At 40.4% G+C, this 57,301-nt stretch overlaps 1 protein-coding gene across 1 annotated transcript; it reads left to right on the forward strand.

Annotated features, from left to right (window-relative positions):
* The first annotated feature begins 576 nt into the window (after nt 1-576).
* On the forward strand, nt 577-55,511 carry MYZAP (myocardial zonula adherens protein). Its single transcript, XM_068958269.1, has 15 exons — nt 577-721; nt 6,604-6,693; nt 15,863-16,021; nt 18,267-18,359; nt 20,033-20,146; nt 20,993-21,145; nt 24,002-24,127; nt 24,969-25,097; nt 27,351-27,436; nt 30,278-30,383; nt 41,457-41,540; nt 41,974-42,074; nt 52,574-53,269; nt 53,953-54,175; nt 55,164-55,511. Exons 1-15 carry the CDS (start codon nt 638-640, stop codon nt 55,299-55,301), a joined length of 2,382 nt encoding a protein of 793 aa, XP_068814370.1. The 5' UTR covers nt 577-637; the 3' UTR covers nt 55,302-55,511.
* Nucleotides 55,512-57,301: the final 1,790 nt, after the last annotated feature.

Raw genomic sequence — 57,301 nt, forward strand, 5'->3', positions numbered from 1 at the left:
GCCCAGCTTTCACATAGTGCTCTATTGTTTAGAGCACTCAGACTGGTGCCAGGAGATGGGGATCGAGTGGCTGCCCCTGGCTCAAGCCTCTATTTCCCCTTCTCAGGAGGTGACTCAGTGACATGTGGACACCTTTGGGGGCCCTCTCAAAGCCCCCCCAAAGCTGCGTTGTGGTGAACTGAAATTCCCGGGACCAGAGGAAATGCAACACCCGGCTCGAACCGCAGCATCCCCGGGACCAGCCTGCCGGGGTCCGCGACCCTGCAGTGATTTTGCCGTGTCTTGTCCAGGAGGGCCCGCGGGAGGCAAGGCACGGGGTGCCGCGGGGAGGCCCCGGCCCTAAGGGGGAGGGGATGCGGTGGCCCCACGAAAAGAGCGGTTTTGTGGGGGGGGGAGCCGCCCCCTCGGGGTGGGGGAGGCCGGGGGCTCTTCGCAGCCTGCCCGCCGGCGGGCTGCTCCGCGGCAAGGGGAGGGAGCAAAGCGCTCCCTTGCGCGCAGGCAGCGCGGGGCGCACGCTCCGCGGGGGCGGCCCCCGGGCGGCCCGGCCCCTGCGGCCGCCCGCGGCCGTGTGCGCGGGGGCGGAGCGGCGCCGGCGGCCAAAGGGAGCCGCTGCCGGCGCTGGCCGGCGGCCGCCGCGATGCTGCGCTACAGCTCGGGGCTTACGGTCACCGCCACCACCCCGCGGAGGCCGCCCGGCGACGGCGGCCGCGCCCGGCGGAAGGTGCGCGGGGCGCGGGGGGCGCGGGCGCGGGCCGAGCGCGGTTGGTGCCCCCTCCCCTTCCCTCCCCTCCTCTCCTCTCCCCTCCCCTCCCCTCCGCTTTTCCCGCTTCCCCGCGGCTCCCGGCCGAGCGGCCGCGGCTGCGCTCGGGCGCGACCCTGCGCCGGCTCCGCTCCGGCTGCGCCGCTGGAAAGCTGCGGCGGAGGCGCGTCTGGGAGGCTGCTTGTGTCCCGCGAAACGCGCCTGGGTGTTTGCAACCGGGAACTTGCCCGTGCAAGCGCTGACAGTAGGGAGGAAGCTGACCAGAATGACTTAGATGCTGTTGGCGAATAGTCGTTTCTTTTCCAAACGAGCTCTTCAAATACAGGAATGCTACTTACGTTTCTTTTTCTGTAATTTTCATAACTAAGATGAACAATGGTGGTGTATTAATCAGCCAGGAGTCGTTTCTAAAAAGTTGTTAAAACTCTGGCAGGTATGTCAGGAATGTCTCTGCAGCCACCCTGCTTTAAATAGCCTTTTTTTTCACTGCGTGGCACCGCTGTTATCGTTGTGGGTGCGCTTTCCACCTGTGAAGAAATAAGTCAACCAAATCAAGTGATAGGCTTTCCCTTACAAACAAACGCTATTGTGTGACCATGACACTTGCTGAATTGTTTAGTGATTGTTTGGAGACTCCAAAAATCTGGGTCAATCAGGGATGACCCGCAAGTCAGGCTTTTCCACAGAAAAAAACTCTGGCCTTTGTATGTTAACTTTTAATTTTTTCATGAGTTTAGAAAATACCGCATTTTAGGTTCACAGTAAAAATGAAATTGCTCATGTATGTGGAAAAATTAAGATGACTTGGAAATCATACCTATTATGTTCCCTATAGCATCTATTATCTTCCACGTTCGTGTTGAGTTTTCTGTTTTAGTGTTTCGTAGAGAGGTTAAAACTAAGAGAATTTATGTTTGAGTGTTAATTTTCTTATTTTCATCTCCATGGTGTAATTTTCAGGGACAACGTAAACTGGAGTTTATCTGATATAGTCTCTTAAAGAAACTGGTAAAACCTATTTTGCAAGTAAAACCCATTGGGGAAGCTGCTGTCTTTTTGTAGTGAAATGCGAGTCCCTCACCATGAGCTGTCAAAAGAGAGGAGGAAGACAGTTGGAATAACTGCTAAATAAATGAAAGATGTGTGTTGCGTTCCTACCTGCCTGTGGTCACAGGAAAAGTGCTCTTTAATTGAGGTGTTGAGAAGAGTCTTGTAGTGGAGATCCAGTGGTGGAGCAGACCGGTCAGCAGATAAAGACCAAAGAAAGTACTTTTCTACTTTTTCAGATTGACTCCTTTTCTGCTTTCGCCTTTGAAAGTCAAAAGCTAACATCTGGTCTTAGGCAAAGGGAGTGATTTTGGGCCATTGAACTTGTTGGTTAGCTTGTTTGTTTGAAGGGGGTGGGGGGGGGGGAAGAGCCTGGAGAACGTTACTCAAACTGAATCTGTCATCTGTATTTGTCTTTAAGTTGCACCCTACTGATTTGAGTAGGATGGTAAACATGAATGTGGATTGTGGATCTGAGCCATGAATTCTTAACATTTTTAACTAACCTAGATTGGCTTTTTCCTTAGCTGTTGTATTACGGTAGTTCTCTTCTATGCTATCCCGCTAATCTCTTAGAAATTTGATAAATGAGCATGTCCTCACCTCTTAATTTCCATTACACTCAGTAAACTTTTGCTGTCTGGTGTTATACTGGGGTGAGCCTGTCAGTCTTTGTTTTCCTGTCTGTATATGTGTTTTGCAAATGATATCAGATTAGCTTTGGAAATATTGCTTGTGGGTTATTGGTGTCAGAAAGCCAGGCACGAACATAAAACATTGGCATGTTTACAATTACTTATGTTGTTGGCTTGCCAAAACTACAGATGCTGCAAATCAAACTAAAATCTAATAGTCTAGAATACCTGACACTCACAGACTTTTCTATTTCTTTTAAAAAGTTGTGCTCCCAGAGTTACACTGTTGATGACATAAAGGTGGGGTGGAAGCCGCTTTTGTCCCTGCCTGTTTTTTCTCCCTTGTTTTTACTGTCAGGTAGCAGCTGAAGGAAACTGAATCACAGCTTCTCCCGGTGAGAGGAATTCTCTTTCCTTCTCCTCCTGAGTCCTTTTCTGCATAACCCCATTGTTTATGGGAATTACTCCTCCATCCTTAGTTGCACATTATTCTGCCACTGTTTGGCACTGAATTGAGGCTCTTCCTGTTGTGATTTCATTTCCATTTTAAGGCATCACTGGAGCCTGTTTGCTGTGGGAGGAGGGCTGGCTGTGATTTCCGTGTGAGCCTGCTCATTCATTTGGTCAAGTAGACTTGCAGACAAATGGTATGGCGTGCGGTTTCCGTAGGAAACATGGTATTGCGAGAACAGTATAGATATGATATCTATAATTGCTTCTGAAGGGTAGAGGGAAAAGTGATACCCATTGTTTCTCCCTTCTCATCCCTACAGCATTCTTGATTTTCAGCAGTGTGGTTTGTAGTTGTGTGCTCAGGGAGAGTGCATCATCTGTGGTCCAGGAGGAGTCCTAGTGAATGGTTACTTTATAGATTTACTTTTATAAACACAGCGATGCTGTGTTTATAAACAATAGTCTAGAGAGGAATACAAAATCGAGTGGTACTTTACTGCTGCCGTACAAGTCTCCCTGGGCCTGACTTCAAGGCCAGACTGCTCAGGCAGCTGCCGATGCCACTCGTGGTCTGGCATTTGTATGCAACAGGCTGTAAAATAAAACATTAAAACTTTTCATTTTATGGCAGAAATACTGCTGAAAATACGATCCTGATTTGAGGTGTTTTAAAAGCTAGCACAGAAGTCAAGAAGTAGAAAAGAAGTAAAAGTGTGATTTGAGGCGGCTAATAGAGAAGGAAGAGTAAAAAGAAAAGAGAAAGAAAAAGAGTTTCAGTGGTAACAACCCCTTGACTATACAGCATTCCTAATTTCCACTAATTGCTGCTATTGGTTTGTATTTCCAACATAGTTGTTTCTGTGATTTGCTTCATAGTAACCCTGTGAAGTATGAATTGCTGTAATGTAACAGGCAGTCATGATTCACTAACTAGTATACAGGTACAGGGATAATTACTTATTTACAATTTCTGCACTATGAATCTGTAAATATGACAGCTACAATTAGTCCTATACTGACTAACAGGCAAGCCATTTGCCAGCCTCAGAGAATCACAAGCAACTTTATCTCTCCTGACTCTGAGTTGCTTGTCACTGTTTCTATTGATTTGAATCACACTGTTTCTGCATTTTTCATGTTTTCTGCTAGCAGGCTTTTTGTTCCTTTTAGCCCAGTTTTCCTTCATTTGAAAACACTCCATGAAAGAGTTGACCTCATCTATCACTTCCTGCACATTACAGCACAAATTCAGTTCTATTTCCTATTTACGGGCTGTTTTTTCTATGTTTGCTTACATGAAGGAGTGCCAGACTGCCTTTCCCATTTTGTTATAAACATGTGTCTTTTAGAGGAAGGAGCCTTGCTGAGCTAGTGGGAAGAAAGAGCAGGGGGAAATGGAAAATAAATAGATGAGAGAACATGGTTTTAATTACCTTGTGAACCAATAAGCTCCAAATTTGAGGATTTTATTAGCATAGCTTGATAACTAAATTGTAAACAGGAAGCACCTTCAAGTCCTGCAGTATGAGGGAATAATCTGGTGTTTTCTTCTCATGAAGAATACAGATAGCACTCAGTCAGTGTCAAAAGCCAGTGTACAAGGACTCAACGCTTTTAAATGCTTTCTATTGTTTCATGGTTCTCTGGGAATTATCCCAGAGAACTATGCTTTCATGTTTGAAAGCATAACCTACTTCTGTACTAAATTTTCTCCGTGGCTTCCTGTTCTAGATTTGATTGCCTATGGCTGACTGCTGAATTATGGTAATGAGCCCACTGCACAAAAAGTAGCCTCTACAGGTCTAAAGGTTATGTTATATTTCACCTTGATCTTTTTATGGACATCTTTTTTTTTTTTAATATATATATATATATTTAAAATACAGATGCAGATCACATATTTTTAAGAACTTCACCTGTAGGTCAAGGCACCTTTCTTTCTTGGTAGAAGAGCTTGCAGACCTAAAAGACCAAACTGAGAGAGGAAGATGGGAGGCAGTACAAAGTGGCATTGTTCGGTATAGTTCACTATGCTTTTGGCATATCCACAGTCTAAGTGCTGTTGATTTATTTAGGCATCTCAACAGGACATTTTTAAAGAATGGCTGGAAAAAAAATAATAAAGTTGCTGCAGGTATTTACAGGTAGTTGTCCCAATTTTGTTTACTTAGGAAGAAGAAAAAGCTAAAAGATGCGTGTTTGAAAGCGTTATTGGAGGGAGACTAGCATCGTTGTTTTCTGGAAAGTGGGCATCACTGTCAGCAGTCTGAACAGTGGTGCTATGACCAGGTTGTGTTGTAAAGAGCCTTGAAAGGGAAATCATATTAGCTTAGCTGATATGAGAGACAGTCAGAAGTGAATGAGTGAAATGGTAAAATCTGTGGTCTGTGAAAAGGACTTTGCTACTACAGCCTGAACACCTGTGAGCAGAATGTGATCGCCCCTTTGTCAAGGCAAAAGGAAGTGATGTAGTGATCAAGGGATGAACTGTGAGCCTGGGCAAGAGCTTGTGTGGATGCGGTGGAAAGGCATAGTTCAGCAAGAGGTACAGCTTCTGCACAGCTGGATGTAAAGTAATTGGGAGAAACTACAGAGATTTAGATCAGATAAGATGCTGGGCTATAGAAGAACAGTGGTGAAAGCCCACAGTAACCATGAAAGAAGGTATTTCAGACAAATTGATGAAGAGTTTTAAGAGCCATGTTTACTGTCAACTGAGAGGTAGATTTTTACAGGAAGGTGTTGGGAAGTTTAGAATTTTGACAGAGGAATTTCTCGTTTCAGCATTTGGTATCCACTGTTTAGGCTTTATGGTTGTCTTCCACTGAAAGGTCTCGTGAATATTGCTAAGGCTGAAAGTTGTAACCATGTCTCTCTTGTATGAGATGCCTTGTTTTAAAAACATTGTCACACCAAAAATCTCACAGTTTAAGCAAGAGAAACAGGGTGGCTAGGGGTAGAAAGGTATCAACTCTCTTACCCTTTTTCCCCAGGAAGAAAATGGCTTTTCTGAAATCAGTTAGGAAACGAGGCCTCTCAAATTTTCTGTGAAACAGTTGAAGCTTAGTTTTTATAAACACCTTGGTATGTAGCATATTTCAATAGCATTTCTGTATAAATTCAGTGGGATTGCAGTTCTGAGGTATCATCAGATTAAGTACTTGGGTATATGCTGAACAGAAAAGGGGTACTGGGGTATTCACTCCACAATATTCACTCCACAATTCTGGGCAATATGCTCTAGGTGACCCTGCTTGAACAGGGAGGTTGGACTAGATGATCTCCAGAGGTCCCTTCCAACCTAAACGATTCTGTGATTCTGTAATATGCTTTTTATTTCTAAATAATCCATTTTGAAGATGAGAAGTATGCCAAAACTGCATACAAAGCTGAGAAACTGGAAAATGCTGTTTATTGTTCTAATATCTCAGCTCTCAGTGTCACTTACGAGAGCGTAAGAACATGTTGTTGATTGAAACAGATTTTTGCTATTTCAGGTATGTAATTATGGGGATGCCCTTGAATTATTTCTTGCCAGCTAAAAAAAGCCTCCAACTTTTAAAATATAATTTTGTTTCGTTAGGTATGTGGCAGACAGTAGAAAATAGTAAATTAGAACTTGAATGCAAACACAGTTCACTTTCTAAAGCAAGTTACTAAAATAAAATTTTATAGCACTCTAAAAGCAAACTTCTGTTTTCCTTGCAGATGAATGTCTGCAGATTACGCTTAACAGTACCACCTGATGAAAGCTCACAGCCCGAGCAAGTAACAAAGGAACCTGAGAGAAAGAAAAAAGTAAGTTTTAAGAAACAAAGTTAAATTCTGTATAGAAAAGGAGTAAATACTGCCATCCACAGAAGCAGAAATTTGTGGTGATGGGACCCAGATCACTTTGGAAGACTGAAGTACACAGGGAAGCCCAGTAAGTTAGTTGTGAGCTTGAACTTGAGTTCTGGAGTTGGGGACAGCAAAACTGCATATAGACTAGAAGGACAATAGTAGATTTGTGAAGTATGGCTGAGGTACCATTAAGACTGGTTTATCTTATATTTATGCACAGGAAGAGAAGGAAACCCCTATCAAGAACGTGGCCTTACATTAAGGATTGTACAAGAAGATCCTCACCTAATGGGGATCTTGTGGTTCATGTAGGCTTAACACTGTGTGAGATTTGTGTCTTAATGTGTATGGCTTGCTTGGAACTTGGGTATTTTGCTAGGTGAGTTAATTTTGGTAATAGGTGATGCACTAATAAGGAATACAAAATGAAGAATTCAAGATTGTTCTGAAGAGGAAGTGACTTAAGGGTTCAAAAGGCCAGTTTTTCCTAGAAGCAAGTAACACTCGCACAAAAAAAATCTTAAAGCTTCTTTGGTGCAGAGCTGCCGAGAGCTCTAAGAGCTGTTTCAGTGCAGTAGATTATTTTTAACTTGTCTTAAGGAAAGCTGGATAGGCTCCACCACTTAACCACATTTACACTTTGATAAACCAAAACCAAACAAGAATTTGACTGAGCTTACCAGGCCTCATGTCTAAATAGCAGTATGAAAAAAAGAAGCAGTACAACAATAGTATATCTTTGAAGTAATTGCTTAGTGATTCTCATAAATGAAAGTAACTGTGAAATGACACAGAATGACAAACATTTTAAAACAATTACAATAAATGCAAAACAAAGTGGTCAAAATAAAGATTATTTATCAGATATTTCTTGTGCTGGAATCTTGTATACATTCAGCTCTTCATACACTGCTCTGGCAGAGTTATAGGTTTTTGAGGATCTATAAATGTTACTTACAGAATGGAGTAAAGAGGCCTTAGTGCAAACTAAATTTGGGCTACCAATAAACTGCAATAATTCATTTTGTTCAGAGGGGTTTAGTTGCAACAGTTAGAGAATCTTCCCCCACCACCTTCAATTCTCTGTTGCTTTGTGCGTGACTGCAGAAACGCTTGGACTGGCCTAAGGTGTATGGGCCCATTGCCCTAAGAATAATGCAAGTTTGTTTTTGAGGAGGATAGATATTGACTCTTGGCTTACTCACTTGACTGTGCTGAGTAGTTTAATGATGAGAAAGAAGTATGAATGATTAGGGCTGGGACAATTCTTAGTCACTTTCTTATGTGACTTTTTTTGTTTGTTTGTGAAACCTTATATTTAATTTAATGAGAGCTGTATTTCTCCCTTAATATGAGTTAGGGCAAGTGGATTTTCTTTCAGAGAATATTAAGGAGGGGGTATGAAGGCGCTGCACATTACTGGGCTCATGTTGCATTTCAGTATACTGTACCTCTTTTAAGAGATGGGTCCTTTGCAGTTGATATCAAAAAAATTTATATGTAATTTGGTTACTGTATATTTTTAGTAGTTTTCTAAAGCTCAGTATTTTTACAAAATTTGAAGTTAAAGACGTGTAGGAAGCATATAGAAAGCCCTCAGAGCTAGATGGCATCTAATTAGTCCAAGTCATAGCAATTAAAAAATATGTGTAATAATTGTGCCATCAACTTGTGTCTCATAGGCTTTGTGTAATCCAGAAAGTATCCCTGCAGATTGTATATTCATAATGTATAGAAGCAACCACAAAAAATCACTGATCATGATCATGTTTTTTCCTCCTGCCTCTGAAATAAGGTAGTAATTTATTGCTGGTAGATTTTTATTATCTCTGTAATGTATTACTTTATATATTTGAATTAGTTACATAGTAACTTGTAGTGCACACAGGGCTATTATTTAATCAGCTGTGATGCATTTTCTTTTTAAAGTTTGCAGTAAGATAAAAGTATCTCCTAAAAGCAGTGATCCAGTGTCTCTGCTGATCCACCCATGTTCAACTGATCTGATCTTCAGTGTTAATGAAATTCCTTAAAGTACTTCGAGAACAATAGAATTTTATAAATGTCAGATAATCCTCAAACACCCCTATGAGAACTATGTCTCCTGTTTGTGAACAGGGATGATAAAGAGAGATTAGGGAACCAGGCACTTCCCTGCCCTGCACTTTTCAGTTTAAGGTCAAAAAGTACAGCTCTGCCAAGAGCAGTCTCTGAAGGAAACCACAGTTCTGTGGTACCTTTAAATGCTGAGTGTCAGGAGAATAAACATAATGGAAAAGCATTTGGAAAATGTATTTGATAATTAAAAAGCCCCAGTGTGGTGCATGGGGGTGGACCGTGTGTGCAGCCTGTGGGATGTGCAGGTTTTGCTGGAGCACCTTGGGGACAGGGTGCTTGAAGCCGGGCTGCTGGGCACTCCTGTCCCTGTCCCCATCTGTGCAGGACGAGTCCTGCAGACCCGCTGCCAAGCAGGGCTGGTGGGAATGCGAAAAAACTATAAATATACCCTGGCCTGACATTTGGTTGTATTCTTACCTTTCTAATCTTTCATGAGAAGGAGGTGATTTTGAGCTGCCCTTAATGTGACATCGTGATGTCATTCTGACTGTTTATTGGTTTTTTGTATATCTGCTGTGAATGGCAGCACCTCTGGGGCTGAGCACCATTAGGAGATGTTTTGTTTGCAAAATCAGCTGGTGAACTGTACAGAAGCTCTCGCTAATGCTAATACTCTCAGTACCTTGTTTTGGTAGATCTGATCTTGTCAAATCAGAAGTAATTCTGGATCTTTATTGGTTATAAGAGTAGCAATTAACATAGCCTTTTTCATTGCAGTCCAAGTTTAACAGAAAATGTATGCTATATTTCATTAAATCTGTATTAATGTATTAAGTTTCTAACTTTTTTTATTGCTGCGTGCCTATGAAATAACTGTAAAATAGCATAACAGATTAAATAAAGGGAGGGAGTTGGACACTTCTATTGCAACAAAACTGCTGCAAGCGTTGATGTAGTTGGACTGCCTCTCCCCTGTTTTGTGAAAGACGGGCAGATGGTACACAGTTAGAGGGTGATCTCAAAAACTGAAGGGAGAGCTTGTGCTCCTGTGTGTCAGGCTGGGTTTTTATATTTGTATTTAGGCTGCGACACCTTGAAAGAAACATGAGAACTAGCGTCACATGTAGAGGTTTGCTTCTTTGCGACTTACAGGCTAAAAGCCTGCTGCTAAATATCTCTGAATCGCTAGAGCTGTAGCTAGAGGGTATCTGAAACCATTGCAAGTTTGTTGCATTACTTCAGTTAATGTTGGACAATGGGAGACAGTAGTGTGAGGCTGTTTACTTCACCAGGAAGTACAAAGGAATATTGTGCTGGTCAGATCATATGCAACTCAGACTGAATAACAAAGGACTAGTGGACAATTCTGTTGTCTGTGTTTGGGATTATTTTATTTTTATCCATTAGTACCTTCCTCCATGCAGTTAACTGTTAGGGCTAAATTTGGAAGTGTCAGTGGAAGCTGCAGCTAGGTGTTCCAGGGCAGAATATGCAGATATGTGTAGACAGATTGTTTTCTTTCTTTCAATTGGGAACATGGAAAGAGAATGAAAGCAAGATAACACTCTAGAAATTTGTCTAACTTCCCTATATCTGTGCCTTTCAACAGTTTGACCAATGTTAAGGCTTAAACCAGTACAATTATATGAATACATAACATTATATACTTTTATTTTGGTTTGAGTGTCTTAGTTTTATGTAGCATAAATCCACTTGGTACTCTGGCTGTGTATATCCTCAAATGCTTTAATTTTAGCACTGACTGCTTGATTTTGATGTGTGCTAATTAAGTAACTCCTTACTTAAATACAGCACTACATGCAGAGCATAGGAAGAATTCTACTGACTTCTGTGGCTACTGCTGTATTTGCTGTATCTTATTTTCTTAGTGTATAAACATTGATGTTCTGGGTGCAGATCTCATCAATTAAATGTGACTTGATGTGTGGTGCTTGTCCTTTCTATTTTGAGATGGGCACCTAACTTCTACAACATTTTAAGAGCTTAAAAGTTGGAATGTGTTTAAAAGATACTTCTCATTTAGCATCACGAGTGTGAGAACACTCATGTCTGTGTCTTGGCACATTTTCCATATTTTAATACTATTTATATATGAAGCATCCCTAAATGTAGCATGAGTTTCATAAGCTGTAGGTGAATACAAAGAAACATAACTGTTTTTCTCACAGCACAGTAACTTTCCTTAGTGAGCTCAATATTATAAACCTGTCATTTTACAGGACAGAAAATGTATGACCTAAGTAACAATGTGAATGTTCTTGCTCTTTGTATAACTAGTTAAAAAGGAAAACATAACTGGGTATTTAAGAAACCCCAAGGCTGTGGCATTTGAGGAAAACAAAGTGTAGCTTAACTGATGTGGTAGTAGGTTAAAAGAAGAGTTTTTAGATGGTGCTAGTAAACTGAAGATTGTGATTTAGCAAAATTTTAAGGTGCTTACTAAATTAAATCCACATGTGCACTAACCCCAGAATTATGCTAATCGTGACATTAGATGTGCTTTTCCTCAAAACAGGATACCTCTTCTGTGCTTCTACTTCCAATTTTTGGACAGGGAGAACAAATGAAGCATGAGGGTGTCTGACTTTCATTTTAAAAGTTTATGGAGATAGATAAGGAGAAACTCTCCCCTCAGTGTGGCTTACGTAATGCTAATAAAACCACACGCAATATAGTTGCACATATGAGACAAAAACCCCAGCTCTCAGCTCATATTTAGGGTTTTTTATAGTGTATCTGCTTCACATTACTTACTTGCTACTCATGCTACTTATTTGGACAAAGACATAAACAGGATGCATGGCAATTATCAAGCCTTTTGCAACCTTGGGGTGTAGGCTACTGTCTTAAATATTTGTTAAGTATACACAGTCCACTTTTTGTTAATACGTACCATTTAATCGCACCAGGTACAACATGACTGTTGCTAAAACTTGGACAAAGCACGTTCCTGGAATCTGCCATAGTATTTGTGTGCATCAAAATGGTGTGTTGTTGCCGTTAACCTGTATTGTCATAAGGCTGGCTATAGGTACAAAGAAAGAGTCACGAGTTGGTTGAATTCAGTCTGCAACTTCAGCTCAGCAGCTGACATCAGAAGGGTTTCTGAGCTTCGTTTGGTGCAGCAGACTCTGCTCAGGAAAGGTCTGGCTCCAGTGCAGCCAGTGCTGGGCAGGTGGGCAGCAGGAACCTTCCTACAGAGTTGAGTTGGCTGATCTTTTGACCTTAAGCAACAATGCTTAACTAATTTGAAAAACCTTCCAGCTTCAAGGAAGATACCTCACTGCAGATCAGAGTGGAGACAGGTGAGGACCTTCTCACAGAAACATTGAGTTTAAAGGGGATATGTATGGGAGACAGAAGCAAATAACAAAAAGTGTTTGACTTTAAAAAGATTCTGTAATCCTTGGATGTGGGAAATCCAGGGTTTGTAGAAGAAGAAGCACAAGAGAGAAGGGGATGTGACAGAGGATCAGGAAGAGAATGCAAGGAGAAAAAGGAAAAAATATTGAATGGAGAAAGACAAGGGGGGAAGTAACTAAAGAGAGGAGAAAACTGGCGGAATGTGTGATTGGTATATGCTTGATGCAGTTGACTGAGCCAGTCGGCAAGGCCTCCTTTTGAGGCAAAAGTGTATTACAAGAAAGTAGTCAACAAGTAAAGCAAAAACTACTGCACGTTTTAACCACTGCATGGAACAAAACTTTCCCCGTTGTTTTGTGCCCTGATTATAGTCTCTTCTTTAAGGGGAAGCTGCCTCATGTTAGTCCATGTTTGTCAGGCTGCATGCTGCTCCCTGGGACAAGTGGTCTTGGGAGTGGAAAAATAAGTTACCAAGCAGGGAAAAGCGGGGTGGGTGGGGGGGCAGGTGGAAGACAAGCGTAGCTGGAATGGAACAGCAAGGAAAAGGACTGAAGAAATACGAGAGCAGCTATGTGTATAGCTGGTGATTCATGCAGCTTTAAATCAACCAAGGGCTGTACTGAAATTTTAACAGGTGCTTGCCTGAGATTTGTGATACGAAGGGAGGGTAAGAACAATATCCTGTATTTTAAGTAGCGCATATTAGACCTGGAACACTCAGCAGATGATGGAGATTTAAATAAATCTTCTGAAATAGCAGTGATAAAGGCATCTTGGGAGGCTTGTGCAAATATAGACAGCAAGCAAATTTAGCATTTTTGCAAGAGAAGTATAACCAGTCTGGATTGTGCGTACCTAATCCTGCATGTACTGTCCTTTAAGTTGTAAATACAATTCTGTTCATCTGGGAAATATAAAAGTGCCCTGGGTGATTCTCTGTCTGCAAACCTGGTAATCTGAATCTGTTGGTCTTTCCTTTGGATGGCGGGGAGAGAAATCTTTCAAAGCATTCCTTAGGAATGTGTTTATAATATTCTAAAAATAAGGAACTTGATCATAATCTTCATACAGAAGTCTGTAAACAGCACTTTAAACAATTCTGCCAATGTTTTGAGGCACAAAGGATCTCAGTAGTTACTGGTATTCAGTTCTTCATGTCAAGAAATGAATTATAGTGGGTGAAGGGTATGAGTTCAATGTCTGGGGCCTTAGTAACATCTAGACAATCAAAGTGATTATTCATTTGGTTATCTGGAAGATGGGAACTTAATTGTAATCCCTTTATCCAGATTCAGGGGAGGAGCTGAGATGAAACTACCAAAGAAACTGGGCAATCCTGGAAACAAACAAATAAAAAATTTGAGTCGTGTCCTCACCTAGTTCCTGTAAAGCGTGCTCATTTTCTCCACTCTTAAAATACCGGGTGTGGGTTTTTTGTTTGTACATGTCCAAAGACCAAAACAAAAAACCTAGTAATACGTAATTATGTAACTTTTGATTGTCAGGCTATGAAATCTGCATATAATATCTTCAAAGTGCAAAATGGTATCAGGTGGAGGTAGGGCTGGTTACCCAATGTTTTTTCCATTGAGTGGTTTTATGGCTTTCTTTTTAAATTGTTGCGTATAGCTTTGTAGCTCTTTGCCTGAAACTTTCTTTATCAGGTGCTTGTGCTGGGGTTGTTCCCCTCCTAGGCCTACCCAACCCCTCGAGCTTTAGCAGTATAGTTAAACCATTAATGGTACAGTAAAGGACAGTGTGTAGACTTTGCAGTGTTGAGCAAATCTGTCAGTGCCATGCCAGAGGAACACAACTTTCCGTGATTCTCTACCATGTAAAACAAGTGTCCATCCCTACCCATTCTTCTTAATCCTAGCGGATTTTCCTATCCATTTTCCTCCTACCCCAAGAAATATTTATTCCTGCGTCATCACTGAAGTTGTGTTACTTTGACTGCTAAAAGCTGAAGGAGCTTTAGCCTGCAGGCGCCACCCTTGCCCTCTGCCATGGTGAAGATGGGAAACTCTCTAGGGTGTGATCCCAGGCAGATACAAGAGCTCATCTTTTCCTGCCTCTGTTTGGTGTCAAAGAGTTTTCAGACACTGCTTAGACTCTTAGTTTAGCAAAGAGTCTCAAAGCCTGTAAGAGTTCGTACTGAGTCACTTATCAACAACAGAGTTTGGGGGAAAAACAAAAACAGCACCCCCCCGACACACACGTGCGCATATTCTAAGGCCGATGTATTTGGTACGTTTACTGTGTTTGATAAATCTTGAGAAAGAAAATTAAATAAAGCTATCTATAACTGATTTGTCCTCAGTACTAGCCTTCAAAAGACTCTTCTTGTGTGCAAGGTTAAGCAGTAACAGCTGTATTCTTAAGACTGTGTCTTTCTAACTTTATATTCATAAATAATCACTAATTCTAGGTTCTCAGTTTGCAACTATTCAAAGTTAGGTGAGATTAATTTTTTTATTATTATTTTTTAAAGCCACAACGTGCATGTCTCCATTTAGTATAGCTAGTCATTTAGACTCTCTGTAATCAGGAGAGAGAAATAAGCACTTCTAGGGCAGGCATCTCAAATGAGTCAAACCCCGGAAGTGTGCTTCTCTCGGTTGACTGTAAGGGAGGCTAGGGGAGTAGTCAGGTCAGGTGGCTACATCTGACCTTGAGATACTTATTTACATGCAAAGGGAGACAATTCCTACTTTTTGCATGATTTTTTTTTACCAAGTGTATTGATGTTCTGACTAAGAGGAATCTGTTGCAAAGACTGCCTTAAAATAAGGCATACAATTATCACAAGTGTGCTGTACAGATTCCTGCAGATTATAAAAATAAGAAGTTTAGGGACTTTAAAAATGCCTTTCTACTTACCTAGCAAGACCTGAGTGCAAAGTTTTGTCTCTCCTATGATATTGGATAACGCTCTAACAACCACACAAACGCTGTGTTTCGCGGCTCTGCTTTGGCTCTCGCCACATCAGTTCTGCAATTTCTGTAAGAGAAGTGTAGCCCTAAAATGAATGTTAGATTACTTTGGAGGTCCTTAGCTTTAAATGCAAACTGAAATTCTAGCTGTATCAACAAAATAAACACAAGATAATTAGATATTTTTTTGAGTTCTACATATGAAACCTTGCCTAAATTGTGGGATTTTTTTTTAAGAAGATTCAATTTCAGTTTCTTCTTACAACTCCCTACAAAGTTTGATTAAATTTGTGAATTCTGATATTTTGCACAGCAGGGACTTTGTGGGGTGGGAGGTTCCATGGCTGCAAGAGTTAAAGGGAAACTGTGAGAGCTGATGGTGCTCCAGAAACATGCAAAAAAAGAACATATGTTGATGAACAAAAATAAGCCAAGATAACTTTTTGTGTTATGTGTCTTTTCTCTTCTCAGGCAAATACAGCCTGTTTTCCCTGGCTGTTAATATATCACTTCCATTAAAGCCGGTAGAAATTAGACATTTGTATCATCAGTGATAAATACCAGTTTATGGATCTTCCAAAAATATGAGAGTTGACATTTTGGCCCCCAAATGTTTGGGAACTAATGTTCTTAAGTATTGCTACGCTTTACCTATAGTTGGCTGTCTTTCCTGGCCTTACGTTACTGTATTTTTGTTATTTTTTTATTTTAGTACTGATTTAAAAATAACTTTTTATTTGCTTGTAAGGAACTCTACCATGTACCAAATGGCATGTCTCCAGGGAAGCTCTCTCATGGGATGGTGTATGGTGTCGTGCACCGGACTGACAACAACCATCAGAGAGAAATGGTGGTTTACGGCTGGTCAGCGGATCAGCTGAAAGAAGAGATGAACTACATTAAAGAAGTGAGTTATGCTTTCAGCTTCAAAATCTGTCCAGTATGTTTTCCTTGAATTCATAGAGCTGCGAATGTTATGTGGGATGGCTGCTGTCTAGGCCAATACCTGGATTTGAATTGGGAACCCACTCTGAAGCTAAAGGTAGGACCCGAGTTTAAAAAAACCTCCCAGGTCACATACTCCTTATGTGCGCTAGCTGGGCTGCAGCTGGGCAAGGAAACTGCCAAACAGACCTTGGGGTTCCTGTCCGAAAGCCTTCATAATGTCAAATTTGATACAAAAGAAACTGTAAGCAGACAGATACCTGGAAGGATGAACTCTTTCCCTCCCTCTTCCCCTACTCCCTCCCCTTCCCCCACCTCAGTTTTGAAAAAGCTCCCAAATTAGGTGATACATTAAAGTCTCTTGGCTGTGCTTTGGGGCAGCCTTAAAATAGTCAACCTAATAAGGATGACTTTGTACTAGTTTCTCTGTGCATGCTCATACATCATAATTGGCAGGAGCTCTCCTGCAAGAAAAGTGCATTTCTAATGCTGCAGGTCTCTGTGCTTGAAACTCAGCATCTCTTCACCTGTCAGGCTCTGGCTCTCAGCCTTTGGCAGCAATCCCCTAGTTTGCCCAGAGCAAATAACTTGACCTTCTCTTTCCATCCAGCTTCACCACCCAGAAAGCTATTGGTCAGTGCTTATCATATTCTGGTGATTCAAGTGCAGGAGAACGGCGTTGATACAAAAGGGAGGAACGTGGCATCAGGCCAGCAGCGTAAGGGACCGTATAATTATGTGGGCTCCTAACATCTGCTGGATCTCGAGCTATCAGCACTTGCTTCTCTTCCGTGCTACTCATGGTGTGCTAGTAGCCCAGGCTCACTGCTCTCGTTCCTGTGCTCACCGCTGGGAACATTCCTACCACTGCTTCTTTCAAGAAGAAGTGGGGAGGATGGGGAGGAGGTGTGCTGAGCGGTGGACCCCGTTCTGCTCCCTTGAAAAGGCTGCACTCAGCTAAGCCAGCTTGTGATCTTTGGCCTGCCAGATAAGTTGCACCTTAAGTGAGATCAGCAGTCTTAAATAAGAGTCCCCTGCTCGTGCCACAAATGCGCTGACTGCAGTAGACCGAAAATGGTGACCCACGTCAGAACTGCTGACAGTTTCTTCTTCATCCAAGTAACTTCGCAAAAGAGAGAGAGAGAGAGTGTGTGTGTGTGGAGGTGGCGGGGGCAGGGACAGGGCGAGGAGCGCTCCCTCAAGGGGGTACCGGAGTCACAGCCTCCCACTGTGTTTCGCACCCCTGAGAGCACACAATGGGGGAGGCTCGTGTCCGCTCCTGGCGCAGGTTCGGCCGTTGTCACCCTTCTTCCTGGGGGCAGAAACATCCCCTCTGACACAAAGCCCCACAAAGGTTTTCCTCTTGTCCCTTCCCCGAGCCTCACCTCGGCATTGCAGAGGCAAGGCAGGCTCACTGCCCCAGATTATCTGCAGTCAGACTGTGTCCGATCGAGGGGAGGCAAGAAATAGAGTTTGAACTACATAGTCAGAAGGTAGACTGCAGGCAAACATGGAGCTACGGTGTTTACAGTGCACGCTGTCGAGCAGACTGGGTCTGTGCACGCTTGCAATGGCGTGCAAACACAAGCTGGCTTCCCGCATGTCTTTATTTAGAAAGGTGAAGTATAATTTACACCCATGGTTCTTAATTGAAATCAAATTGAGTACTCTGTTCTTCAAATTCTAGAGATGAAATTACATAAATTCAGGTTAATGTATTGTTTAGCCAGCTATGAGCCTTAAAGTCCAAACTCAGTGAAACTAAAGAATTTATCTTCAAAGGACCCTCAGGGAAAACTGAATTAACCACTTTCAAATGAATAAAGCTGTATTAAATTCAAGTGTGGATGCTTTTTTCAGAAAGAAAAAAAGTATATGTTCAAATTAATTTTAATTCATTTCTAATCAAATTAGGTTAGAATGAGTAATGGATAATTTAATTGAAATTGATTGTTTAAATTATTAGCTTACCAGTTTTAAATATGTATAGTGAAATTTAGAATTACTTGGAGACATTTATTCAGATCATCCCTATGTAGACAAGTCTGTAGTTCTCAGCATAAATTGCCATTGGCAAAAAGGTAGCTTAATAATGGAAAATACTAAAAGTAACAGTGAAGGATATAGAAACAAAATATTGTGTCCCAATATAAGCAATATAATCAATAAGTCTGATTGATAAAGACATTTGATTTGTCTAACACCAGGTGAGAGCAACTCTGGAAAAAGTAAGAAAGAAAATGTATGGGGAATATGATGAAATGAAACGAAAAATACAACAGCTTACCAATGAACTGAAAGTAAGTATACATTTATTTATAGTGAAGGCATAAGAGCGTAACTGTTCCAGTGTTATCTAGATACCTTTTTTTCTTCAGCAGGACAGAAATGAATTCTCAGGCAATTCTGGTTCATAGTTTTACATGTCGTCTGTTTCGGCCTTTATTTATTTATTTATTTTCCTTCCACGAAGGGGAAAAATAGGACATTGATGCTTTTGCATATGGAATTACTAATTGCCCCCTTCTTGGAAATAAAGGAATAATCTTGATGTCATCTTGAATAATCTTACTGTTAAATTGACATTTTTATGCTGTGACAACTTTAATCTTCAAAAAATTCATCCTAATTTGAGAGGAGGAGAGAAAGCCTAATTTCTGTGAACTGAGTTAAATAGTCTTAATGGGGCTCAGAAGTTGTGTCCCCCAGCTAGTAAGTATTATAGGCAAATAGCGACTCAGATGCAGTTTTATCTTCTTTACTCCTGATTGTTACTGAATAGCACTGGTGAAATTCTGCGCTCCTGGATCTCCCGTTCAATCAGTAGAAATCCTGCCTGCTCTGAAAATCTCCCTTAATGAAGGTTTCTGACCAGCTCTAACAGAATCTGTAGTCTGGAAGCAAACTAACAGTTCAGGATGGATTCCTTCTGACATAAATGGCACGTTGAGCCCTCTGCTTTTTAATGCTTTAGAGTATCTGAAAGAAAGCACAGATGTTCTTCAGCCTAACTATACATTTTGGGTGGTTCCCCACCACCGCCATACTCTTCCCTTCAGCTTTGGATCGCTACGCTTTTTTCCAATTGACTTTCAGGGCTACTTTTTGTTCATGAAGTTTGTTTGCAGTTTGTATTCCAAATATCCTGCCCTGGGCAGTATGCTTCTTCCTGCAAGTTCTTATCTTTTATCTTTCTTAATCCATCCAAAACATTTTTACTTAGCTTTTTTTTTTTTTTATAGCTAGCATTCATATATTTTTGTGAAGAAACAAATCTGGTCGATTCAAGTATGTATGTTGGACTGGCCTTCATTAGTAGCATTTTTCTCTATATGTTATTGAATGGTTCATAATCACTTATGCTGTTTGGGTTTCTGTCTCTTCATAAATGATATCACTTTGTGGTTTTTTTTTCCATTTTTTAAGCATGTGGGTACGTGCGTACGTAACAGATGACAAATCTTCACACAACAAAGCTCTGTGCTGATTTCTTCCACCTGCTTCATGTCATTTCATCCTTCAGTTTTCCTGATGTTTGCTCCTTTACGCACCTGATTAGTCATTTCTTTCGTAACTGAGGCCATGCTGCAGTTCACCCAAACCTTTCTAGGTTGCCTCGTTTCTTGCATTCACCCGGCTTCCACCCTGTGACTTTTCACAGCTGGCCTGTGTAGCAGCTTTCTGAACTGGTATCTGTCAAGTCTTCTCTTGCTCCTTCCAAAAGGGCATCTGTTACAGGGATTACAGGCTAGCGATAAACAGATACTGGCACCATGTTCCTGTTCGCATGTACGGATTACAAGTTATGTTTGCTTAGTTTTTTGAGGTACAGGGATATGGTTTGGGGCCTATATATTTTAAGCATCCTTATATTGTGAAAATTAACCATGGGCTGTTTCTCTGTTGTAACTCCTTTTGAAAGAATAGGTAAACTTGAACATTATTTACTTTTTTTTTTTTTTCTTCTGCTCAGGTGACAAATGCTCACCAGGAATCCTTAGAGAATCATGTGCGAGTTCAGGCTGCAGCCTTAGATAGTTTCAGTGAAATGAACAGCTCCTTGACATCAGCATCAATAGACTTGCAGGTACATTTTTAATAGCTGTTTCACAACTGACGGTTGCCTTTTCTGACAGGGATTTGAGAGTATGCCTAAAACAGAGATAACAAATAGAGATTCTTAGAGATTCTAACACGAAACAGACTCATAAAACACTGCCTTGGATATTTGAGGCAGCCAATACGAAAATAAGAAAAAAAAAAACCTGTTTTTTTTAAAAAGCCTATAAAAATAATATACAGTAAAGTGATACTAAACTGTAGGCAGACTAATGCCACTAGCCTTGTCCTTATGAAATATCTAAGGTGAAAATGTGATTTATTCTATAATGTGGAAACCAGCACATCTTCTGACCTGTTAATAGAAGTGGAAGTGGCATGTTTGGATGCTAAACGCTTGTGAGGCTTTACATAGCTGTGAAATGTATGGGGGAGGGAGAAGGGGGGAACGCGCTTTCTGTTTGAAAGACTTTCCGGTTCCCACATATCTGAGGTGAACAACTTAATGCTTCTATCCTCTTGTATGTCACAGTTTTTCTCAGTCTAGCGTGTTTAATATGTTTAGCGTGGCTCTTGGAGAGAATAAAGGAAGACTGTTGGGAGTAACGTTTATACTGAAATTAGTCTGTATTCCTTGCATTGTTTATAGTGTTCCAGGGCTTCACTTCAGTGAGCGTATTCCTCATGGAAATACTTTTTAGCAGACCAAATACAACAAAAGCCAAAATTTAAAATGTTAAAGCTTGCAAAGCTGTTCCCACTGCACTGAAAAATCAGGAAACTTTTAGATGTTCTGTCTGTGCCATAATCTTTTGATTATGTTATTTCACCAGTTATTTGTGATTGTAATATGTGGTTTGCCTCTTTCTTCAAGAAAACGCTAGTGGATGTTACTTTGGAGAACACTGATATAAGGGAACAAATAAGGAATTTAAAACACACACATGAGCAATCTATGGAAAAACTAAGAGAGAAACAGAAGCAACTGGAAACAGCACAAATTGAAAATCAGTTACTGAAATTAAAGGTACAGTATATGTAGTCCCCTAGCAATACTGCACAATAAGGACATTATGAGTATATTCCTTGGCCTTATTTGTAAAGGATTCTTCATCCATCATGCCTCGGACTTTACCTAGAGCCAACATACTTTTGTGAATTGGTACTGTATTAATAGTAAACAGATGGCAACAATTAGTTTTTCCATAACATGGGATTACTAACCAGGGCAGGTGGAAATCCAAACGATTAAATGGTTTTTAGGGTCCATTATTGTAAGTAAAGGAATTTTGTAACTCTAAGCAGTGCTTTAAAAAAGTCTTGATGTTGAGTTTGTTTATTTGATACTGTCCAATTTTAGTAGGTAATCTGTTCAGTTTTATGAGCATACAGTCAGCAGAGATGTACTGTAAGAGCAAGTGTCTTGGAGAGAGAATTAAACTATTTCTTCCAGAGAAATGCAAAGGAGTAAAACACAAACTGGAAGGTCTTGTATGCCAGAAAGTTTTAACCATTTTTCTCCCCTTTCCTGACAAATATGATCTTTTAGTGTCATTAAAAAAAAAAAAGGAACGAAAAAGAAAAACCCCTCTTCTGGAAATCCTTATCTCTCTTGAAATTGCTCAAAATAGAATAATTTGCCTATAGTAGTTTATCAGAATTTGTCACTGTGATTGCTGGTTTACTCATGTCTAATTTTGTTGGAACAGATGTTTCATTTCAGCTCTCTAGTGACGTATAGTCATGCTTAATGATGAATGGCTAAAAGAGAAAACACTAACAGAAGTGTGTTCTAGCTTAGAGTACATACTCTAATTTCCTTTCACAGTGAAGCCTTAAGGGTTGTACAAGTAGTATATTTTGTACCTGGCACTGTCAGCAGGAAATAAAAAGAGGGAAAAGCCAATTAAAAGAAGAAAGTGACGCTGATGCTATTTAGGTTTCAAAACATAAATTTGGACTGTACTGTAATCTTAAGGACATGCACCGACAAGTCAGGGGAAGGTATGCATGCTTCTAAGGGCAGACAATAGCAGCTAAGTCCCAATTCAGCCAAGCGCTTAAGGATGTGCTTATCTTTGAGCGCACTCAGGTGAGCAGAATGTGGGTATGGGCCCTGCCTTAATGCAGAAGATGTTTAAGATTTGGCCCTCGAAGCTGCAGTTTTATTACAAAGTTAGTGGATAAAATACCTTGCTGTTGTCTTTGAAAGTTAAAAGTAAAATTGTATGTCCCGTCACACCTGGGATTTGATTCTAGGGCAGAATGTAAGACAGTGGTGTGGAGCATAGAGGGTTAGTAGTGGAAAAGCAGTAACTACCATATGCCCTGATTATTTCCTGGGTAGGTGAACCACACCCATGTTTCTTATTTACTAGGTTTAGTTTATTCATAGAAGCACAGAAGAGCTGAGGTTGGAGAGTTGTTCAAGAATATTATAACAGCTGTGTCTTCCATTTTATGCTTGTTTTTACTGTTCTCATTGCTCAAACCATCAGCAAAGGAACGATGGAGACACAAAGCCAGGGATCGTATTCCAGTTCAGTGCATCTTAATGGCTCTAGGGCTGAATTGTTGGCCTTTTCTGAGTGATGCGATTCTTTCAGGCTTCCTGTAATGCTGGAGGTTTCACGTTGTCCTGAAACTTAATTTAACTCCAGCTCCTGTCACAAGGTGCAAGTTGCTGCCTCTGTGCCGGTGTAGGTCTGGGTGAGATGCCAGAGGGGGCGATTGCTGTACAGCTAGAGTCTTTCAGAGCTCAGTCTCTTTTCCAAGGATGGCATACTCTCTTGTTATCTTATGGGCCAGTAAAACAGCTGCTTACCACTGGGCAAGATAGACGCAAGAGTTCAATACATCTTTCTTTCCTTGAAATGAAAAAACTCAATCATCAAACCCAAATATTTCGTGGCTGTAATCACTACATGTTCTAGCAGGGAACACTGTAATCTCCTCCCAGATGACAGTGTGTTCTTCCTCTCCCGGACATGGCTGTAGCATGTCACTATAGCCTTGTCTGATTTACAGCATTTCAAGTGTGAGAACTATGTTATGGCTAAGCTATTTTACTTTGCTTTTGTTACAGTTTACAGTGCAGATGGGCTTAAGCTGTGAACGTCCTATCTAGTGTGTAATCAATGAGGGTGTGGTTCAACTGAGCATTTTGAACCGACATAAGGGGAAATCCTGTCTCTGAATAACTATTCCTGCCCTCTTCTCTGTGCCAGTAGTAGTTTTTCTGGTCCTAGGGTTAAAAATTAACCCTCCCCTCCCTGTGGGTGTATTCATTTTCAGCCAGCTTTGTTCCCTGATCTAGTTTGCTGCATGGTCACCCTAGTTCTTGTGCCTGCGTCAACGGCACTGCAGGAAAAAGCAAGACAGGAGGGAGGGTGGGTGCAGCTGTGTCTTCCAGTTAGCAACCCATACTTAGGTTCAGCCTAACATAAGCATCGCTTTGAGAGTTCACAATCATTTAGAAACAGGAGTTGAGTCTAGACCATCTCTAACCTACACTTCTGTAACATGAGCAGAGACTATATTTTTCAACAGGGAACAAGTTGAGTAACTGGGAAGCTGTTATGGAAGGGCAGACTGCAGAGAGGTGGTCTGGTCTTGGCTGGGCAATGGTCAGTTAAATTCAGGCAACCTGAAACTTGATGCAACTGTGCCTTGTACAAATTTGAATGACTTCTAGACTGGAGGAATTTTGTAAATGGTCTGGATGCAAATGAAAACATGCTGCAGCAGCATGAAGTTTACAACAAGGTGGGACTAAAAGTTCAAGGTGCCATCCTCACACTATGTGAGCTCCTTTGTCTCGCTGCCAGCAGTGCTCTAGTGACTCATGGATCAACTGTGAATTTCTCTCTGCCCTATCTCATAGGTGGAATCGTCACAAGAAGCCAATGCTGAAGTCATGAGGGAAATGACAAGAAAACTATATAGTCAGTATGAAGAAAAAATGCGAGAAGAGGAGCAGAAACATAAAGCTGAGAAAGAAATCCTCCTAGTACGTACAGCCTATCTGTAAGAGTGGCGCTCAGCTTGGGTGTCATTCCTCAGTCACCTAATACTCCAGAGTTGAAAAAGTTTCTTCACTGCAGCCTCTGTGACTTGTCATGCCACCACTATTAAACTTGGCAAGCTGTTGGAGGTCCAGGGCCGACAAAAGAATGTACTCAAACACAATAATAGTAACGACAATGTAAATTTCGAAATCTGAAATTAAGTACGTTGGTTTTTACTTCTGACTCTGGAAACGTGACAATTTAAGAATGGAAAAAGTCAACTTAGCTGAATGCTACTGGGGCAAGAACTTTTCCTATCCCGCAACCTCCCCCCGCCCCACAAGTAGAACCTTTCTATTTGCAGTTTGTTTTGTTCTAGCTGATAGATAAAGATAGTCACTGAGACTGAAGGTAGAGTCTCTTGCCTCTTTTCATTCATATTGTTTTACATGTGAGAACAGTACAGAGCTGAACTTGGGAAACTTTGGTGTTAAAAATACTATTTTCTGGAGTAGCATATTTTTTTCCCACTGTTACTTAGCATGTGCCCTCAGAAGGGTGAACAAGTATCCAAGAAAGGGGTAAACACTTTTCTCAAGTTTCCTAAATCATGTTTTACAAGTACCTATGCAGTTCAAACTGCCCCAAATCTTTGATATTCTCCAGGAAATTCTATAGTATACATATTTAGGGTCACAAATCTTCCAGACTTCTAGAGCAGGTATAGTGAAAAGTTTTTTGAACTCTATTTCAAAACTATTAGCCTGACTCTGTGGTCTAAAAATTTTTCTTCCGCAGTTATACGTTGTATGTTAATTTGGCTGTAAATGTCCTTCTTTGAAGGAGGAAACAAATCGACTTCTGAAGGCTATTGAAGAGGCAAATAAGAAGATGCAGATTACAGAAACAAGCATACAGGAGAAAGACCAGAGAATTGGTGAGCTGGATCGGCTGATTGAACGCATGGAACAGGTATGAGAGTTAACCGTTTGCTTACTTTAAAGGAAATGCAGAAGAACATGGAAGGAATTGGTTAGGTTTTTTCGTTTGTTTGTTTGTTTTTTGTGTGTGTTGCCTGCTGCTCAGTACCCTGCTCTATGACATACCATTGCTGTTTGCATCTCACTTAGTTACTGTATTCATATATGTATATACACCTGGACTACCAAGGAGACACTGTGATTAAGTGGTTCTTCTGTCTGTCTTGTGGTGGTTAGAGTCAGGGCTGCTTAAAGTGTCAGGGTTTATTTAGTAAACCATCATTTTAAAGAATGAGTTTTAAAAGGCCGTTCTGTCCTCCTGCAGTCTACAAGGTCTCCTGAGCCAAATGAACTAGTGACCATAAATGACCTAAAGTCTCTTAGAAATGCTGTTGGTAGGTCCACTAAAGCATATTTTAGTTAGCTCCTATCTATAGCTTAATAATTGGAATTGCACCTCCAAATTTCTCCACATTTGGACAAAATGGTGAACTGAAGGCTTCAGACTGAAAGGTTTTGAAATTTTGACTTCAGATTTTTGCAGACGGTAGCAGCCTTTTAATCCTTAATGCAAATATCTTACTGGTTTCAGTTATGGGTATTTTGGGAAGGGGAGAAAAATAGTCAGTTTTTATTGCCTTTTAATCCAAGATCTGGGTTCTTCCTTTCCTGCCAGCATTAAAACACTTTCACTTATTTCTCTCTCTCTCTCTGGCGAAATATTCTCTACCAAACTGTAATTGAGAGTAGTTTTTTTACAATTGAGTTTTAAACTTCTGAAAGTAGAAATGCTTTGAGACACTTCTCTTGTGGTGTTGGCAGCACTACTGTAAAACTAGTTGTAGCAGTCAGTCACTTCTTTTTATTTCCTGCCCTGCCTTTCTTCTCTTTTATGGACTTTGCTTCAGGGCAAAACTTACACTGGTTTTCAGATGATGATTTTTTTTAAAGTATTGTTAAGCCACAGAGTATCACAATACCTCTTTCCCCATAGTATACTTTATTATCTGAACTTCATTTATTGGACATTCTCAGATATCTGAAACAGATTTACATCCCCTGTATCTAGCAGTTACAGTGAAATTTCCTCTTCATTTTCTGGAGTCATTCACCTAATTGAGAATGAATGTTATTGTTCAGTCCTTAGACTGAATAGTTCCACTCTAAAAGGGATAAGAATGGTCCTTCTAAAAGACTGCTGCTCTTAGATGTACTTTGGTGTCTGTCATTTCATTTGATAGCAGCCATCTCATTATCTTTAAAGATCTCAGCCTTGCTATCTGAAATACAGAAGTAAAGAACATACTGGGAAATTCTAGTAAGTGGAGAGAACACAGTACTCTATTCTTCCAGGTTAAGTGTTTTTAACCAACTTTAGTTTAATGCAGTAAGTATTTGATATTACTGAGAAATAGATTTTTGTAAGCCAGTCTTGTTGGATTGACTGGTTAGTCCAATTTACATTTATTTGAGCCTCTTTTGTCCAATTCATGCAAGTCTATTAGTCGAATTAATGATAACACTGAGGAATCAGTTTAGCTTAATGTGCCCCTTTAGTGGCTCTGTTGACTTCCTCTGGGCTTCAGCCCACAACTTATAAGTATTATGCAGTGAGTAAAGATTGCAGTATAGTTCTTAAAGTACAGATGAGCGTCTTCACATTGGTTGTTTAATTTGCTGTTACCTGGCTGATACTTCCAGAGTAAAATTGAATGCTTCCATTAAATTCCAATTAAAGTGAATAGCAGGCTCCTGTTAATTTGTGTTGACTCAATCCCCAAGTGCTCATAGATCTTCACAAGCACGATGCTGGTGGATACCTAAAAATAAATAGGGACTTTTTAGGGAAGAGAATAGAGCAGTACATTTTGTATCTACCTTGGACTGAAAGATCTTTTTGGAGGGATAACATGGACAATTTGACATTTGTTTAATTAAAGATGATTATGACTCAGCTTTAGTCAAAAATTTCAGTTTCAAGGGCAACTGTATGTCCTCAAATGGAAAATTGAGAACACTGATTTTATTTTCATGCTTAGTTGGGAATTTGTTTTTTATTTATTTGTATTCTATTCTCCTGGGCTGTAGGAAATGCAGGGATCCTGTGTAACATCTGTAACTTGTGTTTAATTAGTTTCTATTTTAATTTCACGAATGATCTTTTGAATTGCAATGAAATGTGCTTAGTTAAGCTGTTACATTTTAACACGTTGGAAAATGAAGGATAACATTTCTTGTTGTTTAGGAGCGTCACCAGCTGCAAAAACAACTGGAACTAAATGAAATACAAATATCTGGAGCAAAATCTGAAAATAACTCTGACAGTGAGAGGTGAGATCTGTCTTATTTCTGGAACTTCCAGAATTGCTAGGAAACTTTAAGATTTTCTTTGTTTCTTTGTTTTTGAAGACATATTTTACTAACTTTAAAATTGTAATTTAGTAGGGATTATCCAGCTGAATATAACTTTCCTTGATTTTTTTTTTGTTGCAAAAACTAATCCTCTTGATATTTTATATATAAATAACCTCCATGCATTTTTCTGAAAAGCTGTTTGCAAACATGTAGTGTACATTCTAGATAGAACACGTTGTGTTGCTATGAAGAAAACTTTTAAAATGAATATAGATCCATGCCCATTTGACATATTTTTGAATTGCGTTTTTCTTCAATCTACATTCCCAAATTCAACACAGTATGATCCCAGCTATGAATACTTCGGTTACTTTGCTCTAGACTGTTCAACATATCTTGAAAAGAAAAGAAATTCTGCTGTATTAAGCTGTAGGATTTCCCCTTTGAAGAGATGAACTCTTGAAGAACGCAGGAGTTCTGCATAAAACTGCCAGAGGTGTCTTGTATAAAAGGTGACTAGCGGGGAATATATTTGAGGCTTAGCAGTCCATGCAGAAAGCACTTTAAAGCAGGGCTTGGAGAGCAGGTCCACCAACATGATGGACGTTAACATACACGCATGAATAAAATGAAGGTGTGGAAGAATCTGGCATGTGGCATCACAGGGCAGAAATGCTGTGAAGTTATTTGGGGCAGGTGAAGGCAATGCTCTTGGCAATTAGACTTCTGTGAATGGTTGTTGTGGAAAGAGCGAGGCTTAGGAAGATCCAGTGGTGTGGTGGTGCCTGGGCACGCTGTGGTGCCCACCAGTGTCACGTGCATCCATTGAACTTCTCTGAAACTGGCAGACCAGCGTGACCAGGCAAAGACAAGTTTCAAGCTGAGGCGGAGGCAAAGTTTCCAGAGAAACTTACCTAGCATTGAAGTCGGGTAACTGCCATTGGAATTGGAATTGCATCCATCGCTCTCAAAGGCTTATTTATATGACACTGCTTGTGTGGGTAAAGATGAATTATAAGCAGAGACTGAATAATCATACTTGATTGCTACTTATATTTCTGTGTCACCCAGAAACTCAGTTTTAGGGTTTTGGCATCCCGCTGTTCTGTAGGAAGTATACACATAAAAGAAAGTCCCTGCCCAGAGAATCTCAGGTCCTAGTTGAATGGGTCTGTGACCAGCTCAGCCGGTTTCAGGGTAATAACAGCTTTTCACATCAGCCAGTTAAAATAACAACCTAAAGTATACAGATGTTGCATGCAACACAGAACATGGAGATTGAAGATAATTGCCTTCTTCCTTCATCTGTGGGCAACAGGTGCTCCTGTCACTTCAGTGTAGCCTGCCCTACCCACTCAGCATGGAAAGTATGCTGCAGTAAAAAAGGCAAATGCAGTGCTCAGGCAGGAATCTGTGCAGGGCAAGCAAACAAGCAAGCAGTTGCAATCTGTGCAATGCACGCAAGCAGTCAGGGCTCAGATGCTGAAGTCTGTTCTTTGGTTACCTGTCTGTCCCCAGCGCCTGACTGTTCGTCTGATCGCCTAGTGAGGAAGAGCCTCTGGTCTGTTGCTCCGTCGCTACCAGTGTTTAAAATTCTGCATCTTTGAATGAGAGACCAAATATATGTTACAGTTGTAATCAAAATAAAAATTGTGGTTTTGCGAGGCCATACTGTGCAGGATTGAAAAACCTATAGCAATGTCTTGATTTTGAGTCCTTGTCAAAGTGCTGCAGTTACAGTTCTGTAGAGTACTTCACTGTGAATAGGGACTCTTTCTTGCGGGAGGAAAGAGTGTACAATTCAGTCATTCATTAGAATTGTGTCATACAGTTTGCCATCTGCTGCTTTGCCTTAAAATGGTTGTTCTGTTTGCAGCTTCAGCACTTTCATCTGCTGTTCACAGAGCAAGATGAAAAAGCTTTTTTGTTTTTGATTCCCCTCCTCCACTTCTCAAATTCTGTTCAGACCTGAACCTGGGAGTACAGAAGTTTATTTTGCAGGCAAGAGACTGCTTTGTTTTGATAATTTCAGGAATTGTACATTTAGATAAAAGTGGCAACTCCTGTGGCCAACATGCCAAAAACTTATTTAAAACCTTGCCTCCTGTTCCTTTGCCTGTTCTAAAACTACTTTTTTGGCAAGCTCCCGAGTCAGCTTGTGGCAGGAGTGGATGTTCAACTTCTGTGTAAAGTGGATTTGAAGAAATCCAGAGTCTCTCTACAGATTCACGCATGCAAACTTAAAACATCCAGAGCAATTACTGCTGACTGTTGATGAATTAATACTAGTTCAGTTAGTGTTCTGCTGCTATTGGCAGCTACACCAAATCCTTGACCCAAGGCTGCTCTGTGGTCGGAGAGCACTTAAAAAGACACCAGCAGATGTGCTTCCTGATTATTTAGTATGTATTTCCCAAAAGTATGCAGGCAGTCATAGGTCAGGATCAGTGTGCCTTTCTAGTGATAGAGATCTACTCGTCTAAAGGCCTTTCACTTCAAGGAGAAACAGACATCTCAAGGAGATGAGCTTTTCACATTGTTTAATTGTCAGCACTTCTGGCTGTGAGTAAGCAAGCCAGTATGCGATACAAAGGTGAGCTAACTTGGGTGGAGACAGCCACTTTGACTGAAAGACTGCCATTAAAATGTACTTTAGACAAATAAAAGTGACATCTGTTAGTGGAATTCGACTTGCGTGCTGAGATACCTCTTGACCTAGTCTTCCTGATTCATGGTGAGATTGTGAGGGTTGTTCACGTTTAGCTTAGACTGCATAGCTCCCCAGCTAATGTGCCTAATTTTTCCATCTTCTGCTAGGTCACAGCATCTGGAGGAGGTAGCAGCTAGCCTAAGGGAGCGAATCAAACATCTGGATGATATGGTCCACTGCCAACAGAAAAAAGTCAAGCACATGGTTGAGGAGGTGAGATCTTGTAAAACAATGTATTTTGAGTCTCTGGGGGAAGCTAATTCTTTCAGTACATAATCCAAAGAGAGCTGTGTGCTGTATGCGACTTCCCTGTGCCACCATAGTTACAAGATGCAATAGAAGATGAGTTAAGCATCTGGACCTAGTGAAGCAGAAAGATTAGATGAAAGCCACTTAATCCAGTCTGTATAAGCACTGTTTTAGGTTATATATTGTGATCTTTAGGCAAACTCCTATTCTGGAGCTCTTTATGGTAGTTCAGGAAATACAACTTAATTTGAAGCATTCAGAGGGTAACTGAAGAAACAATGCAGACTAGTCATTAGGAGTGGAAGTAGTAAGTAAAATCAATTCATTTCCTTCCTGTACAAAAGCCAAAGCACTTCCACTTCAGGCATTAGCTACTTTTTGTTTTGTTTTTTTTTTTTTAATGTGGTTCTTCACAGAAATAGAGGGGCAAAAGCACTATTTCACCAGTCTCGTGCTTTCCTGATCTAATTTTCCATAAAATTTTAAGCAGTTTTCTTCAGGAAAGCTGCTTTAACTTGCTGGCCGCCTGTATGCCAAGGAATTGTTCCAGCAGTCAGGAGAAGGCTGTGACTGCAAACATTTCTCTGTCTCCAAGTAGATGAAAGGGTGATATGGGAAATAGGTAGATTAAGCTTAAAGTGCAGTTTTACAAAGCAGATGGATACCACTGTTATACTGAGACTGCAGAGATGGTAGGCATAAGTGACATACCTTTGAGGGGTTGAGTTTCATTTGTATTTGGATATCACACGTCCACAATACCAAATGTTTGGAATTGGTTATAATCTAAAGCATTCTTTCTCAATTCATATGTTCATGCTTAATGATTTGCTATCATAGGATTTCTGATTAGACATGGAGTTTTTCCATCTTTTCTTGAGGTGGTATAATTTTTTTTTTTTTTACCTATTTTATATCTATTTATCTATTCCTGTTTTGTAAGTTGGTTGTAAGATTCTGATGTAGTCCTGCTGTATAATCAGATATGTGCTACTGAGGTATCCTGTCTTATGTGCAGAGGGATGCAAAACTGAGCAGGAAAAGAAGTGGGGTGCAAAAGTAACTTTAAAGCATCTATCTCTTTGTGTTCAAGTTCTTCTGTCGTATCCTCAGTACAGAATACTGGTATAAAGACTTAAGGTTTTGTTTCTAGCCCAGCTTGCCATTTTCACAATTTTCAGGAAGGGAGTCTAAAACTGGGCTGACAATCTTTATACCACAATATTCTACTACGGAATCCTTCTCCAATCTCACAATCCAGTCTCTCTAATTAATGGATTACTGGAACAAATATTTCATCTGGAGGCTGTTTCATGCTTGACTAAGCCAACTATCACTTTAAGGGCTTCTTTTTTTTTTTTTCTTCTTTTTTTTCCCCAAGCCAAAAGCACTAGAGGACTTGTCACTTTGTGCTGTATGTAGCAAACCAAATGATTCTGATAATGTGAGGATGGTGGCCTAAATTTTGCCTTTTATTGCTAAATGCGTAGTAAACGGCTCAGTATAACTTGACCTCTAGTGGGCAGAATTGGTATAACAAATACTTTCAGTTCCACTGAGTGTTTTGGCAAAAGCATGCATCAAGATTGGGCCAATGATTTTTATCTCAGAAACTCGCTCATTATAACTGATATTTAACTTGCTAATTCCTTATAATATATCTCTGTTAGTGCCTTCATCTGCACAGAAAGCCTTTCCATACCATTTGGTTATCCTATTTTAAAGAGTAGAATGCAAGATTACGAACTCTCTTAACTTTCAAATGTATTTGCTGTTAGCTGATGTCTGACTACCTGATTTTCAGTATCAGTTCAATCTCTGTAGAAATCTTTTATTGCTGTGTAGCTATAGGGACTATATCTTCCTCTTTTAGTCTTTGTATATTTTAGTTTTTCTTTTTAATTAGTTTCCTTGACAGCTACATGTACACCTGCAACATCTGTGTCTTGGTTAGTGAGCTAACTATTGACTCCTGTAGCAGAGGTTTGATCACGTTAGACAGTGCTGAACACATTAGGCACTTTGTGTTTTTTAGTTTGTGCTATCCATGGTGTTTATAGTACTCTTTTTCATAAAATTTCTACAGTGTTGCTCACATGCTCTATTTTAAACTGAACTCTTTTAACTAAAAGCCTACAAATAGCAGCTCTGTCCAGGTATAAAATGAAGCAGCTGTCCACCATGCAGAAGATAAAGAGCACTGCAGATGTGCATCCCTTTAAATACCTGAGCTATCCATATATGATATTTGTCATGCTTTTGTCTTTTCTGCAAGTAAATATTAGAACAGAATTCTTAGGCTCACTTGCAGCATCACTTACTATGCCACAGATGCTGAGAGATCAGCCCCAACAGTACTACTTAAAAGCTAGGATGCTGAAAGGGAATGTACTCTGAAGACACTGTTTTGGGGGAAAATTAAAAACTAGTGAGTGGTAGCACTAAAATATACTTTGTATAGTAAATAGGGAAGATTTTGGAATTGTGCTACTATTTAAATTGCAGAAAACGTGTTCATCACAGTATATTTGAACCCACGTCTCTGCATTAAATTTAACCTAATACAGAGTGTAATGGCTAGGAATATGTAGAAAAGTCACAGAAATGCAGTATTACTCATTAGTGCAACAATAGCTGGCCTCTATAAAGTTATGTTTTATCTAAGGTTTATGAGGGTACTATAATGATCAATAATTGTAATAGTAATGTAATTGAAAAGAATGACCAAAGCACCTAGGAAGCCTGCTTTGCTTGCCTTCCCCGTAGCATGAGAATAGACTGAGAACAGGCTAACCTGGGAAACCCACAACAGTAGTGGAAAGAATGTAAATAATCAAAATTATCAGCAGTGCTTTTGTCAGAAGCTGAACCAAAACATACTTTATGAAGCGGGTAAGAGCGAGGCACAAGCATCTGCTTACGTGACTACAGAATGAGCTTTATGTAGTAAAAGTATTCATCTTATATTCAGATACAGATTTGAAGCATAAACGGTGGTTTATTCTTTCAGTATAAACAGCAACGGGTTTATGCTGTTGTTGTCTCCAATTTAAGCAAAGTGCAGCAGCAGCAATGAACCCCATTTGAAAGTGCTGCTGAACAAACAAGATATGCAGCTTCAAACTCATATGGAGCACTGTCAAAGCTGAAGAAGTACAGAGAAGAGTTTTTGTGGCTGAAAATTCACAAAATAGATTGCTCTTTGGGCCATTTTTAGGAAAAGATGATGGATCATTTGCAAGTGACAGATGTGAGACATCCTAAAGGGAACAGCAAGCAATCAGAAGAAAGTGAAAAAGATGCTTTTTAGTGGAGTCTTACGGTGCACTGAGTAGCTCTAACACTTCCAGTGCTGGTTTTGATGACGTTTAAAAATACATTAGAAGGCTGCGGTCAGTCCTAACGTAGGCGTGCGTGAAAGGGGAAGCTGGCAGAGAGCACCAAATGTGGGAAGCCATGGAGCGAAAGAGCATTAAAGCCTTCCTTTTCAAAGGACCCATCTTGTGTGTATTAAACGCAATAGATTTGCCACCTGCCTTTGGTGGACTCAAGCCCAAGAGGGGAAGGACATCACAGTTCAGTGTTTACGCTCCTTAGCTAAGAAAATTAAGTTTTTCTCTGAAAATAAATCCTTCCCTCTCAGGTACTGATAGAACCCTTTTCAACTTGGCCTAGGCAGAACAATCATAAATTAAATAGGAGCATGAAAGACTTTCAGAACTTTCAGAAGAACTTTCAGAAGAAAATGAATGATTAAATAAGAGAGAAAATGCGAGTTTGCTGAAATCCGTGAGTTTTGACATCTCTGCATATTAGATCCTAGGCACACCAATTTTGGGGCCTTGTAGGGGTTCTCTGCTGTGGGAACTGACATCTCAGCTAGTTAGAGGAGCAAGTGACCAGAAGGTCCTCCTGCATAATCTTATAGCTTTATGCTCTCATTACAGATGACTTAAGATGGACAGATTTTTCTCAGTGTTCAACTTGTTTGTTAAACGAACCTGTTTGTTTCCAGCTTGTGCAGGACTTTTCATGTGGAGTGCTGATGGTTGGAAGTGAAGGGCCTGCATTGGCAGGTGTGCAGAAACCCAAACTCTCTTCTCATACTCTTTGTACATAGTTGGCTTTCAAAAAGAGTGAGAAGAGACAGGTGGCCGCAGTGGATCACCCAGAGCTCAGTGGTGAAATCTGTGAACCTTAATAATGGTAGACTCGGTTAGTTTCTCCTTTTAGTCATCTTTTTGCTCCCGTTTGTAGCTTCTTAAATTACAGCTGGGTAAGGACAGGCTTTCTGAGGCAGCTCAGGAAAAAGCCTGTTTGGTCAGAGGTGGAGCTCACAGCGGGGACTCCCAGTGTGAAAGGTGGAAGGACCCAAACTTCAAGCCTTCCACCAAGGAGGCTCAAGAGCAGAGACTCAATTGGGCAGGCAGATGCGAACGTAGAGGCGCTGTGGGAGGATGTGGGAAGCTACTACCATGTTGTTTCCTTAGGGGTTGAAATTGCTGCTGTTCAGAAAGATGAGTGAAAGCTTGCTCTTTTATCTGTTCCAATGGTCAATCTGTTTATCTGTGCCAGTGTAGGAGATGGGAAACAGTTTAGTGTAAGATGAAGTTAAAAAACTTCAAAACAACAAATACAAAATTTAAATCTGCAACAACAGAAACATTTCCTGACTCGATCTCCATTTCAAACCTGGAGAGATTTAAGAGAGTTTTAGTTTTGAAGTTTGTGCGATAGAGATGGATTGTATTTTCATGGCACAAAAAGCTCATATGTGATAATCTTTTGTTGCTGAGAAGCAGGAGAGGGAAGAAAACAAACATTTACACGGGTAAGCAAGGCTAGTGGGTAGATGCAGATATAAGGAGCCCTTCTGAAAGGGACTGAAAGGAGAAAAGCCAATTGATTCCATAGCAGGAAATTATTTACAGAACTTAGATTTCACATGAAATCCCCCTAACTACTGAATTGAACTGTCTCTAGGTCATGGCCCATGAGCTGTTCTCCACCTTTAGTCTCTGATTCTTTGGATAATAAATGGTGACAAAACACCAGAGAGAAGCCGTATCCTGCTCTGTTGTGGAAGACACTGACATGAAAGAACAAAGTTTATGTATTGCCTGCTAACAAGCAAATGATATCCCAAATAGAGAAGATCCTCTGTACTGCACAAATGGGGAATAAAGAAGAAATTTTCCCACCAAAGATTTAACCAGCTGAAATTTGTCTGTCAAGATACTCCAACTCCAGATGCACGGCAAAATATACCAGTCTTAACATGGAGGTACAGTTTCAATTTTAGTTCTAGTAAAAGAAGCCACACAGAAAAGGAGAAGATGAGAAGATGGAATTATCAGTGACAGAGAGATGCCAAAGATAAACGGCAGCACATAAATACCCACCCCCTAAAATATCTGACGTGTTTGAACTGCCTCGGTGGACTTGAGCAATGCAATGCATTGCTTATCTAGTAGCAAAAACAGAATCACTACTGGTGTTTGGGGAGAGTGTTTCTACATGCATAGCATCAGCTTTTTCAGCTGGGAATTTCCTGGCCAAGTCATTAATTAGAAGACTTGCACATTACTAAGGTAGCTTTTAATAAGGTGGGTTGAACTGCTAGCCAACGTGCAGATGTTTATAACCCATTAGGACGTCTAGGCCCTATGGGCCTGCTTCAGCAACAGACGCACATCAAAGACTGGTGTAATGTATTCCTACAGCTCGCTAGCTTAGGAAGCTCTCTTAATGCAATAACTTAAATCAGTTACTAGGTTGTCACTTTTTCTTTATATGCAGCAGGAGTTTTAAAATACTAAAACAAAAGTATTGATGAGTGACTGAAGCAGTTTAATTGGGATTAAAAGGAAAAGGTGCTCATTTCTACCTACTTTGTTATATACTTGAAAAAATTTCAACACTCTTGTCTAGGCTCTGACAAGTACCACTTAAGGTCCAATAAAATATTGGACTCTGGAGTACAATCTTGTTTTCCCTGTATAGCAGCTGTGTCTGAGAGTTCGGGCTGATGTTGCAACATCTTGTCTGTCTTGTTTTGTATAATGTAATAAGTGTTTGTCCTGTGTTTAGTCATATTTATGACCAGTTTGTTCATGTCTGTGTATCAGTGTTACAGATGCCAAATCCATTAAGGAAAATACACAATACTTGAATAATATATAATACTTAAGTATATTAAGTGTCATGTTCTGATAAATATTTTAAATTAATAGATGATAATGTCAAGAGGTAAATGTTGACTGAGTTTATGTAACAGCTGGATCTGTTCCAATTCAATGGATCAATGTGTATTTCAAGCCTCCAGTACTGTGACTGAGCATACAGAATAAAATAAGGAAAGTGATATAGCAAGCTTTATGAAAGCTCTGCAACTGGGCACAACTTTCATTCTCTTTTAAGACTGTATTTCTTTCTGCTGTAATTACTTTGAAATTCTCTTTATTTCCCTTCTAATATCACTACTCACTTCTCCAGCATTTCTTTAGAGAAGGACTCTACCTTTCTTTTGAGTCTCACAATTCTCTTCTTGACTGTTCTTCTTAGACTATCTGTCATGAAGTCAGTTTAATGCTCCTGACTTGTGCAACCAGCTTTCAGTCTTTACTGAAATAAAGTGTGGTTGGTTGGAGCAGCAAGAGGCATTCAGAAGTTCAGCTCTTCCCAGAAGTATTTATGCAGTTCATGCGAGTACCATGGCAATCTCGTCTGGTATTTCAGGAGATGTACTGGAGAGCATATAAGGAGCAGCAGTGAGAAAGAAACATTTTCACTAATGAGATGGACAAGAGGAATTATCTGGGAGATGCCACAAGATAAGGTGATAAGCTGGAGGTAGAAAGAGTCTGCAAGTGATGATCTTGAAGTTTAAGAACAGAGGCAAAACTATAGTGGTGGTCAACAATAGGACGATGACAAGAAGGAGAGAGCTTGAAAAGAAATGCTGTGGCCTTATTAAGCCTGAACTAGTAAGTAAATTCAGGATGATTCCTACTTCCTGTGGGGTGTCATGTCCTGAATCGCGTCATTAGATGCTGCAGTAAACATGTGCTACACCAGCTGCACACCCAGCATAGTCTGCTGGGGATTTCATGGCTCTGCCCGCGGCTGAGGGAGATCAGGTGCCCTCTCCTGCGCTGAGCAGCCCGGCATGGTGGCGTGAAGCAGAGTGGCTTCAGGGCTCCCAGCCGCGCCAGCCCATCGGCAGGCGCAGAGCTCCTGAGCAGTGGGTGCGCGCTGAGCGGCCAAGCCAGGGCAGTCATCGGTCCTGACTGCATGGCGCTGTTGAAAGTACGCTCAGCTCGTCAGCCCTGGGACAGGCAAAGAATACGTGATGCCTTTCGGTCAGTGGCAGACCAACAGGTGACAATTGGGTCTTGCTGCTGTTTGCTGGCCCAGTTTCTGGAATAGGCAGCTGCCCTCCAACAGAAGGGGGAAACACAGGAGTGACCAGCGCAGGATGGAGAATACGGCAGTATGGGGGAGGCAAGGGTATGCCATGTCAGGAAATAGGGTGGTGATGTGGCCCAGGATTGCTGAATTCAGAATGATACTGTCAGCGGAGCTGCCCTCAAAGGGATGAGTGGGCCATTAATGTTTATTGTATTGCTAAGTAGGTTGCCAGTTTTGGTTGATTGCCTAATGTGCATGTGAAGATTGTAAAAATGCTGGTAGAAGCTTGGAGGGAAAGCAATGGCTCGTGATTCCAAAAATACAAGGGAGGAGAAGAGACCAGTGCTAGGGAAAGTCTGGCTGGGCCCTTGTAGAGCAAGTTGGCAGAGAATTTGAAGGATATGCCCAGATAGCGCTTAGAGAAAATGATGGAGAAATCTGAGGGGGTAATGGCACAAAAGCCAGATTTGGGCCTAGGTTGTTGAGTCAGCAATGAAATGAAGTGCTAAAGCCTGCAGACACAGCAATGCTGAGGTGGATTATAAGCCTTGGGCTTTGCCCAAATCAAAAGTCAGAACATCTTGGTGACAGTTTTGGCCTGGAGTCTGTCCAGAAGTGACTCCAATCCAAGAGTCAGTCCAAGGAATTTGAGATTCTCTGGGTCGCACTTTTGTGTCTGACACTAGACTGCTCTGGCCACCACTCTGGCCCTCAACTCATTATTGCGTTTGACTTGTCTTGCTTCTCCTCTCTTTTTCCTTACCTTATGTTCAACCAAAAGTCAAAATCTGCTGCTCTATCACTGGCTAGTTATTCTTTCATTTTATGTAACTCCTTGGAACAAAGACCCTCTCCAGACTTGGGCTTGTGCAATTCACGTCTGTGTGGTGCTGTAAGCGTTGTTATTTTAGATTAGTTTGCTGTAACTAACGTTGTTATGGAAAAACTGAAATAGTGTAAAGTAAGAAGGCATTAATTTTATTTTTGAAACGCTTTACCTGATACCAGCATTATGAGCCAGTGTCCTTGTTATATTCCTTTCTCAAAAGAAACCATTGCACTTTTACTTTATGCAGTGTAACTTAGGTAAATATACTGAACTAAGGTTTCATTTTATTTAATATAATAAATGATTTATAAAGCCCTAAAGTTATTCCGGTTTCGCCTGCTTTTCTGCAAGTAAGTGGCGTGTTCCATTGAAAGGTAATCAAACCACGTTTGATCACACCTCGTCTTCCCTAAACTAATGGCGTAAGATGATGTATGTTCAAATCCTTATCCAGTAAGAAAACTTGTATGTAGTAAACAACTCTGGTGGGATGTGTCATCCATGTCAAGCCGGTGGGTAGGTTTAAAGCTGTTCTGTAACTTTGTTGTGCATGTGAGGATATAGTACAACTTTTGCCTCTTCTCCATGCTATAAAAGAGAAGGTTTATTTTAATTCTGGCATAATTCTCTAGATGGACAAAGTAGAACAATTTAATAGGTTCTGAGCGATGCTATGAAAACACGTTAAAAGGTGACAGGCAGAACTGTTCTGTATGGTTCAGTCTGCTCGTCCTAAGACTATTCTCAAAAAAAATTTAAAAGCAGTGGCATTCCTGCCAAATTGCAAAATGTGGTTTTCGAGGTGAGGTTTGAGTTTGGGATGGGGAGGAGGGTGTTTGTCACAGTCTTCCCATTTGGCTTCTCCATCAGATTTTGAGGTGTCCACCTTTCATTTTTGCCATCAGACTCTTCTAGTTAAAATTGTCTGAAAAAATTCCTTACAGAGTTTGCATCTCTGTATCCAATGTGAAGAATAACACTAAACTATGTTTTACTGAACAAATATTTTTTGCTTAAAATTGTGTTAATGAAGCCCACAGCCAGCTGATAACCTGACAGAATACGGCCACCTCATTTACGGGAATTTTATAGAAAATACTTATCCTTATTACCCATGGGTATTTTTATAGTTTTCCTGTGACAAAAAAATTCTAGGCATAGATCTAATGTCATTGTTGGCATATTACCCAAAAAACGTGAAGGACTGGGTGGGGTACACACTTCAGTGCTCAGTGGCAGTTTGAATATCATCCTTTCCTCATTTAACACAGCTTTAGTGTGTGCACTCTTTTGTTTATGTATATAGTAATAAAGGCATTGTTAAAGGCAGCCCATGGCAGACTGGCATTCTGTTTGTGATGTGGGCCATCCATTCACTGGCCTGGTTTGCTGTTATTTCTGCTTTCAGGCTTAAGATCAGAAACTTTTTGTATCTTAATTTACTCTAATATACTTTAATTAACTGTAGAGATAATCGCTTTAAACAATGCGCCGTTTGGTAAAGCAGAAGTCAGTTGGGCTCTGCCTAGTTTAAGAGCTGGCATGGAGCAGTTCCCAGGGAAAGGGGTTTAGCTGAAAGAGACACATTGCCAGGGACTTTAATAGGGGAGAGAATCCCGTCTTGTGACATCTTTCAAGTGTTGTGATTGGAAACGTCTTGTTCGAGGAAGGTGGATTGAAATACAGCTGGAAAAATTACTGACTTGACACCATTTGACATCAAGAACAAAATGACCATCCACCGTTACCAGCTTTCATTGCTGTTGCTGTAGGAAAAGCCTTGCGTGAGCCGGGAGGCAGCATCAAATCCACCTTCTCCCTCTTCCTGCCTGCACGCAAACACGGGGCAGGATTCCTCTTCTCCCTCAGACGGATCTCTCGGTGCACTTCTGAACGTCCTCCGCAGATATTTTACCACTGTTTTCTGCGTCTGTAGTAGACTAACCATAGATTTAGGGAGCACCCTGTCTTTTGTGCTCGTAAAGCTGTGTACGCCTACAGCTGTCCATGAATTTTAACCTGAATCTCCTCCAGGGGAAGCGGTAACATTTGAAGTTTCTGTTTGGCTATTATTTTGTTTTACTCTTTTTATGAGCCGTTGTTTTAGTAGCTGTAGTTGGCAGTGGTTGAGAGAGACTAACAAATGCTTTTTATTTGGTCTGAGGAGAAATTTCAGTTTGTTTGCATGAGATGCTCAGTTGTTTTTTGTCCTCTGAATGGGGTCACCACAAAGGGACAGACTTCTGTGCTAGTCAAGAGATTTCTTAGACAGTGCTAAGCCACAATATTTTTGACACAGCTAACCTTACTTTATTTTTCATGTTCACTTGTAAATAACCTCTTTTCTCTCCCTGAAGTATAAAATGAAAATGTGCTTTTTTTTTTTTTTTCTTTGAGTATCTGGTATACCAGGAAAAAATGAAATAAACAAGACCTTCAAGAAACTAGTGAATGTGCAACGTATTTTCAGGTGCAGTTAAAAGTAACAAGAGCAAAGGCCTTTGAGCCAGAGATGGAGTTTTCCTTAATTCATGTTGTCACATGACAACACCTGAGTTTCTGTTTCCAAAGAAATATAGATTCTTAGAAGTCGTGTCAGTAGGCATGTGTGGTCTTTATACATACTATCCTAATCATATGGGATGATAGAGAATCCATGGATTAAGGCAGTTTGTGAAAGGTCTTCAGTAGTGGCTGAACAATGAAATTAAACCTATTTCTTCCTAACGTACCTAAGTCTTTTGCCTCCTCTTCCCATCACCACAAGATTAAATGTCTTTTTTTTTTTTCCTCCACAGATTGAAATGCTAAGGAAGAAAGTCAAAGAAAAGGAATTATTTATAATACAGCTTTTAGAAAAGATCTCTTTCTTAGAATGTGAGGTAAGGCATTACTTTTTATATTGTTTTGATTATTTTATGAAACCCATTAAAGGTGGATTTGATGTTGTCTGATGTTATCCAGGTGGATGTTTACTACATGTATTTACTGTTCTTCAGTATGGAATCAAACTTATGACATCAATCACATATGGAATGCATGTAATACAAAGGCTCAGTACTCATGCTAGTTTTCTTAATGTACAATTTTTATAACTTTATTATAAGTACTTAAAAGATAGGCTTCTAAACCAAGACTGTTGATTTGATTTATATTTTTTCCCCAAAACTAAGGACTCCTATTTTCATAATAAAAATGTTGGAGAAACATTTTTTTTTTTCTTTTGGAGAAAAGCCAATTTGCTGTTACATTTTCTTGTTTTAATTATTATTATTTAAATAAAACAAACTTGTTTTGAAAATTACTGTTTTCCAGAATAAAGAATTACAAGATAAATTGGACTACTTAATGGAAAACCAACCAAAGACCAATATAGAAACCAGAGATACTGGTGTAGGATGTGATCTTCCATCCAGGTATTCAGTTTTTCTGCTCGTTCATAGGAGACTTCTTCAGAGTCCTTTATTGGTGCTGTATTAGTAAACCACTGTATTAGTAAACTGTTGGAGCAGATTGCGGTGCTTTGCAAAATTCTAGTAATTTTAAATGAGCTTATCTACTAGCTGTAATGTAGTCAATGATTTATGGAGTAGGATATTTAATGAAGCTTATCTACCAGTTACTTAATTTCTGATAGCTACAGTAGACAGTCGTGTGGGTTTTTTTAGATGCAAACCCTTGGGTGTACTTGTTGACAGTGACATGATTTAAGCAAGAAATTAAGCTAAGACTCGAGAGATGTGATTTTGTGAAATAGGGGAAATCTTGGTAAATCATTGCTGCAAAGTCCAGTGCTGCCGCAAGCCTGGTTAATGCTGGCTTCATGCATGTTTTATTCTTTGTGTTCCGGGAGAAGCTTTCTGGACCGTTTTAAAGGGCAAGTAACTACAAGAGCTGTCCGGTGGTCACTACAGTACAGTTCAGGGCTGCAAAAATTTTTGGAGATCCTCTATTCCTAAGTGGAGGATTGCCAAGTAAACAGCACAGGCACGTTACCGCTCCCTCATCCGGAGGGTTGTCCGTGTTCTGTGGTGGCCAGTGGCTCCATAGCCCAGCTCTGTAAAACTTAAGGCATGTACGTGTGGCTTCCCTCCTCCTCCTCCTCCCTCTGGGTCCTGGGCACTGTAGCAGGGTTGTGCTGGCCCCTGGTAGCAAGGCTGTCAACTTGCACCTGACTCTTTTCCTCCAACAAGTCATTACAGGGAAGGGGAAAACAGAAACCAAAATAGTAAGGTAGTGATTGTCCTCGGCCAATTCTTGATGATCCTTGTGTGTTGCTTTTGCTACCTACAGGTAAACTAGTTCATCTTAACTGCCCTGCAAATTGAATCATTTAGCTTGAGCAATGTAAATTAGTATATGAAATTAGCAAGCTCCTATACAAACTAAAATTTCCCTTCCCACTTTAAAAGTACAGTCACTTTTGAGTCTATTTGCCAGTACTGAGCCTACAGCATATTTTAATGGCATGAGCTATGAAACCTCAAAAACAGTGTTTTCACTCAGAGTGTCAACAGAGAGGTGTCTTTTTTGTGCTCTCTGGAGCGTAAACACAGCCTCTACTTATCTTTTTTTCCTCTGGTTTTGAGATTTATCTTTTGACATGTATGCAGCTTAGTTTTTATGGAATTACGCTTTACAATTAATTGTGTTCTCAAATGAAACATTGCTGTCTCTACTGGTGCAGGACCCTTAGTCCTAGCTGTCCATTCCAATACAAGCTCCAGCTGATGCCCGCGTCTAAACTTGTCAGTATCGGCCATAGTATTTTTTGTAGCATTTAAAAAATTAAATATGGAACATATCAAATAGACTGAACAGCTTTATTTTAGCCTATCAATAACAAAAATTCATTGGGTTGCATTGATGTATCCAGCCCAGCTGTCTGATACTCTTAAGACTGAACTCTGTAAGCTTTTTCTTGTCTCCTTAACAGTTCAAGTACTGAGAACAGAAGATCTCCTGAAAGTGCAAGGCCGGCGAGGACGTACACCCCGTTCAAGAGAGTGTTGGAGTTTAGCACAAAGAACAGTACATCTTGAGCATTCAAGTCAATGTGCTTTTTAAATATAAGCAAATATCTTGCGCCTTTGCAGCTTGGTTAGATAAATTTTTATCAAGCCATAGAGAAGAACAGCAGCATGGAGTCTTGCTAAATTTATCCTGAAAGCAGCTTTTTAGTAACTTCATATCTGAAGTTATTACTGATGTTAACTGTGAGGGGGACATGGAAGAAACGAGGTGAGTGAAACAGTCAATACTGCTTCTTTGAGAGAAGCTGTCTAGTGCAATGTGTCATTTCAAATACTAGTAAGGAAGGAGTTGTATAGTTGTACAGTTTTTTTTCTTTAATTGTGTTGTAATTCTATTTGTACAATGAAGGTCTAATATATTTTATTTTCAATACTACTAGAAGCAGAATCTGAAAGTACCTTGGCAAAGGGCATTAATCTGAGAGCTCCCTTTTTGTACGAGTACACAGTGTGAGAGCTGTTCGCCCCCGTCACAGAGGCCTGCTGTAGCTGGGGGATCCAGTCACCTGTGAGAAGCCCACTAATAACCAGTGGTCTTTTGCTGGGAGCGAGAGATGCAGCTGTGGCTGCTCTCCAAGAATCCCCTGAGCACATGCAGGTGAATACCATGTTTGTTGCTCCAAACAGTAAGCAACAGAGCAGCTTTATAATGAACTTTACTTTGCTGGACTGAAGCACTGGTTTGTACTTCCCCAGCTGTCGGGTAAAGTGACTGTTAGTGATACATTCAATAGCAATTGTGTAGGAAAGTCCCTGTCACTTAGATTTTAAGCTCCTTTTGCATTGGAGGAAGGAATTCTCACTAAACAGAATTTCACCTACAGCAATTGCTGGCTACTCTCTTACCTGAATAAGGATTTTGATTTTGAGTACCGTTTCTTCCAAAACACTTAATCTTATCCCTGGCTTCAATGTACCAGCAGGAACTACTGCCTCCATTACTGCACTTATTTTAATATATAGGGTATTTTTTACTTTCTGTTTTGATCTCTCAGTTTTAGTGAACTAAAATGAATTATAAATATTTCCTTGTAGTTCTGTTAACATGACTGAAGGGTAATTTTTTTGTTATTAGTTACTGTTGTAGAAAGCCAACAACTTGTGTTTTGTATCATTAATATTGTTCTTGCATTGAACGTTAATCCTAGAAGACACTCACCTTGCCACAGGGTTTCACAAAGTGATGGCTTTTGTCTCCAGGCTAGTGTAAGTTCTCAAATTCAGTACTGCCTGTTCAAATTTAAACTCAATAGAGTGGTATTTAAAACAGTAATATTCACCTCATAATCCCAAATTTATTCTTGCAGTACTTCATGTTTTTCTGAACTTGTTAAAGAACTGTGCACAGTAACTGTTTTTTTTAACTATTAAATAAAGAAGCCTGTACTGGAGGACGGACCGGAGGATATTTTGATCTAGTATAAGTACCTTGCAGCAACATGAATTGCTTGGCATAATCAAAACATGAACACAGTAAAATGGGAAGCTCAGACTTCCCTAGCCTTTATGATCAGACCATCATCCATTTATACATAAGCTATTTTTTTCCTCACATACTGTTCAACTCCTAAAAGCTTAAAATGTTTGTTCTTTCTAAAAAGTCATACATCAAATTGTGGATTGTATTATGCACAAAATTTGAGAAATACTGCAGTGAAAACCATTAACAAAAGGGTAAATTAACTGCGGCCTGACAGAGGCCTGTCATTTTCACTGGTACAGAAGCTGTAAATACTAACATCTGCTCAATGTTTCTTTTCAAAATAATAATTCTAAAATATATAATGTCAATACTAATAATGCTTAAAGGAAAATCTGTTTACTTTGGGGGCAATGAAGGGCTGAGAAAGATCTCATAGATATCAAAACAGCAAATAAAACCTCCCAGCTGTCACATTAGTAAACAGAAACATACCACATATGTGCTTAAATTGCTTTGCCCAGAGGACAGCTGCAAAACTTCCATAGTGGGAAAGGGCTTGATGAGAAGGTCCCTGAGAATAAAGAATTCTGCTGCCTGCAAAAGCAGTCCTTCAGACAAAGCACCTTGTCATTATGCAAAGCAGAGGAATTGTCTTCTACCTGAATACCAAAAGCATGGAAACATCTGAGATGTGGAGAAGCTCTAGTCCTAATCTTGCATAGAGTATTTTTCCTTGAATGACTTTTTGATACTTGAGTGGATTTGAGAGACTGAGTTTGCTCAACAAGGTCTGAGATGCTGGTTAATTATGAACAATTGAGATCATGAAGTGAAACTCTAAATGAGAAAAACATTTAAATTGGAAGTGTATATTAATGAGCCCAAAGGGATCATGATGGAATGATGCAACCCAAATTTCAGGTACATGCCTTGTATATGTGTAATCATATCTCCCTCTAGTGTTTGCTAACAGCAAATATTAGGACAAATCTGTTTCTGAAGAGTAAGAAACTGAAGACTAATCCAAACTGACCATATTGATGTCTGTTACAGATGCAGCCTCAATTCATACATAATCCATTTTACCATCCTATATGCCAAAATAATCCTGTTGTATTCTGGGGTTTAATTCTGGACCGTGGTTTCTGAAAGTTACCTTCAGGTGAATGGATAAAGGCTAAATTTATAGATAAACTGAAACATGTGTGATCGTAAAGGATGTTAACTGAAAAGTTTAAATAACTAAAAATACTTTATCCCTCTGTCTGGCTTTGGCCAGAATTCAGAAAACAGAACTTGATGATTGTGAGGTGCTTAGTGAATGGCAGGAGAGAGCAGGATGAAATATTCAAAATGCTGTTTTGATACAGACTTCTAAAGGAAGTTCATTCTGCTTTTAATAAATTTCTGAGGATCTCTTCTGCATATAGTACAAGATATCCTAACTCTGAGACTTGCAAAATGATTCTCTGCTCAAAACTTTACAGCGACTGCAGCAAGACCGTGAAGCTTTCTTGTAACTGTTCTGTGTAAATCTGTCTTAACTATTTGATGGAATATGGTATTTTTTTCTAAACCAAGTAAGGGCTGAAGCCTATGTTATATTTTAGAGTATTTTGATATGCAGTGAGCTGAATAAACATCATTTGATTGGACTATTGGTCTGAATTTGGTAACTGTGAAGGAAAGAGGAAGAGTTATTTATAGAGCTTTCCAGTCAAATCGACAGGAATGAAAATTAGCATAGGTAATGACAAATCTGACTGAAAAGATTGTAACACATCACTAAAAATTTTGTCAATTTGGGATTGAGTTAATACGTACCATAACGTTAGAAATCAGTAAAACTTCTGTAGCCGTCAATAAAAGCCATACAGGTAGGCCCCAGGAAGTGCATTAAATATTTAAGTTGATTGTATGACTTCATTTGTACTGCGATAAGTGTTCTTCTGTGATTTATTCCAGATTCTCTGGAAAGTATTTTGGGATACAGTTTTCATATATGCTGTAAAAATAATGCAATTATGTTGTATGCTTTTAATACGTCTTGAATGTAGGACTTGAAAAGGCTAAACTACAATAAATACTGTATTTAAAATTTCTATTCTATTGTGTCAACACTCATTTAGAAATAAACTTACCTTAAAAACTTGTAAACTCTTACTCTAAATAGTCTTGTTTGTTCAAAACACGTATGAACGCAAAAGTGGTTACTCTGGAGCCTTGATGTTCTTGTCAGTGTTTCCTTTGGCAGACAGGCTCTTGAGAACAGGAAGACACTCCCTCGTTACAGACCAAAGACTCTTCTCAAAGCCAAATAACAAAAGTAGATGAACTCTTTTTTTCAAGTAAAGAACTATTAACTTGCATCGGATAAACAAGAACGGGGCAATGTAGCTCTCACAAAATGAAACAAAACAAAACAAAACAACCCACCCTCCCAATCCTGCAGGTAACGTTGAAATACATCTGGGATGTTCTTCGGTTTTCGGCAGAATGGGGCTGAGATGAATGTGGCCCATCTTATTTTACAATTCATACGCATTCACTGATGACAGAGATTTATCTTTAAGACAGTCACATTGAAACAAGCTATGTGTCAACTAAAGAAAAAGAGGACTTTGAAATATGGTGATCACAGTGTTACTGGTTTGCAAGGCTCAGCTGAGGAATGTAAAGTTTTTACTTAACTGATGGTTCCCTGTGTACGTGTATTCAGTAGAGACTGCCAAAAGGCCCTCATAACACCTTGTTGAGATCAGCAGCATTTCGTGCTGAAACTCTACAACGTGAGATTCTGTGAGTTACATACTAAAGTTTTTGGGAGAGACTTTAAGTCTTTGCGTTTAGACATTTGAAATTTTTGAATAGATAAGAAGTTCTTCTCTCCATAATGTAAAACCCATAATTCTGTTCAGGAAATATCTGCGCCACAGAATGGAGACTTACGTGCTGAGACTTTGGTTCCACTTAACACACTTTATTTCATTCCTGTTTAGCAAGCTCTTTAAACACTTTGGGCTATTTGCATGTGCAGAAATGTGCTTAAGAACCCTGATGAATTACGGCCTCACCACTCCAGCTCAAGCACTAGAACTTGGAAGAAACAAAGGAAAACAAGACGAAGTGGAAGCAATAATCTATAATTTGAGGTATGTGAAAATTTTCAAAAGAATCAGGGACCAGTGGATTAAAAAGAAAATAGGTTAAAGTGAACATTACCAAGGTTACAATATGCTGTAAAGGTGTGTGGTGGGTAGGCAAGCTGCAATAGTCTGATAGTTGCTTCCCAAATTTAAAACAATACGTTGATGGGTATAAGGATATGTAGGATTGCCTTTAACGTATGTGTAGTTTTGTTTTTTGTTTAAAGAGAAGGGAGGTTAATGGAGGAATTCTTTAAGTTAAGAGAAATAAAACAATTCTATTACAAAGATGCATTATTTTGATTTTAAAACTTTTCCTTTTGATTCATTTCATTCAAAATATTCACACCCCTTTTCCTGTTATTTTGGCAGTGTTTTATTTTGTATGTGTGGCTTGATCTTTTTTCCCCTAAAAATTTCCACGTAGGAACAAAAACTGTACAAGTACATTTTTTCCCCTCACAGTCATACTTTATAAAGTCTCCTTTCCCCCGTTTCCCAATGAAAGGAAGGAGGAGTGATATGCAGTAACTGAAATGGACAAAGTGAGAAAAAGACCATGGAAAATGATTTATGTAACAAAGTATTTTCTCAGTTTTCAAAAGCTGTAGTTAATTTTGGACAAACTTAAATATTTCCGACAGGAAAATTTTCCACCTGAAAAAATTCAGCCAGCTGTACTTCATAGCCATCTCTCGCAGTATGTTATGTGACTAGAATACATCAGCTTAGTAGTAATTGGCATCAATAAAAGAGAAATACTAGAAATTAAGACATAGGTGTCCATTGCAGTGTTCCCTGTAACTGGTGTAAGCGATTAAAAAAATCTGTGCTGGAATATGTTACTTATCTATCCGAATGCCTGTCTTTCATTTTAGCTATGCTATATGAAGACAAATACTTGTGTGTCATGCCTTGCCTTGCGTTGTCTCTTCTTCATGTAGTTTATTCTTTTTTGTTAGCGTACCCAATTTTCTTCTCCATTGCTGTTCTAATAATTTGCTTTTTTATGGTCTCCAAGACATTTGCCATAGAAATAACACTAAATTACACAGCAATTCCAGGCATGCTATTTTAGAATAAATTATAATTAACTTTAGATATGTGACAGAAAACAGTCTGTCTGAAAGTGGTATCTAATAATAGCTCTTGAAATAATGTCCTAAGGGAGGAACATGGGAAAGTCTATCACGTAAGAAATAAAAAGATAATTTTGTTATGTACTTAGCTCACATGAACACTGATCAAAATATTCAAGAAAGTGATACAAAATAAACTCTAATCAAAAGGCAAAGCATGGTCTACTGTCTAACGGCATTCTTAGAGAAAAGCAGTACTACTGTGCACTGCAAATAGGACTTTGTATCAGCAATTTCCCAAGAGAAACAACAGCAAAGTCCTAAGATGAAACTTGCAGAAGGCGCTGTTGGATAGTGATTACTCATGCTCAAAATGTGGCTATTAAGGATTTTCTCACACACCTGTATTTGGCCCCAGGGCTAAAAAAGCCTAAAATTATGTAATTTTCCTCAGTCCCACAACTGCTCCTTACTTCTGCTCCTTGACTGAGAAAGGTTAAATCAATTTTTGCTCCTGAGCATTTGTATCTAAATTATCTGCTGTCCATATTTCCATAAAGAAGAGCATGTTTGTTCCAGCACTTGCTGAATTTCAGCTAACTTGTTCATCATTCTTGAACTGTGTGTTATCCATAAACGGATTATAGTATTCCAAAACTTGGCACTCCCACACTGTAAATAAAGATCATCAATATTTCTTCAAAAAAAGACTTGGTGATAGGTGTTCCAAGTTAGGCTACAGAAAAATCAATCAATCGTGACTCTCAGGAGTCATGTTATTTGGGACGCTTTATTCTCTCCATCTTTTGTTCTATTTTGCTGTGTTTATGCAGTTCAGCACATAAGCTGAAACTCGCTGTAAATACTGGTGCTACTTCCCTGCACAGGTAGTAACAGCAGTTGAACTGAGATGAACCTTTACCACGCAACTGCAGAACAGCCGTCTAATGAGGATCATTCCTTCTAGACATCTCACTTCCACATGGGCAGAAGCAGCGCTCTGTTTCCCTTCTTCCCATTTTCTCCAATCTGCACAGGAGAAAGGCTAAAAAGCAAGGTAAAGAGTTCCTTCTTGCAAGTCACAGAGATGTTAACATAGGCAACATAACTTAGGACCGCATTACAGAGGCTGCAGTTCAGAGGACTAGAACCTGTGTCCTACAACAGTGAGTTTTGCTCCTGGGAAGACCTCACAGTGCTTTCCTCTTCCCTGAACTCTTACAGAAAACCCCCTGAGGGATTTTCCATGGGAGACGATCCAGGCTGTGCACAACGGACAGTGAAACAGTCTCTCGAACCAGGCACTTAACTTGGCTTTTCTCACCCTGGCTGTGGTATTTTTTTCCATGGGTAGCTGCCTACTTGATTAATCTCATTTCCCCTGGCCCTCAGCCTCTCCATTCACCTTCCAGCTGAGCAAACAAAAGGGCGGGTAGCCATTTAAAAATGCTTCCTCCTCTAATCCCTCCAGGATAGACCCTCAGTTCATCCTGTTCATAAAACAACTGTTTTAACAATCTCTGAGAAATGTGTCTCTTTACTATTACTTGGACCAATAATCCTCTCCTGGGATCAACTTAAAAGGACCAAGATCTACCACCTGGGAACTACCATTCAGCTAATGACCTTATTATTATTACCACTAGATACTAAAGCTCTTGGCACTTGTATCAGCTAAAAAAGCTTGGACTAAACAAACCAGTATTACAGTTTGAGTTTCTGCATTCAGTCTCTGTATTATACACAAACATGTTTAAAAATAGATACAATATACAGAAAATTTTATTCCGTGAAAATTAAACCTTGAGTCCTGAGCAGGAATCTATACTCAAACACTTGGAAAGGGCAAGGCTTTCACCAATGAAAATGCAAAATAATTAAGGTAAGTAAGAACAACGTAGGCTTTTGCAGCTTTCTATGCTAAGACTGCTGAGTTCAAGGAAGAGCAACCTAACACTGCTTCTCACGCCCAGGCCAACGTGAAATATGTTTCTTGAGTACAAAGTTAACTTTCTGGAACAGGGATTTTGTGATGTGGGGAATCCAACTTCAGTTGAATTCAGGTGTCTCCAGAACGGCACGGTTAAAAGGCGACGCTGCCCGACGGGTTCAGGTGGGAGCTGGCAGCCGGTGGCTCCCAGGCTGCACATCTTCTCCAACATCCGTGAAGGATGCCTTGAAATAGGAACCCAGTTACTGTCCCGTCCCCGTCCCTTCTCCCGCTGCGTTACTCAGCCCAGCGCCTGCTGCTCCACTTCCCCCCTTTGGGCCTGTTTTCCCTTCTCCCGATCTGCATCGGAAGCTCAGCGGTCGCGGCCCTCGCCCCGCCGAGCACAACCTGCGCGGCCTGGCAGGAACCAAACGTCCGCCCTCGCTTCCAGGGCCGCGAACCTCTGTCAGAAAGACCTTCCCCAGCATCGGGGGTGAAATCTACCTACAGGCCCTCCGAACCGTGACAATCTCCCTTTTGTCCTCCTAATGCTTCCCTCCCCCCCTCTCCTTTTCTCTCCGGCTTTGCCGGTGTCAGGTCGTCGCCGCCTCCCTCGTCCCTCCGGCGTTGCTGCATTTAACCGCGCGCACAAGAGAGAAGCGACTTTACCTCAGGCCGCCCCGCCCCGCCCCGCCCCTCCCGGCGGCTCCTCCGCGCCGGGCTCAGGCCACCCCGCGCTAACGGTCGCAGCCTTCTCGCGCGCGCGTGCACCGCCCTGCTTCGCGTTCCAGCTAAGTGCGGCCCTGCCGCCCCACCGTCCCTTCCGGTAAGATGGCGGCGCCCAGTGCGCTGCGGAAGCGGCGGGCGGCGGGCCCGGGCGGCGGCGGCGGCGGCGGCGGGGGGGAGAGGAGGGAGCACAGCATAGGACATGCGGCCGGGGCCGCGGCGGCAGCATGGCAGCGGCGGCCGCCCGCGCCGCGGAGCTGCGGGGCCGCAGCCTGCCCGAGCTGCGCGACATGCTGAGGCGGCAGCAGCGGCTGCTGGCGGACCGGTGAGCGGGGCGGCCGAGGGGAGGCGGGCGCCGGCCCCGCCGCGGTTGGGCGGGCCGAGGGTGTCTCTGAGGCCGGCAGCGTTTGGCATCTGTTCAGGCCTCGGAGGCGCTGACGCCCGAGGGTGAAACTCGCCCTTGCAGCGCGGAGCCGGCAGCATCCGCTCCTTTAACGAGGCAGTTGTACGCGCCTGTCTGTGCGGTTCAAACCGGGTTGTTTATACCTTCGGTTGTAACTTATTTATTTTCTTCTTAGGAAATTCATTGGTAGACTTCCGGACAAGGGTAAGAAGATCTCTGATTTTGTTGAAAAGCTGACGCTTGCCATCGCGCATGAGGAAGAATCGGCAAGGACAGCGGAGCTGCTCTCGGCTGTCAGGCTGGAGCTCCAGGCGAAGCGGCAGGAGGCTCACAACAGCGAGCCGCAGACTGCCCTAAAGGAGCACGTACCCTGCCGTGAAGATTCCTCAGGCTTTAATGACAATTCTAGTATTAAAGAAGTCGCTAAGATTGCTTCCCAAAGACAGGAGGCAGAATATAGTGAGCAGAATGCCACGAACACAGCTGTTGATAATCAGAGGACTCGGAGGGAAAATGATGAAATAAAGACTGCTATAAAAGATCAGAATCTTTCTTGTGAAGTTAGCTCCAAGTCAGCCGCGAGCAGTCATCTGAAAAGTGATCAGCAGATATCTCAGATTGATTCTCAGGATTATACAGAAAGTACAGGTGCTCTGGATAACAGTAAAGACATGCTGGTTGATGCCTTTCAAAAAGTTACAATTGTAGATGGAGATAATAATGAAAGTGTATTGGAGAAAGAGCAAAACGTGGCTAAATATAAGGGCAAAATCTTTGGCAGCGTGCATACCAAGACACCACATTATATTGAAGTTCTAGAGTCTAGAGCCAAGAACCCAATCATAAAGAAAAACAAATTTAAAACAAATGTGTAAGTATTACAGAACAGATTTTTTTGTGAAATAATTAATTCGTATCACACTGTAAGTTATACAGCATAAGCATGGCAGGCTTATTTTCTTGTGACAATTACAGAGATTTAAAGTCATGTGACATGCTCTGTTAATATATTGGCTCTTTGGCATTTATTACAGAATCTAAATATTGAGCAGTGGTCTAATTCCACCCATGTGAAAAAAATGTAAGTTTTCATAGAATTTGTAGCTCAGGCTAAGAAAGCTATTAAACGATTGGCAAAAATTTCTTGTGGATTACGTAGAGCCTTCATAGCAGGTGGCCTTTGCTTTTCATCCACCACTACAGAAATTACAATTCACGTTGCACTGATAGCAGTAACAGTTTATACTTTCCTTGATTCTCAAGACATTGCTGTTTCTTGTATGCTAATTAATTGGCATACTTTTCACTATCAGGAGTAACTTGAAGTGTTGTTTCTCTTCACAGAAACTATATGTGACTAAATGAGAAGAAGATTCATCTTTTTAGCTTTTCAAGTAATGTTTATTGTCCATTTGTATATGATGTCATAACATTTGACATGCTCTTTAAACTTTTCAACTCTTACATGTCGAAAGTAACAGGTTTCAGAACGGAAGTTATTCAACTTTATATTGCAAACTTGATTCACAGTTTTTTATGTTTTATCATTTACAGATTATCAGGAGAGGTAAGTGGATCATCACATGGTTCCTCATCCAGTCAGTCACCTGGGGGATTTGGCTCACCCATTACTACTGAAGAAAGACGACTTAGAGATAAGAAACATTTGAATGACATCACAGCAGCTCGGCTACCGCCACTTCATCATGCCCCTGCTAAGTTACTATCTATAGAGGAATCCATAGCAATTCAGATACAGCAAAAAGAAGCTTACGAGGTACGTGTTTAAGGCTTGGTCTGAAAAATAGTTATATAATTGGGACCGCTCCTAAGAAAAGAAAGCATAAAGGCATCTCTTGATGCTGGTGAGTTTAATGATGAAATTGAGATTTCCAGGCCTTGTGAGGAAAGATGTTTTTTCTTGTGTTTGATTTTTTTAATGATATGTTTAAATGATGAATTAATCCCTTCTGAAACTGCTTTTCGTGCATTAAACAAAATCTGTCGTTATTCTTTGTGTGCAGTTACGCTAAGTCCATTGCAGTCTCTGCACCTCTGACTAGAAATTCAAATGTGTTTCTTGCCTATTAGCTTTTAAAGAGTTTGCAGCCCTTGCTAAATGAAGGCATAATAGTGTTTGTTATTCCTGAAACATGCAGGTGGCTATTTAGTTTATTCTGTGCCTGAAATATCTTGAGTTCTGAAGTTCTTTAAAGTTAAGGAAATTTCATGCTGAATCCCACTATAATGCATTTTGGTGTGGACTTCCCAGGTGATACTGAGATAGTGTTTAAACTAGACACTCCTGTAAAACTGTTTATTGCTGCCTATCATTTTTCAAGGGCTTGCTAGTTTAGTCTTCTGGGCACTTGAGGGAAGGTAATCCATTTGGAAAATGGAAACAGACTGTTTGCTGAGTGACAGGCATTGCTCTTGCCTGCATAGTTACTGTGCAAGGCTGCTCTCCTGTGTGGACTGATTCTGTTCCGTTAGAGCTGACATTAGTATATCACAGAGGAGGCCTGCCACATGGGGAATTTCAGCTCACATTAAAAGGTCTTCCAATATTAATAGCACAGTTAGGTATTAAACTTAAAGAAATTTCAGTTTTTTTCAATAGTTATTAGAAGTTTAACTTAAAACCACTCTAAAGTTACTAATATTATTACTATGACACGTTTTTCCTTTAGAAGATTTTTGTGATCACCAGAGTAAAAATGACAAATGAATGCTTTTCCTAACTTGATTGATTTTTTTCTTAATAGGAAATGCAAGCCAAACTTGCAGCACAGAAGCTTGCAGAAAGATTGAATATAAAAATGATCAGGTTTGAACCAGAAGGAGAGGCCTCAATGCAATACAGAGAAGTGAGAGATGAAGATTATCTTTCAGGAGAGGACTGAATTCAAGAACGGATGCCTGAAGATGAGCCACATAACTGATCTTTTATGCAGCACTCCTTAAAACCTCAAACCTGAATAACGACAATTCTTGACCTAATTTCTTAAAACTATAACATTACAGCTATGGGAAGAGTTCAGCATAAACCTTATGAAGATAAGAATATAAACTTTAGTGTTATTTGGAGTCTCTTTTCAGAGCACTTGGGGTGGTTAACCCTTGTGAAAAGCCTAATAGTTAGTTTTCAGCTTTGGCAGAGGGAGATTCTTAATACCTTTTGCACCCTATGATGAATCATCTACAAGAGAAGGCTTCATCTAGGAAAAAATGTCCTTACAAAGGGCATCAACACACACATCCGTAAAGTAAGCTAAGGTGCCTGTGAGCTGCTCCATGGAAACTTCACGTATGAAAGCTCTTGTCTTGTATGAATGTGAAGTGGTACTTCTACTGAAGAATAATCTATTTAGGATTATCTGGCTTTTACCATGTGGGGAAAATGTATGCATGGACAGCTATGATAACAGCCTAACTTATCACATATTTAAGTTACCTTCTTACGACATGAGAGCTTGTTTTTGGGCCCATACTCTAAAATAACACTTTCTGCCCTTGTGCTGTAAATAGGTAAGAATTTCAAGTCACTTTGTAACTCAAATTCTGTTTGGAATTTAAGGGACTCTGCTGTTTCATTCTTGGTGATTATTGCAAAGCACATCAAGAAGTCAGACGAATCTGAAGACTTTAATATTTTTATTAAAGGCCTTGATGTTTTTTCATATTTTTGTACACTGGTTTCAAACTTTGGAATACTATTTTTTCATAGCCTGATAATGTAAATTAATTGAGATCCATCCTATGGTTTTCTTGGAGAAAGTAAGTCCTGTATATTTTGAAAGTTTTGCTGTTCCTTGAGGATAAAATTCTTCCCAACAATAACATTTTCTGCTTTTTATTACAAATTTTGAAAGATGAGGAACACAATTGAAAAATATTTCACAATGATATTCCAGTGTTGACTAGGATTTGAATCCAGATTATGTATTCCAACCCTATTATGAGTTTGTATTAGTCTTAAAAAACAAACCTCGGAGATTGCTTATATAGGCTGGCAAAACCTGATTTCTGAGAAGCTGCGGCAGCGTGTGCAAGGCCCTCCCTGGACGAGTACATCTTCCTGCAGGAATGGTCTCTCTGGAAACCAAGGGTGTTTCAAATGAGAGTCATTCAAAAAGCTGCACAGTATCATTCAGAAATGTGGGAGGAGAGTCTTTCTGCCATTTTTGAGTGTATAAAGCAGCTAATATCATCACCAGCACTCTGCTAGCAGACAGTTCTCTTTCCCAAATGCTCCATGAACTCTCCCATGCAGTCCCTGTGGTACAATCCCTATCCTGGCAATGCAGTTTGTGTGGCATTTTTAGACAAGGCCATCTGTTACTCATCTGTGATGCCTGTCTCCTGTACCCTTTCCCTCTCACTGATTTCTTGTTCTCATTAACCGTTGCCTTTTTGTGAGTTGTCTGCTTTTCCCTTCCTCATAGATCTTTTTTCCCCTCTTGCAAGAGCAAATTCATGTTCTGCATCCATATACCACCCATTCCCTACCATCTCACAAATTGCTCCCTGTGTCTGCATTTAACTTCTGTCACCTCTCACGCGTCCTCCCGCCATTGCTTTTTGCAACTCCATCTAAATATCAGCTGTGCACCTGGACACCTTCTCTGTAAGTTGGTCATTTGGATGTCTTGCAGAGACATGAATGCTTTTGTGTTTTTTGCTGCAGCTGCCCTCCTTCTGAGGCTTCCCTTTCTCATTTTCCTATCTTGGTTTGAGACCTGCTGGTGTTTACTGCTTCCAGCCTTATATCTTCCTCCTTCCCACTTTCTTCTATTTTGGGGTGTGTGTGTGTGTTCCTGCTCCATCCTCTAAACTTCTCACCATCAATTGTCTTTGCCAGTATTGATATTTGGAAATTTTCAGTCATTCACGTTCATCCCTC

Source organism: Struthio camelus, chromosome 12 (genome assembly GCF_040807025.1).
Source record: "Struthio camelus isolate bStrCam1 chromosome 12, bStrCam1.hap1, whole genome shotgun sequence".
Classification (NCBI taxonomy): domain Eukaryota; kingdom Metazoa; phylum Chordata; class Aves; order Struthioniformes; family Struthionidae; genus Struthio; species Struthio camelus.

What these genes read in the sequence shown, in the direction of transcription:
- MYZAP (XM_068958269.1), top strand. Translation starts at nt 638, where the DNA reads ATGCTGCGCTACAGCTCGGGGCTTACGGTCACCGCCACCACCCCGCGG. An exon ending in ATCAGTTACTGAAATTAAAG is followed by an intron (nt 21,146 to 24,001) that starts GTACAGTATATG and finishes CCTATCTCATAG; the next exon opens with GTGGAATCGTCACAAGAAGC. An exon ending in TCAAGCACATGGTTGAGGAG is followed by an intron (nt 30,384 to 41,456) that starts GTGAGATCTTGT and finishes TTTCCTCCACAG; the next exon opens with ATTGAAATGCTAAGGAAGAA.